Raw genomic sequence first — 72089 nt, 5'->3', positions numbered from 1 at the left:
CGTTATAAGAGGCTGATATCAGTCACATATGGTGTAATGTCTGGGGGTTATATCAGTACTGGAGCGTTATAAGAGGGGATGATATCAGTCACATATGGTGTAATGTCTGAGGGTTATAACAGTACTGGAGCGTTATAAGAGGGGCTGATATCAGTCACATATGGAGTAATGTCTGGTGGTTATATCAGTACTGGAGCGTTATAAGAGGGGCTGATATCAGTCACATATGGTGTAATGTCTGGAGGTTATATCAGTACTGGAGCGTTATAAGAGGGGCTGATATCAGTCACATATGGTGTAATGTCTGGGGGTTATATCAGTACTGGAGCGTTATAAGAGGGGCTGATATCAGTCACATATGGTGTAATGTCTGGGGGTTATATCAGTACTGGAGCGTTATAAGAGGCTGATATCAGTCACATATGGTGTAATGTCTGGGGTTATATCAGTACTGGAGCGTTATAAGAGGGGCTGATATCAGTCACATATGGTGTAATGTCTGGGGGTTATATCAGTACTGGAGTGTTATAAGAGGGGCTGATATCAGTCACATATGGTGTAATGTCTGGAGGTTATATCAGTACTGGAGCGTTATAAGAGGGGCTGATATCAGTCACATATGATGTAATGTCTGGGGGTTATATCAGTACTGGAGCGTTATAAGAGGGGCTGATATCAGTCACATATGGTGTAATGTCTGGGGGTTATATCAGTACTGGAGCGTTATAAGAGGGGCTGATATCATTCAAATATGGTGTAATGTCTGGGGTTATATCAGTACTGGAGCGTTATAAGAGGGGCTGATATCAGTCACATATGGTGTAATGTCTGGGGTTATATCAGTACTGGAGCGTTATAAGAGGGGCTGATATCAGTCACATATGGTGTAATGTCTGGGGTTATATCAGTACTGGAGCGTTATAAGGGGCTGATATCAGTCACATATGGTGTAATGTCTGGAGGTTATATCAGTACTGGAGCGTTATAAGAGGGGCTGATATGAGTCACATGTGGTGTAATGTCTGGGGGTTATATCAGTACTGGAGCGTTATAAGAGGGGCTGATATCAGTCACATATGGTGTAATGTCTGGGGGTTATATCAGTACTGGAGCGTTATAAGAGGGGCTGATATCAGTCACATATGATGTAATGTCTGGGGGTTATATCAGTACTGGAGCGTTATAAGAGGGGCTGATATCATTCAAATATGGTGTAATGTCTGGGGTTATATCAGTACTGGAGCGTTATAAGAGGGGCTGATATCAGTCACATGTGGTGTAATGTCTGGGGTTTATATCAGTACTGGAGCGTTATAAGAGGGGCTGATATCATTCAAATATGGTGTAATGTCTGGGGTTATATCAGTACTGGAGCGTTATAAGAGGCTGATATCAGTCACATATGGTGTAATGTCTGGAGGTTATATCAGTACTGGAGCGTTATAAGAGGGGCTGATATCATTCAAATATGGTGTAATGTCTGGGGTTATATCAGTACTGGAGCGTTATAAGGGGGGCTGATATCAGTCACATATGGTGTAATGTCTGGAGGTTATATCAGTACTGGAGCGTTATAAGAGGGGCTGATATCAGTCACATATGGTGTAATGTCTGGAGGTTATATCAGTACTGGAGCGTTATAAGAGGGGCTGATATCAGTCACATATGGAGTAATGTCTGGTGGTTATATCAGTACTGGAGCGTTATAAGAGGGGCTGATATCAGTCACATATGGTGTAATGTCTGGAGGTTATATCAGTACTGGAGCGTTATAAGAGGGGCTGATATCAGTCACATATGGTGTAATGTCTGGGGGTTATATCAGTACTGGAGCGTTATAAGAGGGGCTGATATCAGTCACATATGGTGTAATGTCTGGGGGTTATATCAGTACTGGAGCGTTATAAGAGGGGCTGATATCAGTCACATATGGGGTAATGTCTGGGGGTTATATCAGTACTGGAGCGTTATAAGAGGGGCTGATATCAGTCACATGGTGTAATGTCTGGGGGTTATATCAGTACTGGAGCATTATAAGAGGGGCTGATATCAGTCACATATGATGTAATGTCTGGAGGTTATATCAGTACTGGAGCGTTATAAGAGGGGCTGATATCAGTCACATATGATGTAATCTCTGGGGTTATATCAGTACTGGAGCGTTATAAGAGGGGCTAATATCAGTCACATACGGTGTAATGTCTGGAGGTTATATCAGTACTGGAGCGTTATAAGAGGGGCTGATATCAGTCACATGTGGTGTAATGTCTGGGGGTTATATCAGTACTGGAGCGTTATAAGAGGCTGATATCAGGCACATATGGTGTAATGTCTGGGGGTTATATCAGTACTGGAGCATTATAAGAGGGGCTGATATCAGTCACATATGGTGTAATGTCTGGGGGTTATATCAGTACTGGAGCATTATAAGAGGGGCTGATATCAGTCACATATGATGTAATGTCAGGAGGTTATATCAGTACTGGAGCGTTATAAGAGGGGCTGATATCAGTCACATACCGTGTAATGTCTGGGGGTTATATCAGTACTGGAGTGTTATAAGAGGGGCTGATATCAGTCACATGTGGTGTAATGTCTGGGGGTTATATCAGTACTGGAGCGTTATAAGAGGGGCTGATATCAGTCACATAGGGTGTAATGTCTGGGGGTTATATCAGTACTGGAGCGTTATAAGAGGGGCTGATATCAGTCACATAGGGTGTAATGTCTGGGGGTTATATCAGTACTGGAGCGTTATAAGAGGCTGATATCAGTCACATATGATGTAATGTCTGGAGGTTATATCAGTACTGGAGTGTTATAAGAGGGGCTGATATCAGTCACATAGGGTGTAATGTCTGGGGGTTATATCAGTACTGGAGCGTTATAAGAGGGCTGATATCAGTCACATATGATGTCTGGGGGTTATATCAGTACTGGAGTGTTATAAGAGGGGCTGATATCAGTCACATGTGGTGTAATGTCTGGAGGTTATATCAGTACTGGAGCGTTATAAGAGGGGCTGATATCAGTCACATATGGTGTAATGTCTGCGGGTTATATCAGTACTGGAGCGTTATAAGAGGGGCTGATATCAGTCACATATGGTGTAATGTCTGGGGTTATATCAGTACTGGAGCGTTATAAGAGGGGCTGATATCAGTCACATATGGTGTAATGTCTGGGGGTTATATCAGTACTGGAGCGTTATAAGAGGGGCTGATATCAGTCACATATGGTGTAATGTCTGGGGTTATATCAGTACTGGAGCGTTATAAGGGGCTGATATCAGTCACATATGGTGTAATGTCTGGGGGTTATATCAGTACTGGAGCGTTATAAGAGGGGCTCATATCAGTCACATATGGTGTAATGTCTGGGGGTTATATCAGTACTGGAGCGTTATAAGAGGGGCTGATATCATTCAAATATGGTGTAATGTCTGGGGTTATATCAGTACTGGAGCGTTATAAGAGGGCTGATATCAGTCACATATGATGTAATGTCTGGGGGTTATATCAGTACTGGAGCGTTATAAGGGGCTGATATCAGTCACATATGGTGTAATGTCTGGGGTTATATCAGTACTGGAGCGTTATAAGAGGGGCTGATATCAGTCACATATGATGTCTGAGGGTTATATCAGTACTGGAGCGTTATAAGAGGGGCTGGTATCAGTCACATATGATGTAATGTCTGGGGTTATATCAGCACTGGAGCGTTATAAGAGGGGCTGATATCAGTCACATATGGTGTAATGTCTGGGGTTATATCAGTACTGGAGCGTTATAAGGGGCTGATATCAGTCACATATGGTGTAATGTCTGGGGTTATATCAGTACTGGAGCGTTATAAGAGGGGCTGATATCAGTCACATATGATGTCTGAGGGTTATATCAGTACTGGAGCGTTATAAGAGGGGCTGGTATCAGTCACATATGATGTAATGTCTGGAGGTTATATCAGCACTGGAGCGTTATAAGAGGGGCTGATATCAGTCACATATGGTGTAATGTCTGGGGTTATATCAGTACTGGAGCGTTATAAGAGGGGCTGATATCAGTCACATATGATGTCTGAGGGTTATATCAGTACTGGAGCGTTATAAGAGGGGCTGGTATCAGTCACATATGATGTAATGTCTGGAGGTTATATCAGCACTGGAGCGTTATAAGAGGGGCTGATATCAGTCACATATGGTGTAATGTCTGGGGTTATATCAGTACTGGAGCGTTATAAGAGGGGCTGATATCATTCAAATATGGTGTAATGTCTGGAGGTTATATCAGTACTGGAGCGTTATAAGAGGGGCTGATATCAGTCACATGTGGTGTAATGTCTGGGGGTTATATCAGTACTGGAGCGTTATAAGAGGGGCTGATATCATTCAAATATGGTGTAATGTCTGGAGGTTATATCAGTACTGGAGCGTTATAAGAGGGGCTGATATCAGTCACATATGGTGTAATGTCTGGGGGTTATATCAGTACTGGAGCGTTATAAGAGGGGCTGATATCAGTCACATGTGGTGTAATGTCTGGGGGTTATATCAGTACTGGAGCGTTATAAGAGGGGCTGATATCATTCAAATATGGTGTAATGTCTGGGGTTATATCAGTACTGGAGCGTTATAAGAGGCTGATATCAGTCACATATGGTGTAATGTCTGGGGGTTATATCAGTACTGGAGCGTTATAAGAGGGGCTGATATCAGTCACATATGGTGTAATGTCTGGGGGTTATATCAGTACTGGAGCGTTATAAGAGGGGCTGATATCATTCAAATATGGTGTAATGTCTGGGGTTATATCAGTACTGGAGCGTTATAAGAGGGCTGATATCAGTCACATATGATGTAATGTCTGGGGTTATATCAGTACTGGAGTGTTATAAGAGGGGCTGATATCAGTCACATATGATGTAATGTCTGGGGGTTATATCAGTACTGGAGCGTTATAAGAGGGGCTGATATCAGTCACATATGGTGTAATGTCTGGGGGTTATATCAGTACTGGAGCGTTATAAGGGGCTGATATCAGTCACATATGGTGTAATGTCTGGGGTTATATCAGTACTGGAGCGTTATAAGAGGGGCTGATATCAGTCACATATGGTGTAATGTCTGGGGTTATATCAGTACTGGAGCGTTATAAGAGGGGCTGATATCATTCAAATATGGTGTAATGTCTGGGGTTATATCAGTACTGGAGCGTTATAAGAGGCTGATATCAGTCACATATGGTGTAATGTCTGGAGGTTATATCAGTACTGGAGCGTTATAAGAGGGGCTGATATCAGTCACATATGATGTAATGTCTGGGGGTTATATCAGTACTGGAGCGTTATAAGAGGGGCTGATATCAGTCACATATGGTGTAATGTCTGGGGTTATATCAGTACTGGAGCGTTATAAGAGGCTGATATCAGTCACATATGGTGTAATGTCTGGGGGTTATATCAGTACTGGAGCGTTATAAGAGGCTGATATCAGTCACATATGGTGTAATGTCTGGAGGTTATATCAGTACTGGAGCGTTATAAGAGGCTGATATCAGTCACATATGGTGTAATGTCTGGGGGTTATATCAGTACTGGAGCGTTATAAGAGGGGATGATATCAGTCACATATGGTGTAATGTCTGAGGGTTATAACAGTACTGGAGCGTTATAAGAGGGGCTGATATCAGTCACATATGGAGTAATGTCTGGTGGTTATATCAGTACTGGAGCGTTATAAGAGGGGCTGATATCAGTCACATATGGTGTAATGTCTGGAGGTTATATCAGTACTGGAGCGTTATAAGAGGGGCTGATATCAGTCACATATGGTGTAATGTCTGGGGGTTATATCAGTACTGGAGCGTTATAAGAGGGGCTGATATCAGTCACATATGGTGTAATGTCTGGGGGTTATATCAGTACTGGAGCGTTATAAGAGGCTGATATCAGTCACATATGGTGTAATGTCTGGGGTTATATCAGTACTGGAGCGTTATAAGAGGGGCTGATATCAGTCACATATGGTGTAATGTCTGGGGGTTATATCAGTACTGGAGTGTTATAAGAGGGGCTGATATCAGTCACATATGGTGTAATGTCTGGAGGTTATATCAGTACTGGAGCGTTATAAGAGGGGCTGATATCAGTCACATATGATGTAATGTCTGGGGGTTATATCAGTACTGGAGCGTTATAAGAGGGGCTGATATCAGTCACATATGGTGTAATGTCTGGGGGTTATATCAGTACTGGAGCGTTATAAGAGGGGCTGATATCATTCAAATATGGTGTAATGTCTGGGGTTATATCAGTACTGGAGCGTTATAAGAGGGGCTGATATCAGTCACATATGGTGTAATGTCTGGGGTTATATCAGTACTGGAGCGTTATAAGAGGGGCTGATATCAGTCACATATGGTGTAATGTCTGGGGTTATATCAGTACTGGAGCGTTATAAGGGGCTGATATCAGTCACATATGGTGTAATGTCTGGAGGTTATATCAGTACTGGAGCGTTATAAGAGGGGCTGATATGAGTCACATGTGGTGTAATGTCTGGGGGTTATATCAGTACTGGAGCGTTATAAGAGGGGCTGATATCAGTCACATATGGTGTAATGTCTGGGGGTTATATCAGTACTGGAGCGTTATAAGAGGGGCTGATATCAGTCACATATGATGTAATGTCTGGGGGTTATATCAGTACTGGAGCGTTATAAGAGGGGCTGATATCATTCAAATATGGTGTAATGTCTGGGGTTATATCAGTACTGGAGCGTTATAAGAGGGGCTGATATCAGTCACATGTGGTGTAATGTCTGGGGTTTATATCAGTACTGGAGCGTTATAAGAGGGGCTGATATCATTCAAATATGGTGTAATGTCTGGGGTTATATCAGTACTGGAGCGTTATAAGAGGCTGATATCAGTCACATATGGTGTAATGTCTGGAGGTTATATCAGTACTGGAGCGTTATAAGAGGGGCTGATATCATTCAAATATGGTGTAATGTCTGGGGTTATATCAGTACTGGAGCGTTATAAGGGGGGCTGATATCAGTCACATATGGTGTAATGTCTGGAGGTTATATCAGTACTGGAGCGTTATAAGAGGGGCTGATATCAGTCACATATGGTGTAATGTCTGGAGGTTATATCAGTACTGGAGCGTTATAAGAGGGGCTGATATCAGTCACATATGGAGTAATGTCTGGTGGTTATATCAGTACTGGAGCGTTATAAGAGGGGCTGATATCAGTCACATATGGTGTAATGTCTGGAGGTTATATCAGTACTGGAGCGTTATAAGAGGGGCTGATATCAGTCACATATGGTGTAATGTCTGGGGGTTATATCAGTACTGGAGCGTTATAAGAGGGGCTGATATCAGTCACATATGGTGTAATGTCTGGGGGTTATATCAGTACTGGAGCGTTATAAGAGGGGCTGATATCAGTCACATATGGGGTAATGTCTGGGGGTTATATCAGTACTGGAGCGTTATAAGAGGGGCTGATATCAGTCACATGGTGTAATGTCTGGGGGTTATATCAGTACTGGAGCATTATAAGAGGGGCTGATATCAGTCACATATGATGTAATGTCTGGAGGTTATATCAGTACTGGAGCGTTATAAGAGGGGCTGATATCAGTCACATATGATGTAATCTCTGGGGTTATATCAGTACTGGAGCGTTATAAGAGGGGCTAATATCAGTCACATACGGTGTAATGGCTGGAGGTTATATCAGTACTGGAGCGTTATAAGAGGGGCTGATATCAGTCACATGTGGTGTAATGTCTGGGGGTTATATCAGTACTGGAGCGTTATAAGAGGCTGATATCAGGCACATATGGTGTAATGTCTGGGGGTTATATCAGTACTGGAGCATTATAAGAGGGGCTGATATCAGTCACATATGGTGTAATGTCTGGGGGTTATATCAGTACTGGAGCATTATAAGAGGGGCTGATATCAGTCACATATGATGTAATGTCAGGAGGTTATATCAGTACTGGAGCGTTATAAGAGGGGCTGATATCAGTCACATACCGTGTAATGTCTGGGGGTTATATCAGTACTGGAGTGTTATAAGAGGGGCTGATATCAGTCACATGTGGTGTAATGTCTGGGGGTTATATCAGTACTGGAGCGTTATAAGAGGGGCTGATATCAGTCACATAGGGTGTAATGTCTGGGGGTTATATCAGTACTGGAGCGTTATAAGAGGGGCTGATATCAGTCACATAGGGTGTAATGTCTGGGGGTTATATCAGTACTGGAGCGTTATAAGAGGCTGATATCAGTCACATATGATGTAATGTCTGGAGGTTATATCAGTACTGGAGTGTTATAAGAGGGGCTGATATCAGTCACATAGGGTGTAATGTCTGGGGGTTATATCAGTACTGGAGCGTTATAAGAGGGCTGATATCAGTCACATATGATGTCTGGGGGTTATATCAGTACTGGAGTGTTATAAGAGGGGCTGATATCAGTCACATGTGGTGTAATGTCTGGAGGTTATATCAGTACTGGAGCGTTATAAGAGGGGCTGATATCAGTCACATATGGTGTAATGTCTGCGGGTTATATCAGTACTGGAGCGTTATAAGAGGGGCTGATATCAGTCACATATGGTGTAATGTCTGGGGTTATATCAGTACTGGAGCGTTATAAGAGGGGCTGATATCAGTCACATATGGTGTAATGTCTGGGGGTTATATCAGTACTGGAGCGTTATAAGAGGGGCTGATATCAGTCACATATGGTGTAATGTCTGGGGTTATATCAGTACTGGAGCGTTATAAGGGGCTGATATCAGTCACATATGGTGTAATGTCTGGGGGTTATATCAGTACTGGAGCGTTATAAGAGGGGCTCATATCAGTCACATATGGTGTAATGTCTGGGGGTTATATCAGTACTGGAGCGTTATAAGAGGGGCTGATATCATTCAAATATGGTGTAATGTCTGGGGTTATATCAGTACTGGAGCGTTATAAGAGGGCTGATATCAGTCACATATGATGTAATGTCTGGGGGTTATATCAGTACTGGAGCGTTATAAGGGGCTGATATCAGTCACATATGGTGTAATGTCTGGGGTTATATCAGTACTGGAGCGTTATAAGAGGGGCTGATATCAGTCACATATGATGTCTGAGGGTTATATCAGTACTGGAGCGTTATAAGAGGGGCTGGTATCAGTCACATATGATGTAATGTCTGGGGTTATATCAGCACTGGAGCGTTATAAGAGGGGCTGATATCAGTCACATATGGTGTAATGTCTGGGGTTATATCAGTACTGGAGCGTTATAAGGGGCTGATATCAGTCACATATGGTGTAATGTCTGGGGTTATATCAGTACTGGAGCGTTATAAGAGGGGCTGATATCAGTCACATATGATGTCTGAGGGTTATATCAGTACTGGAGCGTTATAAGAGGGGCTGGTATCAGTCACATATGATGTAATGTCTGGAGGTTATATCAGCACTGGAGCGTTATAAGAGGGGCTGATATCAGTCACATATGGTGTAATGTCTGGGGTTATATCAGTACTGGAGCGTTATAAGAGGGGCTGATATCAGTCACATATGATGTCTGAGGGTTATATCAGTACTGGAGCGTTATAAGAGGGGCTGGTATCAGTCACATATGATGTAATGTCTGGAGGTTATATCAGCACTGGAGCGTTATAAGAGGGGCTGATATCAGTCACATATGGTGTAATGTCTGGGGTTATATCAGTACTGGAGCGTTATAAGAGGGGCTGATATCATTCAAATATGGTGTAATGTCTGGAGGTTATATCAGTACTGGAGCGTTATAAGAGGGGCTGATATCAGTCACATATGGTGTAATGTCTGGGGGTTATATCAGTACTGGAGCGTTATAAGAGGGGCTGATATCAGTCACATGTGGTGTAATGTCTGGGGGTTATATCAGTACTGGAGCGTTATAAGAGGGGCTGATATCATTCAAATATGGTGTAATGTCTGGGGTTATATCAGTACTGGAGCGTTATAAGAGGCTGATATCAGTCACATATGGTGTAATGTCTGGGGGTTATATCAGTACTGGAGCGTTATAAGAGGGGCTGATATCAGTCACATATGGTGTAATGTCTGGGGGTTATATCAGTACTGGAGCGTTATAAGAGGGGCTGATATCATTCAAATATGGTGTAATGTCTGGGGTTATATCAGTACTGGAGCGTTATAAGAGGGCTGATATCAGTCACATATGATGTAATGTCTGGGGGTTATATCAGTACTGGAGCGTTATAAGAGGGGCTGATATCAGTCACATATGGTGTAATGTCTGGGGGTTATATCAGTACTGGAGCGTTATAAGGGGCTGATATCAGTCACATATGGTGTAATGTCTGGGGTTATATCAGTACTGGAGCGTTATAAGAGGGGCTGATATCAGTCACATATGGTGTAATGTCTGGGGTTATATCAGTACTGGAGCGTTATAAGAGGGGCTGATATCATTCAAATATGGTGTAATGTCTGGAGGTTATATCAGTACTGGAGCGTTATAAGAGGGGCTGATATCAGTCACATGTGGTGTAATGTCTGGGGGTTATATCAGTACTGGAGCGTTATAAGAGGGGCTGATATCAGTCACATATGGTGTAATGTCTGGGGGTTATATCAGTACTGGAGCGTTATAAGAGGGGCTGATATCATTCAAATATGGTGTAATGTCTGGGGTTATATCAGTACTGGAGCGTTATAAGAGGCTGATATCAGTCACATATGGTGTAATGTCTGGAGGTTATATCAGTACTGGAGCGTTATAAGAGGGGCTGATATCAGTCACATATGATGTAATGTCTGGGGGTTATATCAGTACTGGAGCGTTATAAGAGGGGCTGATATCAGTCACATATGGTGTAATGTCGGGTTATATCAGTACTGGAGCGTTATAAGAGGCTGATATCAGTCACATATGGTGTAATGTCTGGAGGTTATATCAGTACTGGAGCGTTATAAGAGGCTGATATCAGTCACATATGGTGTAATGTCTGGAGGTTATATCAGTACTGGAGCATTATAAGAGGGACTGATATCAGTCACATATGGAGTAATGTCTGGGGGTTATATCAGTACTGGAGCGTTATAAGAGGGGCTGATATCAGTCACATATGGTGTAATGTCTGGGGGTTATATCAGTACTGGAGCGTTATAAGAGGGGCTGATATCAGTCACATATGATGTAATGTCTGGGGGTTATATCAGTACTGGAGCGTTATAAGAGGGGCTGATATCAGTCACATATGGTGTAATGTCTGGGGTTATATCAGTACTGGAGCGTTATAAGAGGGCTGATATCAGTCACATATGGTGTAATGTCTGGGGGTTATATCAGTACTGGAGCGTTTAAGAGGCTGATATCAGTCACATATGGTGCAATGTCTGGGGGTTATATCAGTACTGGAGTGTTATAAGAGGGGCTGATATCAGTCACATATGATGTAATGTCTGGGGGTTATATCAGTACTGGAGCGTTATAAGAGGGGCTGATATCAGTCACATACGGTGTAATGTCTGGGGGTTATATCAGTACTGGAGCGTTATAAGAGGGGCTGATATCAGTCACATATGGTGTAATGTCTGGGGGTTATATCAGTACTGGAGCGTTTAAGAGGCTGATATCAGTCACATATGGTGCAATGTCTGGGGTTATATCAGTACTGGAGCGTTATAAGAGGGGCTGATATCAGTCACATATGGTGTAATGTCTGGGGGTTATATCAGTACTGGAGCGTTATAAGAGGGGCTGATATCAGTCACATATGGTGTAATGTCTGGGGGTTATATCAGTACTGGAGCGTTATAAGAGGGGCTGATATCAGTCACATGTGGTGTAATGTCTGGGGGTTATATCAGTACTGGAGCGTTATAAGAGGCTGATATCAGTCACATATGGTGTAATGTCTGGGGGTTATATCAGTACTGGAGTGTTATAAGAGGGGCTGATATCAGTCACATATGATGTAATGTCTGGGGGTTATATCAGTACTGGAGCATTATAAGAGGGGCTGATATCAGTCACATATGATGTAATGTCTGGGGGTTATATCAGTACTGGAGCGTTATAAGAGGGGCTGATATCAGTCACATACGGTGTAATGTCTGGGGGTTATATCAGTACTGGAGCGTTATAAGAGGGGCTGATATCAGTCACATATGATGTAATGTCTGGAGGTTATATCAGTACTGGAGCGTTATAAGAGGGGCTATCAGTCACATATGGTGTAATGTCTGGGGGTTATATCAGTACTGGAGCGTTATAAGAGGGGCTGATATCAGTCACATATGGTGTAATGTCTGGGGTTATATCAGTACTGGAGCGTTATAAGAGGGGCTGATATCAGTCACATATGGTGTAATGTCTGGGGGTTATATCATTACTGGAGCGTTATAAGAGGGCTGATATCAGTCACATATGATGTCTGGGGGTTATATCAGTACTGGAGTGTTATAAGAGGGGCTGATATCAGTCACATGTGGTGTAATGTCTGGAGGTTATATCAGTACTGGAGCGTTATAAGAGGGGCTGATATCAGTCACATATGGTGTAATGTCTGCGGGTTATATCAGTACTGGAGCGTTATAAGAGGGGCTGATATCAGTCACATATGGTGTAATGTCTGGGGTTATATCAGTACTGGAGCGTTATAAGAGGGGCTGATATCAGTCACATATGGTGTAATGTCTGGGGGTTATATCAGTACTGGAGCGTTATAAGAGGGGCTGATATCAGTCACATATGGTGTAATGTCTGGGGGTTATATCAGTACTGGAGCGTTATAACAGGCTGATATCAGTCACATATGTAATGTCTGGGGGTTATATCAGTACTGGAGCGTTATAAGAGGGGCTGATATCAGTCACATATGGTGTAATGTCTGGGGTTATATCAGTACTGGAGCGTTATAAGAGGGGCTGGTATCAGTCACATATGGTGTAATGTCTGGGGTTATATCAGTACTGGAGCGTTATAAGAGGGGCTGATATCAGTCACATATGGTGTAATGTCTGGGGTTATATCAGTACTGGAGCGTTATAAGGGGCTGATATCAGTCACATATGGTGTAATGTCTGGGGGTTATATCAGTACTGGAGCGTTATAAGAGGGGCTCATATCAGTCACATATGGTGTAATGTCTGGGGGTTATATCAGTACTGGAGCGTTATAAGAGGGGCTGATATCATTCAAATATGGTGTAATGTCTGGGGTTATATCAGTACTGGAGCGTTATAAGAGGGCTGATATCAGTCACATATGATGTAATGTCTGGGGGTTATATCAGTACTGGAGCGTTATAAGGGGCTGATATCAGTCACATATGGTGTAATGTCTGGGGTTATATCAGTACTGGAGCGTTATAAGAGGGGCTGATATCAGTCACATATGATGTCTGAGGGTTATATCAGTACTGGAGCGTTATAAGAGGGGCTGGTATCAGTCACATATGATGTAATGTCTGGGGTTATATCAGCACTGGAGCGTTATAAGAGGGGCTGATATCAGTCACATATGGTGTAATGTCTGGGGTTATATCAGTACTGGAGCGTTATAAGGGGCTGATATCAGTCACATATGGTGTAATGTCTGGGGTTATATCAGTACTGGAGCGTTATAAGAGGGGCTGATATCAGTCACATATGATGTCTGAGGGTTATATCAGTACTGGAGCGTTATAAGAGGGGCTGGTATCAGTCACATATGATGTAATGTCTGGAGGTTATATCAGCACTGGAGCGTTATAAGAGGGGCTGATATCAGTCACATATGGTGTAATGTCTGGGGTTATATCAGTACTGGAGCGTTATAAGAGGGGCTGATATCAGTCACATATGATGTCTGAGGGTTATATCAGTACTGGAGCGTTATAAGAGGGGCTGGTATCAGTCACATATGATGTAATGTCTGGAGGTTATATCAGCACTGGAGCGTTATAAGAGGGGCTGATATCAGTCACATATGGTGTAATGTCTGGGGTTATATCAGTACTGGAGCGTTATAAGAGGGGCTGATATCATTCAAATATGGTGTAATGTCTGGAGGTTATATCAGTACTGGAGCGTTATAAGAGGGGCTGATATCAGTCACATGTGGTGTAATGTCTGGGGGTTATATCAGTACTGGAGCGTTATAAGAGGGGCTGATATCATTCAAATATGGTGTAATGTCTGGAGGTTATATCAGTACTGGAGCGTTATAAGAGGGGCTGATATCAGTCACATATGGTGTAATGTCTGGGGGTTATATCAGTACTGGAGCGTTATAAGAGGGGCTGATATCAGTCACATGTGGTGTAATGTCTGGGGGTTATATCAGTACTGGAGCGTTATAAGAGGGGCTGATATCATTCAAATATGGTGTAATGTCTGGGGTTATATCAGTACTGGAGCGTTATAAGAGGCTGATATCAGTCACATATGGTGTAATGTCTGGGGGTTATATCAGTACTGGAGCGTTATAAGAGGGGCTGATATCAGTCACATATGGTGTAATGTCTGGGGGTTATATCAGTACTGGAGCGTTATAAGAGGGGCTGATATCATTCAAATATGGTGTAATGTCTGGGGTTATATCAGTACTGGAGCGTTATAAGAGGGCTGATATCAGTCACATATGATGTAATGTCTGGGGGTTATATCAGTACTGGAGCGTTATAAGAGGGGCTGATATCAGTCACATATGGTGTAATGTCTGGGGGTTATATCAGTACTGGAGCGTTATAAGGGGCTGATATCAGTCACATATGGTGTAATGTCTGGGGTTATATCAGTACTGGAGCGTTATAAGAGGGGCTGATATCAGTCACATATGGTGTAATGTCTGGGGTTATATCAGTACTGGAGCGTTATAAGAGGGGCTGATATCATTCAAATATGGTGTAATGTCTGGAGGTTATATCAGTACTGGAGCGTTATAAGAGGGGCTGATATCAGTCACATGTGGTGTAATGTCTGGGGGTTATATCAGTACTGGAGCGTTATAAGAGGGGCTGATATCAGTCACATATGGTGTAATGTCTGGGGGTTATATCAGTACTGGAGCGTTATAAGAGGGGCTGATATCATTCAAATATGGTGTAATGTCTGGGGTTATATCAGTACTGGAGCGTTATAAGAGGCTGATATCAGGCACATATGGTGTAATGTCTGGGGGTTATATCAGTACTGGAGCATTATAAGAGGGGCTGATATCAGTCACATATGGGGTAATGTCTGGGGGTTATATCAGTACTGGAGCGTTATAAGAGGGGCTGATATCAGTCACATGGTGTAATGTCTGGGGGTTATATCAGTACTGGAGCATTATAAGAGGGGCTGATATCAGTCACATATGATGTAATGTCTGGAGGTTATATCAGTACTGGAGCGTTATAAGAGGGGCTGATATCAGTCACATGTGGTGTAATGTCTGGGGGTTATATCAGTACTGGAGCGTTATAAGAGGCTGATATCAGGCACATATGGTGTAATGTCTGGGGGTTATATCAGTACTGGAGCATTATAAGAGGGGCTGATATCAGTCACATATGGTGTAATGTCTGGGGGTTATATCAGTACTGGAGCATTATAAGAGGGGCTGATATCAGTCACATATGATGTAATGTCAGGAGGTTATATCAGTACTGGAGCGTTATAAGAGGGGCTGATATCAGTCACATACCGTGTAATGTCTGGGGGTTATATCAGTACTGGAGTGTTATAAGAGGGGCTGATATCAGTCACATGTGGTGTAATGTCTGGGGGTTATATCAGTACTGGAGCGTTATAAGAGGGGCTGATATCAGTCACATAGGGTGTAATGTCTGGGGGTTATATCAGTACTGGAGCGTTATAAGAGGCTGATATCAGTCACATATGATGTAATGTCTGGAGGTTATATCAGTACTGGAGTGTTAGAAGAGGGGCTGATATCAGTCACATAGGGTGTAATGTCTGGGGGTTATATCAGTACTGGAGCGTTATAAGAGGGCTGATATCAGTCACATATGATGTCTGGGGGTTATATCAGTACTGGAGTGTTATAAGAGGGGCTGATATCAGTCACATGTGGTGTAATGTCTGGAGGTTATATCAGTACTGGAGCGTTATAAGAGGGGCTGATATCAGTCACATATGGTGTAATGTCTGCGGGTTATATCAGTACTGGAGCGTTATAAGAGGGGCTGATATCAGTCACATATGGTGTAATGTCTGGGGGTTATATCAGTACTGGAGCGTTATAAGAGGGGCTGATATCATTCAAATATGGTGTAATGTCTGGGGGTTATATCAGTACTGGAGCGTTATAAGAGGGGCTGATATCAGTCACATATGGTGTAATGTCTGGGGGTTATATCAGTACTGGAGCGTTATAAGGGGCTGATATCAGTCACATATGGTGTAATGTCTGGGGTTATATCAGTACTGGAGCGTTATAAGAGGGGCTGATATCAGTCACATACGGTGTAATGTCTGGAGGTTATATCAGTACTGGAGCGTTATAAGAGGGGCTGATATCAGTCACATGTGGTGTAATGTCTGGGGGTTATATCAGTACTGGAGCGTTATAAGAGGGGCTGATATCATTCAAATATGGTGTAATGTCTGGAGGTTATATCAGTACTGGAGCGTTATAAGAGGGGCTGATATCAGTCACATATGGTGTAATGTCTGGGGGTTATATCAGTACTGGAGCGTTATAAGAGGGGCTGATATCATTCAAATATGGTGTAATGTCTGGGGTTATATCAGTACTGGAGCGTTATAAGAGGGGCTGATATCAGTCACATGTGGTGTAATGTCTGGGGGTTATATCAGTACTGGAGCGTTATAAGAGGGGCTGATATCATTCAAATATGGTGTAATGTCTGGAGGTTATATCAGTACTGGAGCGTTATAAGAGGGGCTGATATCAGTCACATATGGTGTAATGTCTGGGGGTTATATCAGTACTGGAGCGTTATAAGAGGCTGATATCAGTCACATATGGTGTAATGTCTGGAGGTTATATCAGTACTGGAGCGTTATAAGAGGGGCTGATATCAGTCACATATGATGTAATGTCTGGGGGTTATATCAGTACTGGAGCGTTATAAGAGGGGCTGATATCAGTCACATATGGTGTAATGTCTGGGGGTTATATCAGTACTGGAGCGTTATAAGAGGGGCTGATATCAGTCACATATGGTGTAATGTCTGGGGGTTATATCAGTACTGGAGCGTTATAAGGGGCTGATATCAGTCACATATGGTGTAATGTCTGGGGTTATATCAGTACTGGAGCGTTATAAGAGGGGCTGATATCAGTCACATATGGTGTAATGTCTGGGGTTATATCAGTACTGGAGCGTTATAAGAGGGGCTGATATCATTCAAATATGGTGTAATGTCTGGAGGTTATATCAGTACTGGAGCGTTATAAGAGGGGCTGATATCAGTCACATGTGGTGTAATGTCTGGGGGTTATATCAGTACTGGAGCGTTATAAGAGGGGCTGATATCAGTCACATATGGTGTAATGTCTGGGGGTTATATCAGTACTGGAGCGTTATAAGAGGGGCTGATATCAGTCACATATGGTGTAATGTCTGGGGGTTATATCAGTACTGGAGCGTTATAAGAGGGGCTGATATCAGTCACATATGATGTAATGTCTGGGGGTTATATCAGTACTGGAGCGTTATAAGAGGGGCTGATATCAGTCACATATGGTGTAATGTCGGGTTATATCAGTACTGGAGCGTTATAAGAGGCTGATATCAGTCACATATGGTGTAATGTCTGGAGGTTATATCAGTACTGGAGCGTTATAAGAGGCTGATATCAGTCACATATGGTGTAATGTCTGGAGGTTATATCAGTACTGGAGCGTTATAAGAGGGGCTGATATCAGTCACATATGGTGTAATGTCTGGGGTTATATCAGTACTGGAGCGTTATAAGAGGGGCTGGTATCAGTCACATATGGTGTAATGTCTGGGGTTATATCAGTACTGGAGCGTTATAAGAGGGGCTGGTATCAGTCACATATGGTGTAATGTCTGGGGTTATATCAGTACTGGAGCGTTATAAGAGGGACTGATATCAGTCACATATGGAGTAATGTCTGGGGGTTATATCAGTACTGGAGCGTTATAAGAGGGGCTGATATCAGTCACATACGGTGTAATGTCTGGGGGTTATATCAGTACTGGAGCGTTATAAGAGGGGCTGATATCAGTCACATATGGTGTAATGTCTGGGGGTTATATCAGTACTGGAGCGTTTAAGAGGCTGATATCAGTCACATATGGTGTAATGTCTGGGGGTTATATCAGTACTGGAGCGTTATAAGAGGGGCTGATATCAGTCACATATGATGTAATGTCTGGGGGTTATATCAGTACTGGAGCGTTATAAGAGGGGCTGATATCAGTCACATATGATGTAATGTCTGGGGGTTATATCAGTACTGGAGCGTTATAAGAGGGGCTGATATCAGTCACATATGATGTAATGTCTGGGGGTTATATCAGTACTGGAGCGTTATAAGAGGGGCTGATATCAGTCACATACGGTGTAATGTCTGGGGGTTATATCAGTACTGGAGCGTTATAAGAGGGGTTGATATCAGTCACATATGATGTAATGTCTGGAGGTTATATCAGTACTGGAGCGTTATAAGAGGGGCTATCAGTCACATATGGTGTAATGTCTGGGGTTATATCAGTACTGGAGCGTTATAAGAGGGGCTGATATCAGTCACATATGGTGTAATGTCTGGGGGTTATATCATTACTGGAGCGTTATAAGAGGGGCTGATATCAGTCACATATGGTGTAATGTCTGGGGTTATATCAGTACTGGAGCGTTATAAGAGGGGCTGATATCAGTCACATATGGTGTAATGTCTGGGGGTTATATCAGTACTGGAGCGTTATAAGAGGCTGATATCAGTCACATATGGTGTAATGTCTGGGGTTATATCAGTACTGGAGCGTTATAAGAGGGGCTGATATCAGTCACATATGATGTAATGTCTGGAGGTTATATCAGTACTGGAGCGTTATAAGAGGGGCTGATATCATTCAAATATGGTGTAATGTCTGGAGGTTATATGAGTACTGGAGCGTTATAAGAGGGGCTGATATCAGTCACATGTGGTGTAATGTCTGGGGGTTATATCAGTACTGGAGCGTTATAAGAGGGGCTGATATCATTCAAATATGGTGTAATGTCTGGGGTTATATCAGTAGTGGAGCGTTATAAGAGGGGCTGATATCAGTCACATATGGTGTAATGTCTGGAGGTTATATCAGTACTGGAGCGTTATAAGAGGGGCTGATATCAGTCACATATGATGTCTGGAGGTTATATCAGTACTGGAGCGTTATAAGAGGGGCTGATATCAGTCACATATGGTGTAATGTCTGGGGGTTATATCAGTACTGGAGCGTTATAAGGGGGGCTGATATCAGTCACATATGGTGTAATGTCTGGGGGTTATATCAGTACTGGAGCGTTATAAGGGGGGCTGATATCAGTCACATATGGTGTAATGTCTGGGGTTATATCAGTACTGGAGCGTTATAAGAGGGGCTGATATCAGTCACATATGGTGTAATGTCTGGGGGTTATATCAGTACTGGAGCGTTATAAGAGGGGCTGATATCAGTCACATATGGTGTAATGTCTGGGGGTTATATCAGTACTGGAGCGTTATAAGAGGGGCTGATATCAGTCACTTATGATGTCTGGAGGGATGTAGATGGCTGCGGTCAGTCTTCCGGCCCTGTAGGAGACGCTGCAGGTTGTCGGGTCTGTGTTCCCCCCTTATGTGTCCCTGTGGCTCTCAGCACCAGGCATTGCCCAGTAGCGTCAGTATCAGGGTCCAGTGACCGCTGCAGCTGATCACATACAGAACTTGTTAATACTTAGAAGGCACAGTGCTCCTGCTGCAGAGGCGGCCGCCGGCCCTTTTATCTTCCGTTGTTACTTACAGGATTTCATTACAGCTTCTTTTTATTGAGACATAAGGTGGAGTCAGAGGAGGCCGCGGTCCCCGGGGTTTATGACCATGTAATGTCCCATACTCAGCTCTTCCTGCAGGGGGCGCTGCCTCAGGGTTACAGCTGGTGCAGGAAATAACCTGCCCCAGAGGTGACCAAGACCGGGGCACAGCTCTTATCGCAGAGAAGCAGGGGTCCATGACTCCTCCTGTTTACCCAGGGTGGTCTCGGTCCCATCACGTATGATTGTCCAGGTTACAGCATCGTGCGGCCCCCACAATCAGGACCTGACTACGCCACTGCCTGCCTCCCCCTCTATTGGAGACTGACAGTCATGCGCTGCGCTGTGCTGCCCCCTAGTGGTCGCTCTGCAGACGGCACAAACATCACAGGAGTTTGCTCCGAAATTTATTCTTCTGGGAAAAGAAAACTGTACAAATGTAGAAAGGTCGGGTGACGATCCTCTATTACTGAGGGGACGCGGTCACCCCCCACATACAAACATCGCACGAAACAGATATTTACACTGTACAGGGGTATAATACATATGTACACGGCGGAGGGGCTGCCCCCAGGGGGCTTCTCTGCTCGGACCACCTCTGCCCCAGAGGGGAAAGTTCATACGGATTCAGCCATCCGGCTTCTGCTCCTTTCACTCCATCTCTGTGAAGCGCGCGAACATGGCTTTCCTGACGGCGTCCTTGTAAGAATCCGCCGTGTTCACACCGTACGAGCTGCCCTTGGCTCCGAGACCCGCACCCCTCATCCTGACCTGCGCCTGCAAACACATGGGACAGTCACCAGCCGGAAAGCAGCCAGAGAGAGAGAGGGGCCAAAGAGAGAGAGGCCAGAGAGAGAGCGCCAGAGAGAGAGGCTGCCTCTAGGGAGGAGAGAGAGAGGGGCCAGAGAGAGAGAGAGAGAGAGAGAGAGAGAGAGAGAGAGGCGAGAGAGAGAGAGAGAGGCGAGAGAGAGAGGCGAGAGAGAGAGAGAGGCGAGAGAGAGAGAGAGAGGCGAGAGAGAGAGAGAGAGGCGAGAGAGAGAGAGAGAGGCGAGAGAGAGAGAGAGAGGCGAGAGAGAGAGAGGCGAGAGAGAGAGGCGAGAGAGAGAGGCGAGAGAGAGAGAGAGAGAGAGAGAGGCGAGAGAGAGAGAGAGAGGCGAGAGAGAGAGAGAGAGAGGCGAGAGAGAGAGAGAGAGAGAGAGAGAGAGAGAGAGAGAGAGAGAGAGAGAGAGAGAGAGAGAGAGGGCGCCAGAGAGAGAGGCTGCCTCTAGGGAGGAGAGAGGCCAGAGAGAGAGAGGCCAGAGAGAGAGAGGCCAGAGAGAGAGAGAGGCCAGAGAGAGAGAGGCCAGAGAGAGAGAGCGCCAGAGAGAGAGAGCGCCAGAGAGAGAGAGGCCAGAGAGAGAGGCTGCCTCTAGGGAGGAGAGAGAGAGAGGGGCCAAAGAGAGAGAGGCCAGAGAGAGAGAGCGCCAGAGAGGCCAGAGAGAGAGAGAGAGGCCAGAGAGAGAGAGAGGCCAGAGAGAGGGCGCCAGAGAGAGAGCGCCAGAGAGAGGCTGCCTCTAGGGAGGAGAGAGAGGGGCCAGAGAGAGAGAGGGGCCAGAGAGAGAGAGGCCAGAGAGAGAGAGAGGCCAGAGAGAGAGAGAGAGGGCGCCAGAGAGAGAGAGAGAGCGCCAGAGAGAGCGCCAGAGAGAGAGCACCAGAGAGAGGCTGCCTCTAGGGAGGAGAGAGAGAGGGGCCAGAGAGAGAGAGGGGCCAAAGAGAGAGAGGCCAGAGAGAGAGAGCGCCAGAGAGAGAGGCTGCCTCTAGGGAGGAGAGAGAGAGGGGCCAGAGAGAGAGAGAGAGAGAGGCCAGAGAGAGGCCAGAGAGAGAGAGAGGCGAGAGAGAGAGAGAGAGAGAGAGAGAGGCGAGAGAGAGACGAGAGAGAGACGAGAGAGAGAGAGAGAGGCGAGAGAGAGAGAGAGACGAGAGAGAGAGAGGCCAGAGAGAGAGAGAGAGAGAGGCCAGAGAGAGGCCAGAGAGAGAGAGGCGAGAGAGAGAGAGGCGAGAGAGAGAGGCGAGAGAGGCGAGAGAGAGAGAGAGAGAGAGGCGAGAGAGAGGCCAGAGAGAGAGGCGAGAGAGAGAGAGGCGAGAGAGAGAGAGAGAGAGGCGAGAGAGAGAGAGAGAGAGGCGAGAGAGAGAGAGAGAGAGGCGAGAGAGAGAGAGAGAGGCGAGAGAGAGAGAGGCGAGAGAGAGAGAGAGAGAGAGGCGAGAGAGAGAGAGAGAGAGGCGAGAGAGAGAGAGAGAGGCCAGAGAGAGAGAGAGAGAGGCCAGAGAGAGAGAGAGAGAGGCCAGAGAGAGAGAGAGGCCAGAGAGAGAGAGAGAGGCCAGAGAGAGAGAGAGGCCAGAGAGAGAGAGAGAGAGGCCAGAGAGAGAGAGAGAGGCCAGAGAGAGAGAGAGAGGCCAGAGAGAGAGAGAGGCCAGAGAGAGAGAGAGGCCAGAGAGAGAGAGGCCAGAGAGGCCAGAGAGAGAGGCTGCCTCTAGGGAGGAGAGAGAGAGGCCAGAGAGAGAGAGGCTGCCTCTAGGGAGGAGAGAGAGAGAGGCCAGAGAGAGAGAGGCTGCCTCTAGGGAGGAGAGAGAGAGAGGCCAGAGAGAGAGAGGCCAGAGAGAGAGGCCAGAGAGAGAGAGGCCAGAGAGAGAGGCCGCCTCTAGGGAGGAGAGAGAGAGCGGCCAGAGAGAGGAGAGAGAGAGGGGCCAGAGAGAGAGGCCAGAGAGAGGGGCCAGAGAGAGAGAGAGAGGGGCCAGAGAGAGAGAGGGGCCAGAGAGAGAGAGAGGGGCCAGAGAGAGAGAGAGGGGCCAGAGAGAGAGAGAGGGGCCAGAGAGAGAGAGAGGGGCCAGAGAGAGAGAGAGGGGCCAGAGAGAGGCCAGAGAGAGAGAGAGGGGCCAGAGAGAGGCCAGACAGAGGCCAGAGAGAGGCCAGACAGAGGCCAGAGAGAGAAGGGCCAGACAGAGGCCAGAGAGAGCGGCCAGAGAGAGAGGCGCGAGAGAGGGGCCAGAGAAAGAGGCCAGAGAGAGGCGCGAGAGAGAAAGAGGGGCCAGAGAGAGGCCAGAGAGAAAGAGGGGCCAGAGAGACACACAGAGGTCAGAGAGAGAAGCGAGAGAGAGGGTGAGAGACAGAGGGAGGCCAGGGCCAGAGAGAGAGAGGCCGCCCGTGTGAAGGAAGAACGGCTAGAGGCGACCCCCGGGGAGGCCGGGGACAGCAGGAGGGCTGCCCATTTAAGGGCCAGTCAGGAAGTGTGTGGCAGTGTATGAGGTGTAAACCTCGCCCTGGAGATCTCTCACCTGAATTGGGGCAGTGATTCCCTGACTCTTCCGGCCCAGCCCGGAGCCCTCCTTCCAGCCCATGGCCTGCAGCATCTTGTTACCGATGTTACTGGTATCGATACCGTCTTTCGTCGGCTGCTCGTAGTTCCTGTGAAACAGAGCAGGGTGGAGTGAGTGCGGGTGGACCCGAGTGCGGGTGGACCCTAGTGCGGGTGGACCTTGGTGCGGTCTCTCTCGCGCTGCTCCCGGCGCGGTCTCCTCACACTCACACTACGCCGGCGTCATACTGCTTCTTGCGCTTGGGCTCTGGCGGCTCCGGGATGCCGTACTTCTCCCTCCTCTCTGCCGCTCGGTCACGGTATTTCGCCTGGGGACCAGAAGCCACAGTTACCGGCTGCTCCTCCCCCACCCCATTATCCCGGCAGATGGCGGCGCTCACCTCTCGCTCCTGCTGCTCCAGGGCTTCCAGGTCTTGATCGGACAGGCGGGATCGTCTGTACACGTCCAGGTTTTGCTGTTCGGTAACAGTCGTTATCAGACATTTGCTCAGCAGTTCGGGACCGGCGATAATGGGACGTGGAGGGGTCCTGCACTCACCTTGTGGAGGTCCGACAGCTGCTGGTGTCTGGTCAGGGCATCTTTGTTTGGAAACTGCCTGCGGCACAGTAAGCACGCCAGCTTCTTCCAATCCATCAGCTTTTCCTCATCCAGAATTCCCTGCAGCCGATCTACCTCCTCTTCATTATCGCTGTCACCGCTGTAGGCTGCAACCAGCGCCCGCTGGGCCAACAGTACAGGCGTTTAGAGAGACTAGCGGGCAACACACAGGGCGAGGGCCGAGCGAGCAAAAAACTTACGGGGCGAGGGCCGAGCGAGCAAAAAACACACGGGGCGAGGGCCGAGCGAGCAAAAAACACACGGGGCGAGGGCCGAGCGAGCAAAAAACTTACGGGGCGAGGGCCGAGCGAGCAAAAAACTTACGGGGCGAGGGCCGAGCGAGCAAAAAACTTACGGGGCGAGGGCCGAGCGAGCAAAAAACTTACGGGGCGAGGGCCGAGCGAGCAAAAAACTTACGGGGCGAGGGCCGAGCGAGCAAAAAACTTACGGGGCGAGGGCCGAGCGAGCAAAAAACTTACGGGGCGAGGGCCGAGCGAGCAAAAAACTTACGGGGCGAGGGCCGAGCGAGCAAAAAACTTACGGGGCGAGGGCCGAGCGAGCAAAAAACTTACGGGGCGAGGGCCGAGCGAGCAAAAAACTTACGGGGCGAGGGCCGAGCGAGCAAAAAACTTACGGGGCGAGGGCCGAGCGAGCAAAAAACTTACGGGGCGAGGGCCGAGCGAGCAAAAAACTTACGGGGCGAGGGCCGAGCGAGCAAAAAACTTACGGGGCGAGGGCCGAGCGAGCAAAAAACTTACGGGGCGAGGGCCGAGCGAGCAAAAAACTTACGGGGCGAGGGCCGAGCGAGCAAAAAACTTACGGGGCGAGGGCCGAGCGAGCAAAAAACTTACGGGGCGAGGGCCGAGCGAGCAAAAAACTTACGGGGCGAGGGCCGAGCGAGCAAAAAACTTACGGGGCGAGGGCCGAGCGAGCAAAAAACTTACGGGGCGAGGGCCGAGCGAGCAAAAAACTTACGGGGCGAGGGCCGAGCGAGCAAAAAACTTACGGGGCGAGGGCCGAGCGAGCAAAAAACTTACGGGGCGAGGGCCGAGCGAGCAAAAAACTTACGGGGCGAGGGCCGAGCGAGCAAAAAACTTACGGGGCGAGGGCCGAGCGAGCAAAAAACTTACGGGGCGAGGGCCGAGCGAGCAAAAAACTTACGGGGCGAGGGCCGAGCGAGCAAAAAACTTACGGGGCGAGGGCCGAGCGAGCAAAAAACTTACGGGGCGAGGGCCGAGCGAGCAAAAAACTTACGGGGCGAGGGCCGAGCGAGCAAAAAACTTACGGGGCGAGGGCCGAGCGAGCAAAAAACTTACGGGGCGAGGGCCGAGCGAGCAAAAAACTTACGGGGCGAGGGCCGAGCGAGCGCACACGCGCACAGGGTGAGGGCCGAGCGAGCGCACACGGTGAGGGCCGAGCGAGCGCACACACGCACAGGGTGAGGGCCGAGCGAGCGCACACGCGCACAGGGTGAGGGCCGAGCGAGCGCGCACGCGCACAGGGTGAGGGCCGAGCGAGCGCGCACGCGCACAGGGTGAGGGCCGAGCGAGCGCGCACAGGGTGAGGGCCGAGCGAGCGCGCACAGGGTGAGGGCCGAGCGAGCGCACACAGGGTGAGGGCCGAGCGAGCGCACACAGGGTGAGGGCCGAGCGAGCGCACACGCGCACAGGGTGAGGGCCGAGCGAGCGCACACGCGCACAGGGTGAGGGCCGAGCGAGCGCACACGCGCACAGGGTGAGGGCCGAGCGAGCGCACACGCGCACAGGGTGAGGGCCGAGCGAGCGCACACGCACACACGCGCACAGGGTGAGGGCCGAGCGAGCACACACACACACACACACACACACAGGGTGAGGGCCGAGCGAGCGCGCACACACGCACAGGGTGAGGGCCGAGCGAGCACACGCGCACACAAACACACATGGGGCAAGCGAGCGCGCCCGCACACACACGGCGACGGCCAAGCGCACGCGCACACACACGGCGAGGGCCGAGCGCACGTACACCACAGGCTGCACCTGTGTCTCTGCCAGGAGACCTGAGCACTCACCTTGGGCGGCTTCTCCTCCTCCGCAACCATCATCATCATCATGTCCGGCAGAATCTGTCTCTCTAACAGAGCTCCTTGCTGAGGAGAGAAGCAGCCGCTTAGCTTCAGACACAGAGGGAAACTCACCGGCAGGAAAGTGACAGACAGACCCGCACCTTCTTCTCAAACAGGGCAAAGCCAGCGTCGGCGGCTGCAGACTCCTTCCGCTCCTCGTCCCGGGCGCTCAGCGGCTGGAAACTGTTCTTGAAGTTTTCCTTCTGCTTATTAAGGCTCTTGGCCCAGCGCTCCATATCCTTCGCAATCTGAGGGAAACCAAACCAGGAGTCACACCCGTGGGCATCGGGGCACCAGCCAAGGGGGACCCAGGGCCACAGATACCTGCTGGGCAGTTTTGCTCTTCGGCTTCTCTTTCTTCTCCTTGCCTTCCTTGTTGGCGGCCGCTGCCCCGTTGGCCGGTGCGGTGCCCTGGCCGGTGCCGTCGGCGGCGGGCAGGTACGTCTGCTTCTCCCCGTCCCAGTACAGGTATTGCTGGGATGCAGAGTTGTAGTAATACTGCGGAGAGACGACTAGTCACCGTTCTGCACATTTCCTGCATCCAGCGGGATGAAATCTTTTTAACAGAAAGTTACCTGAGAATTGGGGTCGTAGTACAGACCAGTCTGGGGGTCGTAGTAGTATCCTGAGGACTCGTCGTACTGGTACGTGGACGTGTCTGGAACAGCTGCCGAACACACGGTGACAATCATTACACCCTGCTGTGGCGGGCACGGCCGGCACAGGGGGCCGCTCAGGGTCACATACCATATTTCACACCCGGGATGATGGTGCTGGATGTCGCGGGCGTTTCTTCTGTGGTGGGCGTTGTGGGGGCTGCGCTGGTGGTCGCGCTGGTACTCGGCTGAGTCTAGAATGGAGAAGACAGCACTGCTACATCTGCCATCACTCTGTGACCACTGCTACAACACCGGGCAGACGCCGGGGCCACTCACCGGAGAGCCGGGCTGCTGGTAGAGCTGCGGACTCTGGCACACCACGGCCGCCGTCGTGGTGGTGGTCGCCTGCGTGCTGCCTTCTGCCGCTGCGCCCTGCTCTCCGGCCTGAGACGGGTACAACTGCTGATATTCCTGGAGAACCACAAGGACAATCATCATTAACCCCTTCACCTCCAAAGGTGCTTTACACGTTAATGCCCGGGCCAATTACTACAATTCTGACCACTGTCCTCTGGAGCGTCAACGGAGCCCGATGTGTCAGATTGTTTTCTGGTAACATTGCACTTTATGATAGTGGTAACATTTATTTCATATAGGTTCCGCTTATTTGTGGGGAGGGAACAAAAAAATTTGACAAAAAAAAAAATCACACAAAATGCTTAATAAATAACATTTCCCACATGTCTACTTCACATCAGCACAATTTTGGGATCATTTTCTTTGTTAACATGTTATAAGGGTTAAAAGTTGACCAGACATTTCTCGTTTTTCCAACAAAATTTACAAAACCATTTTTTTTTAGGGACCACCTCACACTTGAAGTGACTGAGGGGCCTATATAACTGAAAATATCCAAAAGTGACCCCATTCTAAAAACTGCCCCCCTCAAGGTGCAAAACCGCATTCAAGAAGGTTATTAACCCTCCAGGGGCTTCACAGGAAGTGTTCGAATGTGGAAAAATAATGAACATTTAATTTTTTTTATCCCACAAATTTACTTCAGAGCCAATATTTTTATTTTGATGAGAGTAACAGGAAAAAATGGACCCCAACTTTTGTTGTGTAATTTCTTTTGAGTGCGCTGATACCCCATATGTGGGGGTAAACCACTGTTTGGGCGCACGGCAGGGCTCGCAACGGAAGGAGCATCATTAGAAGACGCCATGTTGTGTTTGGAGAGCCCCTGATGGGCCTGAGCAGTGGACCCCCCATTATGGAAACTAGACCCCTCATTGAACCTATCTAGATGTGTGGTGAGGACATTGAACCCCCAAGTGCTTCACAGTCGTTTATAACGCAGAGCCGTGAAAATAAAAATATAAAATAAGTCACCGGGGCGCCACAGTCACCAGGGCGCCACGGTCACCAGGGCGCCACGGTCACCAGTACATTATTCCCAGCCCATGCTTCTCGAGACACACACCTGTAAATTAGGCGGGATCTCATCACTACAGAAATGCCAAACATGTGAGCACTATATGTTGTTTAGGCACACTGGGGCTCAGAAGGGCAGAGGAGCCATTTCGCCTTTCCAGAGCCTTTGTGCTACCAGTAGTGGGGAAGCCCCCTATATTTCCGTTAACAGGTGACGGACCTGAGTGGGGACCTGCTTTTTCTGTGGATTGCTTTGAAGCTTTTATTGGGAACATTTTGCATAACATTTATGATCAAATTTATCCTGCGCTCTACGCTGAGCACTTGCTTTGTGGTTTCCATATAAATCTCTGAGTGACGCAACAGATGAAACCCCCAAGGGATCCATTCCCTATAATGAGGCAGCAGAGTTACTCTGGACTGTCTGGCCTCTGTTCCGCAGTGTCCTATTCAGAAGTGCACAAAACTGGCCGACGGCACTTTTATGCAGTCCTAGAAAGACAGACACCGCCGGATCACAGGTCAGACAGTGTCTCCATCTGCCTCACTATAGTGAATCTTGCGCCAGGGGATCTGTCTGAATCACACATTTCAGAGATTTACATGGAAACTCGGGTGAAAGTGCTCAGCGCAGAGTGCAGGATAAATGTGCGCCGAGCCTTACTGCGATCTTTGGAAGGCAGTATTAAAAAATCCACAGCTTGTGAACAATTTGTTCCTCGTGCGGTATAAGTGATTAGGTGACTTTATTCTTTGGGTCGGTGCGATTACAGATTTATATCGGGTTTTTGTGTTTGGCTGCTGTCACACACTAAGACACTTTGTTTCTTGCATCACATTTTCAGAGCTATAATTTTTCCATATTTTGGTCCACAGTCATTTGAAGTCTTATTTTTTGCGGGATGAGCGGACGTCTTTATTGGTACCATTTTCAGACACATGGCATTTTTGATCGCTTTCTATGCCGACGTTTGGGAGGCAGAATATCCAAAAACCAGCAATTTAGGATCTTTTATTTTGCGTGTGTTTAGGTCATTCAGTGTGTGGTAAAATTGATAAGGCAGCGTTATTCTTTGGGTCAGTACGATTACAGCGATAGCTCATTTATGTTTTGGTGCTTTTACACAAACTATTTTACAGAAAAAAAATAATTATTTTAGCATCGCTTTATTCTGAGGACTATAACATTTTTACTTTTCAGCTGATGACGCTGTATGGCGGCTCGGTTTTTTGAGGGACAAGATGACGTTTTCAGCGGTACCATGGTTATTTATATCCTGTCTGATCGCGTTTTATTCCACTTTTTGTACGGTGGTAGGATAATAAAGCGTTGTTGTTTTTGCCTTGTTTTTTTATGGTGCTTACTAAAGGGGTTAACTAGTGGGACAGTTTCATAAGTCAGGTCGTTTTTTTTCTGCAGCAAAACCTGATCTTCTTGGCAGGAAAGAAGCTGCGTCAAAAGCGCAGGTTTAGGTGCGTTTTTTGCTGTGTTTTTTTTTTCTTTTTGTTCATGCTAATGTCCTTGGATTCTCAGCAGCACAAACAGCAAATAATGATACCTGCGTTTCTGCTGCGTTTTTTTCAACACCCATTCAAGTCAATGGGTGAAAAAACGCAGCAAAGGCGCAGAAAGAAGTGACGTGCTCTATGTCCAAAAAATGCAGCAAAGCACAAAATCCTCATCACACAAAAAACCAATGTGTGCAGGAGATTTCTGAAATTTCATAGACTTTGCTGGTACTGTAAAGAGCAGCTGAAAATTAGCATAAAAAACGCAGCAAAAACGCCCTGTGTGAACTTAACCTTATTGTTTATATATTTTTTTTTTTCATACAAATATTTATAGATACAATACCTTTTGAATTTTTATAATTATTTTTACAATGTTTTTTTCTTTTTTACTTACTCCCATAGTGGGACTATCATTTTTTGCAGGCTGATCGCTTGTATAGCATGGGCATGCAGCAGCGTCCCTGTGCTGTGTAAACTGTCAGCTCTGTGCTTCATCTAGCAACTTTCCTAGCTCGTGACATGACGACATCGGGTCACCATGGCAACAATTGGGACCCTCACGCCGCGGGGTCTACGATCCAAGGGCAGAGGGGCTGTCATCCCCCTGCCTGCTCCCAGAATGCTGCAATCGCAGCATTTAGGGGGTTAAAGTCCTGGGAGTGGTGCGGGACCACTCCTAGCACTTTGTGCCGGCTGTCAATCAGCTGACAACCGGCGGCGGGCGATTGTGTAGACATAATAATTGGTCCCGCATCAATAGGCGCAGGGACGTATTATTACGTACTGCGTCGTAAAGCGGTTACGCTCACAGATCCCTGGCAGCTGGAGCAGTGCCCACCTGTCCTCCATACTGTGCGTACCCCTCCTGCGAGTAGCCATATTCCGCGCTGTCCCCGCTTTGCTGAGCCTGAAATAAAAGTGCAGAGCAACAATGAATGATAACGATCAGTGCTGACATCACATCAGATCTGCCAATCTTTACCCCAGGACTTACCTGTGTGGACGACCACTGAGCCGCCGCTATGGCCGTGCTCGCCACTGAGAATGCGCTGAGCCTGTTCCCATCCGCCAGCACAAGATCCCTGCGAAACAGACGAGAAGTTATTCTCCAGCGCCCACCGCCGCGGCTCCGACACCACAGGTGGCGAGGACGTGGCCGCTCCGGACTTTGCCCTGTTAATACCCCAGAACTCACTTTCTTGCGCTCTTGGCAAAATCAACTCCAATTATTTTCCCATCAATTTTGAGAGGAGGATGAAGAGTCTGGAGGATCTGCAGCAGCTGCGAGGCTTCCTGCAGGGGATGAATGAAGCGTTAGCTCAGCAGCTGCCATTATTATGGAGGGAGAACTCCAGGGACCGCCACTTACCAGCGCGGAGGGCAGCTGTATGAAGGCAAAGCCGCGGTTCAGGTGGGTATGCTTGTCTTTGATCAGCCGGATGTTGCTCAACACCAGTGACACGTAAGGAGCCAGGGCCGACAGGATGGAGTCCAGCACAGTGTGCGGCCCGATGTTACGCAGGATGATGGCTGAGGATACATAGCCACCTAATAAGGTTACACCCAGCTGTTTGTCAAGTGAGGAGACCACACAGTGCAGCAAGCCCCCCATACGGCGAGTAGTCCAAGCTCCCGCTGATCTACAGAGCCCTCGCAGCAGAGCGGCCGCACCGTCAGACGGCTCCCAGCAGCTGTAATAATGAGGTACAGGACCCCACATACAGTTAACTGGGGGATGTAAATGGCTGAAGCAGCATGCGCACCCACAGGAGCGCCGGAAATTGCTGGAAGGGCAAGGACAGCAGCGGGGCTCGGATCTCTGATATGATGGGGGCGAGTAATGAGCTGAAAAAGCTGGTGCAAACACTTACTGTCACTATAGTAATCTGCCGACTCGGGGGCTTCAGACGCTCCAGAAGGGGCCTCCATGTCAGACTCTGAGGGGAGAGAAGAGGCAGCTTTAGAACGCCACCGACAAACGATGAGGGGCACACACGGCAGGCGCCAGCGGCACACACGGCAGGCGCCAGCGGCACACACGGCAGGCGCCAGCGGCACACACGGCAGGCGCCAGCGGCACACACGGCAGGCGCCAGCGGCACACACGGCAGGCGCCAGCGGCACACACGGCAGGCGCCAGCGGCACACACGGCAGGCGCCAGCGGCACACACGGCAGGCGCCAGCGGCACACACGGCAGGCGCCAGCGGCACACACGGCAGGCGCCAGCGGCACACACGGCAGGCGCCAGCGGCACACACGGCAGGCGCCAGCGGCACACACGGCAGGCGCCAGCGGCACACACGGCAGGCGCCAGCGGCACACACACTCACCAGTCTTGGCCGCGCCGCAGCGGAAGCATTTCAGTCTCCTCCGGAAGTTGTAGAGGCCGCACTATAAAACCAGAGAGCTTTGTACTTAGCATTTGCTGCTGGACCACCCCGACACCCCCCGCTCTCCGCAGTGAGCGCAGCTCTCACCTTGTTACACAGCCAGTCCTCAAACTTGGGCCGGGGGTTGCTGTAATGCATGGCGATGGTCTTACCCTGGATTACCAGCTTCTTCTGCAAGAACATAAAAAAGGGCCAAGTTACTCCCAGCATCGTGATAAGCAGACATCAATCCCCTGGTGGAGGGGAACCCGACTATAATGGACGGCCGTGTGGGGAAGGACCACCCACTGCCAACTAACGGCTGTGCCAGCCCCACCACAAGGGGCGGATAGAGGAGAGGGGTTCGGAGGCGGCGCACAGAGCTACCAATGGAAGAAATAAAGAGTGGGGTGCAGTAAAGTCAAGGGCTCGGGGCTCCAGAAGAAAGTCTTAATAGCGCAGGCAGTATTCCCAGTCTGAGCGTGGCGTCTGGGAACACACGTGGTCAGCAGAGGCGATCCCCTCGAGGCACAATAGGCCGCCTCTTCTGGCACAGGAAGGGTTAAGATGAGGAAACCAGCAACAGCTTATTTTGGGTGCACAAATCCTAATCTTGTACCAGAGGCGTCACTTCCCGGCACGCTCCCCGCTCCCCCCGCCGTCGGGATACAACATGGGCTTCAGGCTTTCTCTACCAGTGATCCTGCCATCTATGGCTGCTCCCAGGACGTTACTAGGGCCCTGTGGGTACACGAGGGCCCTGCGGGTATGGACACCGTCTTCATGTCCTTCCAGACTATCATAATCTGCTCTTTCAGGAGCCGGGGGCTTATCGGCGGCTCCAGTCACGTGTCCCGTCCATGCCCACATGGGCTGGCCCCTAATGGGCCCCTGACTAGTACCTGCCAGCATTAGCGAGCTGTGCGGCCCCTGTGGAGTTATTGCAGAACATGTGTCTGTCAGATGTACTCAGCAGTAACCCAGGGAGAGGGGGACCTGCACTTCATGCCGACCATGCGCTGGGGCTCTGCGTACATTAAAGGGCTGCTGCACCGCCGGCCGGTGACCTGTCGGGCGGCTGCTACCCGTGTCCATTGGCAATGAACGGCCGCCATGGAAGGAGGACCATCACCAGGGGCAGCTTTAATGTACGGAGGGCGCGTCCCGGTGATCTCCTGAATCCTGACCGCAGCCTCGCCCCCTCCCCCCAGCCACGTTCTGCTTTTCGATCTCGGTTACAGACATATGTCATGTGCCATTTCTCAGGAGGTTTCTAGACTTGGCGAGTGAAGCAACCTGATTGGCTTCCATCCAGCTGGTAGCATCTTGCAAGTGATAAAACTCCACGAAGGCGAAACCGCGGCTTAAACCTAGAGACAGCATTCAGATATAGACGGGATACTAGTGTTAGTCACTTCCTTTTACAGAAAACACAGCTGCATCTCCAACTGACAAAGCCCATGTTCTAGCAGTGCTTTATGGCATGGCTTCCATGGGTGCAGTCCCGTTACCTGCCGCACATGGGTTGCCATGAAAAGGAGCCTCAAACGACATTTCACCCCCGACAGCAATCCTCACGCCGGAGGCGACGCGATCCTCAGCAGATATTAGGGTGGTGAAAATCATTGCACCCCAACCCCACACAGGTCTACAGACCCTAGAGGCTCCTCAGCCATGGCAAGTCCATCCAGCACCTGATGGTGTATGGGGTGAAGAGGGGGCTAGTCCCCAGGGAAAGCAATCAGAGGGTGGGAACACAGACGGCGAGGGAGCGCACCGCACACCTCAGACACTCACCTGTCTTTCGCTTCATCAGCCTCACGTCCGCAGGCTGCGGGCCTTCAAAGGTGTCCAACAATTCTCGAATCTGTAAGGTATGAGCAAAACCAAGGCTGAGAGAAGGCAAACATGGCCGTGCACAAGTATACACACCCCGATGAGGAGCAGCGGCAGGAAGCCGGGCGCACACAGCCCAGATGAGGAGACTGGCGGCCCGGCCACACACACCGGATAACAGATGGCTGAACAGTCTCCGGACAAGGAAACTACTCGGAAAGACGACAAAGGGAAAGACTACGAAAAAGGAAATCCACGACTAGAAGATCCCAGCAGGTTTAGGGAACATTCACACCGAGCACACAGCACAGTCAGGTCCTCAATCTGCTGCATACATAAGGCCAGCTTAAACTGATCCCACCATTAGACCAGCAGCCCAAACATCGAGCCGGGCTGTCAGGTCACAGCAAACACAGACGCACACCTCGAGCCCGGCTGTCACCAGGTCATAGCAAACACCGTGGCGCACACAACAGAGCCGGGCTGTCACCAGGTCATAGCAAACACAGACGCACACCTCGAGCCCGGCTGTCACCAGGTCATAGCAAACACCGTGGCGCACACAACAGAGCCGGGCTGTCACCAGGTCACAGCAAACACAGACGCACACCTCGAGCCGGGCTGTCACCAGGTCATAGCAAACACCGCGGCGCACACATCGAGCCCGGCTGTCACCAGGTCATAGCAAACACCATGGCGCACACAACAGAGCCCGGCTGTCACCAGGTCATAGCAAACACCGCGGCGCACACAACAGAGCCGGGCTGTCACCAGGTCATAGCAAACACCGCGGCGCACACAACAGAGCCGGGCTGTCACCAGGTCATAGCAAACACCGCGGCACACACAACAGAGCCGGGCTGTCACCAGGTCATAGCAAACACCGCGGCGCACACAACAGAGCCGGGCTGTCACCAGGTCATAGCAAACACCGCGGCGCACACAACAGAGCCCGGCTGTCACCAGGTCATAGCAAACACCGTGGCGCACACAACAGAGCCGGGCTGTCACCAGGTCATAGCAAACACAGACGCACACAACAGAGCCGGGCTGTCATCAGGTCATAGCAAACACCGCGGCGCACACAACAGAGCCGGGCTGTCACCAGGTCATAGCAAACACCGTGGCGCACACAACAGAGCCGGGCTGTCACCAGGTCATAGCAAACACCGTGGCGCACACAACAGAGCCGGGCTGTCAGGTCACAGCAAACACAGACGCACACAACAGAGCCGGGCTGTCATCAGGTCATAGCAAACACCGCGGCGCACACAACAGAGCCGGGCTGTCACCAGGTCATAGCAAACACCACGGCGCACACATCGAGCCCGGCTGTCACCAGGTCATAGCAAACACCGCGGCTCACACAACAGAGCCGGGCTGTCACCAGGTCATAGCAAACACCGCGGCGCACACAACAGAGCCGGGCTGTCACCAGGTCATAGCAAACACCGCGGCGCACACAACAGAGCCGGGCTGTCACCAGGTCATAGCAAACACAGACGCACACCTCGAGCCGGGCTGTCACCAGGTCATAGCAAACACCGCGGCGCACACAACAGAGCCGGGCTGTCACCAGGTCATAGCAAACACCGCGGCGCACACAACAGAGCCGGGCTGTCACCAGGTCATAGCAAACACCGCGGCGCACACAACAGAGCCGGGCTGTCACCAGGTCATAGCAAACACCGCGGCGCACACAACAGAGCCGGGCTGTCACCAGGTCATAGCAAACACCACGGCGCACACAACAGAGCCGGGCTGTCACCAGGTCATAGCAAACACCGCGGCGCACACAACAGAGCCCGGCTGTCACCAGGTCATAGCAAACACCGTGGCGCACACAACAGAGCCGGGCTGTCACCAGGTCATAGCAAACACCACGGCGCACACAACAGAGCCGGGCTGTCACCAGGTCATAGCAAACACCGCGGCGCACACAACAGAGCCCGGCTGTCACCAGGTCATAGCAAACACCGCGGCGCACACAACAGAGCCGGGCTGTCACTAGGTCATAGCAAACACCGTGGCGCACACATCGAGCCCGGCTGTCACCAGGTCATAGCAAACACCGCGGCGCACACAACAGAGCCGGGCTGTCACTAGGTCATAGCAAACACCGTGGCGCACACATCGAGCCCGGCTGTCACCAGGTCATAGCAAACACTGCGGCGCACACATCAAGCCTGGCTGTCAGGTCATAGCAAACACTGCGGCACACCAATCGAGCCCGGCTGTCAGGTCATAGCAAACACATCGAGCCGACTGTCACAAGGTCATAAACACCGCAGCGCACACTGAGCCCGGCTGTCACAAGGTCATAGCAAACACCGCGGCGAACACATCAGAGCCCGACTGTCACCAGGTCATAGCAAACACCGTGGCGCACACAACAGAGCCCGGCTGTCAGGTCATAGCAAACACTGCAGCACACACATCGAGCCCGGCTGTCAGGTCATAGCAAACAGTCTGTGCTCGGCTGTCGTCAGGTGATACAAAACACATCGATCCTGGCTGTCGTCAAGTCATAGCAAACACCGCGGCGCACACATCGAGCCCGGCTGTCACCAGGTCATAGCAAACACCGCGGCGCACACATCGAGCCCGGCTGTCAGGTCATAGCAAACACTGCAGCACACACATCGAGCCCGGCTGTCAGGTCATAGCAAACACTGCGGCGCACACATCGAGCCCGGCTGTCACCAGGTCATAGCAAACACATCGAGCCCGGCTGTCACCAGGTCATAGCAAACACATCGAGCCCGGCTGTCACCAGGTCATAGCAAACACATCAGAGCCCGACTGTCACCAGGTCATAGCAAACACCGTGGCCCAAACATCAGAACCCGGCTGTCACCAGGTCATAGCAAACACCGTGGCCCAAACATCAGAACCCGGCTGTCACCAGGTCATAGCAAACACCGCGGGGCACACATCGAGCCCGACTGTCAGGTCATAGCAAACACTGCAGCACACACATCGAGCCCGGCTGTCAGGTCATAGCAAACACCACGGCGCACACATCGAGCCCGGCTGTCACCAGGTCATAGCAAACACATCGAGCCCGGCTGTCACCAGGTCATAGCAAACACCGTGGCACAGACATCAGAGCCCGGCTGTCAGGTCATAGCAAACATCGCGGGGCACAGACCGAGCTCGGCTGTCGTCAGGTGATACAAAACACATCGATCCCGGTTGTCACCAGGTCATAGCAAACACCGCAGCGAACACATCAGAGCCCGGCTGTTGTCAGGCCATAGCAAACACCGCGGCGCACACATCGAGCCTGGCTGTCACCAGGTCATAGCAAACACTGTGGCACAGACATCAGAGCCTGGCTGTCACCAGGTCATAGCAAACACCGCGGCCCAAACATCAGAGCCCGGCTGTCGTCAGGTCATCGCAAACACATCGAGCCCGGCTGTCACCAGGTCATCGCAAACGCCGCGGCACACACATCGAGCCCGGCCGTCAGGTCATAGCAAACACTGCGGCGCACACACCGAGCCCGGCCGTCAGGCCACATCTGAAACACAGTGGCGCATACACTGAAGCCCGACTGTATGGCTGACGTCAGGTCATATCTAAAACACTCTAGGGCTTGAGTAAAGTGAAGATCCGGTTGGAGACCTCTTCAATCTGGCACGTACATACATAATATATATATATATATATATATATATATATATATATATATATATATATATATATATATATATATATATATATATATATATATATATATATATACATACATACATACACACACATATACACACACACACATATACATACACACACACACATATACATACACACACACATATACATATAAGAGACCTTTCAGTCAATCAAGTAACACAATATGAGGAGAGGCCGGCCGGTGCCGGTCTCATCCTCCCTTACAGTCCCCCCCCCCCAGCTCGTCATGTTTTCTGATTGATGTGATCCGTGGCTTGGGCCACATGATGCGACTGACCAGTTGCATGTAAGGAGCGTCACACACAGGGTGCAGATGTTCTGGATGTACTGGGAGCATGGGTGGCACTCACATCGCTCTCACTGATGTTTATTGGGAGGCCTCGCAGCATGATGGTCTTGCTCTCCTTCTCATCCACGTAGTAATCATTGCGGTAGTCGTGGTCCGTGTAGTCACCGTCTGAATGGTAGCCATCTTCTGAGCGGTCGCTGTTCCTTCGCTCACGGTCGTGCTGGAAGGAGCAGAGGTTTATCCTACAGACTATGCTGCAGGGTGGAGACATCATACCAGGGTCCACACCGGGGCTCTGCGAGCTGCAGACCTACCTCAGGACTGTCGTAATCTCTGTAGTCATCGTATCTATCGTCCCGGTCATCCCGGTATCTTTTATAGTCGTTAGAGTCTCTGCGCCTGTTCCTGGACACCCGGTCATCACGATCGTCTCTATCAAACGCGGACCCGTATCTCCCACTGCGCTCACTGCGGCTCACGCTGCAAGAGAAGAAAAGGCCCAAGTGTAAAACCTTCCAAGGAAGAGTAAGACGTCCGGCCGCGGAGCAACACATCAACACTGCTGGACTACAGGCTACATCTGATAACCCGGCACAGAACGCTAAGGCTGTGGGCACAGTGAGGAGTTTCTGATTCAAAAGCTCAACATAAAAACAAAGACCTTGAGGTTCTGCTCAGTTTAGCTATAGCAAAAAAGGGAATTATAAAACTTATTATGCCGGTTTAAAACAAATTTTCCTAAAAAACAAACACCACAGTGTGACACACACAACATATAACAGACCCTCGTGCATCCTAGGTCAGGTATCAAAACCAGTTACCGATCATATCATTACACTGGTCAACAGCATTTTTGGTGCCAAAGATATTTCATCGAATTTAGGGTATTTTTGGGGTGCTGATTCTGAATATGTCATCAGTTTTGGCAGATTGGCTCAAGTTTTTGACATTTTTGGTATCTTATTTATAGCACTTGTTGGTAAATGCGACGCATCATCTCATTAATTTCTTTGGATTAGTACTTGAACTGAGCAGTTCTCAATATAGTTTTGTGTTAATTAGTGTTCTAAAAGTTTGTTCATAGCTTGATTTTTGCACTAACTTTATGTTGTTGTCTGTTTTCCAGTGAAAAGCATGAACTCATCAAGAAGAAGTTGTCTTAACGATCCAGACTCATTCTGTTACATTTGTGGTGAATACACACTGCCAAAACATAGAAGAAACATAACAGACTTCGTAAAAAAAGTGTATTTTGCCTATTTTGGGGTTATGCTTGGGGACCAAGACAAGTTTTGGGCACCACACATAGTGTGCAAAGCATGTATCGAATTATTACGAAAATGGAGCAAAGGACAAAGAAAAAGCTTCAAATTTGGTGTTCCAATGGTGTGGAGAGAGCCAAAAAATCATCATGATGACTGTTATTTCTGGTAAACACAGGTACAGGCACATCTTCACAATGAGGGACAGGCCTTCTTGCAGATTCCATGTTACTCCCATTTTCGTTTCTTATGCTTATTGAATCCTTGCACTTGCACTGCACAGAAATAACAGTCATCATGATGATTTTTTGGCTCTCTCCACACCATTGGAACACCAAATTTGAAGCTTTTTCTTTGTCCTTTGCTCCATTTTCGTAATAATTCGATACATGCTTTGCACACTATGTGTGGTGCCCAAAACTTGTCTTGGTCCCCAAGCATAACCCCAAAATAGGCAAAATACACTTTTTTTACGAAGTCTGTTATGTTTCTTCTATGTTTTGGCAGTGTGTATTCACCACAAATGTAACAGAATGAGTCTGGATCGTTAAGACAACTTCTTCTTGATGAGTTCATGCTTTTCACTGGAAAACAGACAACAACATAAAGTTAGTGCAAAAATCAAGCTATGAACAAACTTTTAGAACACTAATTAACACAAAACTATATTGAGAACTGCTCAGTTCAAGTACTAATCCAAAGAAATTAATGAGATGATGCGTCGCATTTACCAACAAGTGCTATAAATAAGATACCAAAAATGTCAAAAACTTGAGCCAATCTGGCAAAACTGATGACATATTCAGAATCAGCACCCCAAAAATACCCTAAATTCATTAAAATATTTTGGACACCAGAAAAAATTTTTTTTGTTGACCTGTGTTATCAGCCAAAAAAGGGGGTTTAAGAATGAATGTAAGCCCGCAAGGGCAGGGTCCTCGCCCCTCTGTACCAGTCTGTAAATGTTAGTTTACTGTAAGTGATATCTGTAACTTGTATGTAACCGCTTCTCATGTACAGCACCATGGAATTAATGGTGCTATAGAAATAAATAATAATAATGATGAATCCCAGTGTCCTAGCTGTATGCAACTTGGGCCTCTTTCACACTTCTGTTTTTTACAATCGGTCACAATCCGTTAAAATGTTGAAATGACAGATCCTGTGCTGATTGTAAAAAACGGATGCACTGGGTCCGTTTTTTTGACGAATCTGTCAAGGCTATGTGCACACGTTGTGTATGCGTCTTTGCCGAGTTTTTCCGCTGTGAAAACGCATACACAACACAACCCAGGTTAAAAAATAATACAAAATTGTAATATTCTCACCTTCCGGCGGCCCCCGCAGCCTTCCCAATGCTCGTGATACTGCCAGCAGCTTCCGTTCCCAGTAATGCCTTGCGAGACAATGACCTGTGATGATGTAGCGGTCACAGGGTCAGTCCACAATGCATCACTAGGAACGGAAGCTGCTGGCAGTATCACGAGCATTGGGAAGGCTGCGGGGGACACTGGAAGGTGAGAATATCACAATTTATTTTATTTTTTAATTATTTTTAACATTATATTTTTGTACTATTGATGCAACATAGGCAGCATCAATAGTAAAAAGAGAGAGAGCGAGAATTTCCCTGACTGGAAATTTTTCCGCTCATGCTCAGTGTCAAAAGACGGCGTCCGTCGCTGGATTCCTGCTTTTGACACACAGCTACGGATCCTGCGCCCATAGGCTTCCATTATAGCCAACAACTGGCAGCGCAGGATCCGTCACTGAGCGATTTTCCCACATACAGAAAAAATGTTCCTCTGTGCGTTGTCTCCGCCCGACGGACAGCGATTGTACGATGGATCCAGTGCACGACGGATGAAACGGAAGGCCATCCGTCACAATCCCTCACTAATACAAGTCTGTGGTGAAGTGTGTGTGTGTGTGTGTGTGTGTGTGTGTGTGTGTGTGTGTGTGTGTGTGTGTGTGTGTGTGTGTGTGTGTGTGTGTGTGTGTGTGTGTGTCCCCTATGTATAGGTATTGTGTAACATCTGTCCTGAAGGCTGCATGTCTCACACAGGTGTTATAATGTAATATGCATTTTCCTGGGACAATATCTTTATTAAATACATTAAAAACAACAGTACATAGAAAAGGTACAACAGGACCTAATTGGTCCTGTTGTACCTTTTCTATGTACTGTTGTTTTTAATGTATTTAATAAAGATATATTTTTATGGGATTAATCAACTGTGTCCTCTGTGGAGTATTAGGATTTCTGTTTTACAGTTGTCCCTTGATTTAGTCCTAGCATACACACATCTAGCACCATTATAGGTGTCTATTTGGCTTTAATATCATGTGTGTTCTATGTGTGTAAAAATGCATGCCGCAATATTATTTTCATTATTTTCCTGGGACAAGCAGACTTCGGTCTCCAAATCTCACCAGGGAGTCTAGCTAGGACCAAGAAGAAAGAGTAAAGGTATCGTCACATTAAGCGACGCTGCAGAGATCTAGACAACGATGCCAATCGCTGCAGCGTCGCTGTTTGGTCGCTGGAGAGCTGTCACACAGACCGTTCTCCAGCGACCAACGATGCCGAAGTCCCTGGGTAACCAGGGTAAAATGTAAAAAAAAAAACACTACATACTCACCTTCTGATGTCTCACGTCCCCCGGCGTCCTCTTCCCTGCACTGTGTAAGCGCCGGCCCTAAAGCAGAGCGGTGACGTCACCGCTGTGCTCTGCTTTACGGCCGGCACTGACACATTCAGTGCAGGGAAGAGGACGCCGGGGGACGTGAGACATCAGAAGGTGAGTATGTAGTGTTTTTTTTTTTTACTTTTACAATGGTAACCAGGGTAAATATCGGGTTACTAAGCGCGGCCCTGCACTTAGTAACCCGATGTTTACCCTGGTTACCAGTGAAGACATCGCTGAATCGGCGTCACACACACCGATTCAGCGATGTCAGCGGGTGATCCAGCGACGAAATAAGGTGCTGGCCTTCTAGCTCCGACTAACGATGTCACAGCAGGATCCTGATCGCTGCTGCGTGTCAAACACAACGATATCGCTATCCAGGACGCTGCAACGTCACGGATCGCTAGCGATATCGTTGTTAAGTTGTTCAGTGTGAAGGTACCTTAACACTTGGCACCTCCTGGCTCTTGGAAGAGAGATATCAATTACGGCCTGATAGTAACTCTGTGAGAACGTTTACACAAAGGATACGCAAGAGAAAATAATATATTCATTGGTAGCGCGGCCGTGGTCCAATCAAAAAACAAGCAATTATGATATTAACCTGAGGGGCTGGTCTAGAAATCTGACCTCCAGACCAAAGCTACAAATTAGACCTGTAAACCTAGAATCGTGTTCACATGTGAGGGCGGCCTGAGAAGCTGATGTGTTCCATCAACTCCATATTCAACCCCCCCTCAGGGAGCAGAAAGCAGACTACCAAGTTAGATGATTTCTGTAAGTTTTCTCCTGTTTATGTTATACTTTTGCATAAGTTGTCTTTTTATCATCATATTTTTATACCTTTTTTTTACTGTAAGCACTGAACCTTTTTGTATTAAAGTATAAACTTTAACAAGTTGAACCTTGAATGTTCTAACGAATCCATAGCCTAAGGTGTGTGAGCCTTATGAGTGGTAGACAATATTATTATTTCCTGGACTCATCGCCCGTGTATTCGGTGAGTGGTGGCAGCGTGTATGAGCGGGTGTGTGGCCTGGGTCGGTGTGTGATTTATGCTCCCATTACAGCATAGGACAGAGGTTGAATGCCGGACAGAGTGGGGAGATGGATTAACCCTTGCAGGCACAACCCCAAGTCACGTGCTAAGAGTGGTCATGTGACTAATTAGTTACACCACGGAGCAGGGGATCCGTGACAGTCTATGAGAAAAAAAACGGATCCAGCAGAAACATTTGCTGGATCCGTTTTTTTTTTATTTACAAAACGACGCATTGTGACGGAAAGAAGTTAGTGTGAAAGAGGCCTTAGGTATCCTAAAATAAAGTGAGAATTGTGCACCATACACCTAGCCCAAAATAATCCACTGCAAATAACCGGAGGCCTTGTAAGGTATCTAAGGTATTATACACCTTTAATCCCTCAGCTCATAAACTCCTCCTCAATCCCGTGCAGGAGCCCAGCAGATGAGTGGCATGTGGCGAATATACAAACAAGGCGAGCATCATTCCAGGCTGAATACATGTACATTCATTCAATAGCTCATACTGGAACGGTCACTGAAAGTTTGATTGAGTCAACTTGAAAACATATCAGCCCCTATAGAAAGCCCATCAGGACGCAGAGGCAGATAGGAATGGCTGCATAACAAGAGACCTCAGGGCAGTATAGGGGAATGCTAAAGGGACAAACAACCACCTCCCCACAAGGTTCTTCCCTCCTTGGGAGTCATCAGGGGATCTAGTAGCCTAGTAAGGGGTCCGTTCCCTCACCTCTTGTACTGAAGCTACTTCCCAGGCTTCTTTTTAAATTGTAGTGGAGCATCCAGCTCCCCGGTGTGCAGGACGTCACTTCCGACCCGCACAGCGCATGCTCAGGAAATTCATCACATGCAGCGCCCGCACCTTGCCCTATGAAGTGTTTTGCGCATGTGCCCGATTCCCTCTGGAATGCCGCGTATAACGTCCGGTGCCCTCATTCCGAGAGCGGTGTCGTAACTCTTACTTCCGCCTCTTGGAACGCAGGACAGAACACATCCGGTGTTCCCAGGTTGTGCGCATACTCCGATCATCTCCGGGTGTCTACACCCAAGCGTGCAGAGGAATATATACCACGTCCGCCCTTTGGAATGCAACCTGAACTGCAGTTTCCGCCATGATCCCGAGGACTTTCTACTGCAGAAACCCAATCGTCCAGGGGAGGAATTTAAAGGAGAAAGGTCTTAGCCATCTCTATAATTAGAGTTCTCCAGGGAGCTACTATTCAGAAAGAGTATGAACATCCCAGACAAGGTATTCAAGGTGTCAAAACATTCCTTATCATACTAATAAAGCGTAGTGGATGATACCCTGGTATCAGAGGGCTCCATTGAGCCTACATACAAAGAATACTTTAGCAGTTTCCACAGGGAAGACCACACTATCCACACCGAGTGGAGACATCATTAAAGTGACAGTAGCATCCTCTCCGCAGCATTTAACACTGTAGATCATCAGCTCCTCCTCACTATGCTCCGCTCCATAGGCCTCAAGGACACAGCCCTCTCCTGGTTCTCCTCCTACCTCTCTGACCTCTCCTTCACTATCCTTTGCCGGCTCCTCTTCCTCTCCTCGTCCCCTTACTATCGGGGTTCCGCAAGGCTCAGTCCTAGGCCCCCTCCTCTTCTCTCTATACACGGCCCCTATTGGACAAACAATCAGCAGATTTGGGTTCCAGTATCATCTCTATGCTGATGACACCCAATTATACACTTCTTCCCCCGACATCACCCCTACCCTAATTCAAAATACCAAGGATTGTCTGTCTGCTGTGTCTAACACCATGTCCTCCCTCTACCTGAAACTAAATCTCTCCAAAACGGAACTTCTTGTGTTTCTCCCTTCACTCTACTCAACATCGAAATTACCCTGGAGGGTTCAACCATAACTCCCAAGCAGCATGCCCGCTGTCTTGGGGTCATATTCGACTCGAACTTTCCTTTACTCCCTATATCCTATCACTCACTCGTCACCTGCATCTTAAAAACATCTCCAGAATCCGACCTTTTCTCTCCTTTGAAACTGCTAAGACTCTTAGGGTACTGTCACACTATGCAACTTTCCAACGATCACGACCAGCGATACGACCTGGCCTGATCGTTGGTAAGTCGTTGTGTGGTTGCTGGGGAGCTGTCACACAGACCGCTCTCCAGCGACCAATGATGCCGAAGGCCCCGGGTAACCAGGGTAAACATCGGGTTACTAAGCGCAGGGCCGCGCTTAGTAACCCGATGTTTACCCTGGTTACCATTGTAAAAGTAAAAAAAAACAAACAGTACATACTCACATTCCGGTGTCCGTCAGGTCCCTCGCAGTCTGCTTCCCGCTCTGACTGAGTGCCGCCGTAAAGTGAAAGCACAGCACAGCGGTGACGTCACCGCTGTGCTCTGCTCTTACTTTACGGCCGGCTCCTAGTCTGTATCATAAACCCCAACGTACGTTTCGCATTTCATATATCGTGTACCGTAGTGTCGCTTCCTCAGAATCCATAGCCTTGTTTGAGCCTTATGAGTGGTAGACAGTAGTAGTAATATTTCCGGGACTCATCGCCCGTGTGGTCGGTGAGTGGTGGCAGCGTGTATGAGCGGGTGTGTGGCCTGTCGGTGAGTGGTGGCAGCGTGTATGAGCGGGTGTGTGGCCTGGGTCGGTGTGTGATTTATGCTCCCATTACAGCATAGGACAGAGGTTGAATGCTGGACAGAGGTTGAATGCTGGACTGAGTGGGGAAATAGATTAACCCTTGCAGGCACAACCCCAAGTCACGTGCTGAGAGCGGACACGTGTCAAATTGGTGGCAGCACGGAGAGGGATCCGTAACACATATCGACCTAAATTTACCATTATCATAAATTATAATGAGCCACAAAAAAAAAATCTCAAAATCACTGGGATTTGCTGAAGCGTTCAAGGGTTATTAACACAAAGTGACACTGGTCAGATGACAAAAGTTTGTCCCGTCAATAAGGGGTTAAATTGCACAGAGGTGGATATCCTGTCATGAAGAATGGCAATTCCCGATTCCCCAACTTAGACAATATAGTGCTGATGCATAACACACAAATCGTATTCTATAAATATTTACACACAGGTTGTAATGTAACAAATTAGGTAACAAGCCAAGGGGCTGAATACTTCCGCAAGCCACTGCATCTTCCTGTTCGCACTACCTGAACCTTCTACTGTGATGAAATACTGCGCCGATTGTTTACAGCACAATTCTGGCCCTAGAAATATGACGCATCAGATGTTAAAAATACACAGACAAAGCCAAACCCCAAGAACAGTTGGAGGATTACTTTACTCTAAATAAAGACTCTGTCCCTTCGCTCTCCTCAGTTTGGGAGGCGCATAAAGTTGTAATGAGAGGGAACGGCATTTCATTAGCATCACACTGAAAAAGAGACAGTGATCATCAACAGATGACCCTTTTGTCACGTCTCAAAAAGTTGGAACGAAGAATGTCTGTGCAACCCTCTAAACGTGCACTTAAAAAAAATTGTTGATGTAAGGGGTGGGCTGAAGGATCTCGCTATCCAGAAAGCTGAAAAAATGATGGTGTACACTAAGCAAAAATACTAAGAGGGGTAATAAGGCCCAATCTCTCTTGGCGGCTCAGATGAGGGAGAGATCGGTTCAGTCTTCCCCCTTTGCCATCAAAAATAAGCAGGGACAGCTCATATATGACCCACAGAAACAAGCGAACATATTTCAGGATTCCTATTCCCGTCTATATTCATTACCCTCCACTCTACTCATAGACCAGATCGATAGATCTGAAAGACTGAAAACTTGGTCTCCTGTCAATGACCAACCTTGAGTGCGGAAGCCGAATAACTGAAGAACTGGAGAATACAATTAAAGAATTGCCCCAGGGTAAAGCCCCAGGACCTGATGGGTTCACATATTTATACTACAAAACATTCCAGAAAGAATTATTGGTCTTTCTGTTACCGCTCTTTAATTCCTTCATGTCGGGTTCTCCCATCCCCCCTCTATGCGGAGTTCACATATCACAGTAATAGGGAAAGAACCCTGCTGATCGCGCTATCGTCCTATATCCCTACTAAATGCCGAGCTTAAAATATTTACTAAGATCCTGGCTAACAGATTGAGTTTGCTTCTTCCTGATTTAATCCATAAAGATCAGGTCAGTTTTGTGGCAAATAGGCAAGCGGGTGATAACACTAGACGCACCATAGATCTTGTTGATGTCCTTAAAAGAAATGGTCAATCTGGTCTTCTGCTCGGTTCAGATGCTGAGAAGGCATTCGACTGACTGAGTTGGCCTTTTTTATTGGCATCTTTACGCAGGTATGGCCTATTGGGTCCATTTCTTCAGGCTATACAAGCTTTATATTCCTTGCCCAATGCTGTAGTTAAACTCCCCCATGCGTCTTCCTCTTGTAACAATATCTCCAATGGATCTAGACAGAGGTGTCCTCTCTTCCCTGCTGTTTGTCCTCTGTATAGAGCCCTTGGCTTCCAAAATAAGGAATAATCCAGATATCCAGGGCATTAAGGTACGGGAGAGAGAGTTCAAGCTGTCTCTACTTGCGGATGATATTCTCCTCACCCACCCACACATTTCCCTCGCCAATCTCCAATCTACCTTGACAGAATATGGACTACTCTCAGGGTACAAGGTAAATACGACAAAGACTGAAGCTCTCCCAATTAACTTACCGGGCGCAATGGTGGACGCTCTGAAACCAAAGTTGAAATTTGCTTGGAAGGACACCACAATGAAATATTTGGGTATTTTCCCGACGGGCTCTTACGACTCCCTTTATAGACCTAATTTCCCGGCCTTCTAGAGAGATTAACGGGTCACTTTCTAGATGGTCTAAACTTCCTCTCTCACTTTTTGGCAGAGCAAATGCGATAAAGATGTCTATTACACCCAAGTTCTTATACATGGTGGAGGTTTTGCCGGTGCCGATCGCACGAGCGGTGTTGAGGTTTCAGAGCTTCTTAATTTTTGGGGGGTCAGAGACGACATTGAATATCTAAATCAGTCCTCACATCTCCAAAAACGCAGGGGGTATTGCCTTTCCAGACATCTTGAGCTATTACTTGGCCGTGCACCTTAGGATAAAGCTTGGCCTCCTTGTGGGCTTAGAGCAAATGGGTAGAAATGGAGAAACTTTGGATGGCTCCAGCGCCTCCCAATGCATTGCTATGGGGAGATGGGAGCACATACCCCTCAGTGCCCCTGCTGGGCTCCATGGCATTTACAGTGAAAATGTGGAGGATAAGCAGCAAGGCCTTTCCACTGATCTCCCCCGAGTCCCCTATGATCTCCTTCCTTTTCACACCCTCCATACCTGATAAGTCTTACTGCAGCTATGACAGAACCATGGCTTCAAGCACAATTATTTTATTACGTGGATATTGTAGACCCCTTTAATAGAAATATTCTTCCTTTCCAGACTCTTAGAGAGCAGTTTAAACTCCCACTTAGGACCTACTTCTCATACTTATAAATCCGCCACCCGGCCTTAACTTTATATAAAAACACAACGTTCTCCACCCCCACGCCCTCTGAGCGACTCTGTAAAGGGAATTCCTCTACAAAGGGTTTGATCACGGACATTTATGGTATACTGTTCACTCCGCCATCAGACCCCCTCCTAAACATGCCTACATGGTAAAGTGGGAGAGATACCTGGGGAGGGAACTTCCACTAAGTAAACTGTTCACTCCGCCATCAGACCCCCTCCTAAACATGCCTACATGATAAAGTGGGAGAGATACCTGGGGAGGGAACTTCCGCTAAGTAAACTGTTCACTCCGCCATCAGACCCCCTCCTAAACATGCCTACATGATAAAGTGGGAGATACCTGGGGAGGGAACTTCCACTAAGTAAACTGTTCACTCCGCCATCAGACCCCTCCTAAACATGCCTACATGATAAAGTGGGAGAGATACCTGGGGAGGGAACTTCCGCTAAGTAAACTATTCACTCCGCCATCAGACCCCCTCCTAAACATGCCTACATGATAAAGTGGGAGAGATACCTGGGGAGGGAACTTCCGCTAAGTAAACTATTCACTCCGCCATCAGACCCCTCCTAAACATGCCTACATGATAAAGTGGGAGAGATACCTGGGGAGGGAACTTCCACTAAGTAAACTGTTCACTCCGCCATCAGACCCCCTCCTAAACATGCCTACATGATAAAGTGGGAGAGATACCTGGGGAGGGAACTTCCGCTTAGTAAACTGTTCACTCCGCCATCAGACCCCCTCCTAAACATGCTTACATGATAAAGTGGGAGAGATACCTGGGGAGGGAACTTCCGCTAAGTAAACTGTTCACTCCGCCATCAGACCCCTCCTAAACATGCCTACATGATAAAGTGGGAGAGATACCTGGGGAGGGAACTTCCGCTAAGTAAACTGTTCACTCCGCCATCAGACCCCCCTCCTAAACATGCCTACATGGTAAAGTGGGAGAGATACCTGGGGAGGGAACTTCCGCTAAGTAAACTGTTCACTCCGCCATCAGACCCCCTCCTAAACATGCCTACATGGTAAAGTGGGAGAGATACCTGGGGAGGGAACTTCCGCTAAGTAAACTGTTCACTCCGCCATCAGACCCCCTCCTAAACATGCCTACATGGTAAAGTGGGAGAGATACCTGGGGAGGGAACTTCCGCTAAGTAAACTGTTCACTCCGCCATCAGACCCCCTCCTAAACATGCCTACATGATAAAGTGGGAGAGATACCTGGGGAGGGAACTTCCGCTAAGTAAACTGTTCACTCCGCCATCAGACCCCTCCTAAACATGCCTACATGATAAAGTGGGACAGATACCTGGGGAGGGAACTTCCGCTAAGTAAACTGTTCACTCCGCCATCAGACCCCCCTCCTAAACATGCCTACATGGTAAAGTGGGAGAGATACCTGGGGAGGGAACTTCCGCTAAGTAAACTGTTCACTCCGCCATCAGACCCCCTCCTAAACATGTCTACATGATAAAGTGGGAGAGATACCTGGGGAGGGAACTTCCGCTAAGTAAACTGTTCACTCCGCCATCAGACCCCCTCCTAAACATGCCTACATGGTAAAGTGGGAGAGATACCTGGGGAGGGAACTTCCGCTAAGTAAACTGTTCACTCCGCCATCAGACCCCCTCCTAAACATGCCTACATGGTAAAGTGGGAGAGATACCTGGGGAGGGAACTTCCGCTAAGTAAACTGTTCACTCCGCCATCAGACCCCTCCTAAACATGCCTACATGGTAAAGTGGGAGAGATACCTGGGGAGGGAACTTCCGCTAAGTAAACTGTTCACTCCGCCATCAGACCCCCTCCTAAACATGCCTACATGGTAAAGTGGGAGAGATACCTGGGGAGGGAACTTCCGCTAAGTAAACTGTTCACTCCGCCATCAGACCCCTCCTAAACATGCCTACATGATAAAGTGGGAGAGATACCTGGGGAGGGAACTTCCGCTAAGTAAACTGTTCACTCCGCCATCAGACCCCCCTCCTAAACATGCCTACATGGTAAAGTGGGAGAGATACCTGGGGAGGGAACTTCCGCTAAGTAAACTGTTCACTCCGCCATCAGACCCCCTCCTAAACATGCCTACATGGTAAAGTGGGAGAGATACCTGGGGAGGGAACTTCCGCTAAGTAAACTGTTCACTCCGCCATCAGACCCCCCTCCTAAACATGCCTACATGGTAAAGTGGGAGAGATACCTGGGGAGGGAACTTCCGCTAAGTAAACTGTTCACTCCGCCATCAGACCCCCTCCTAAACATGCCTACATGGTAAAGTGGGAGAGATACCTGGGGAGGGAACTTCCGCTAAGTAAACTGTTCACTCCGCCATCAGACCCCTCCTAAACATGCCTACATGGTAAAGTGGGAGAGATACCTGGGGAGGGAACTTCCGCTAAGTAAACTGTTCACTCCGCCATCAGACCCCCTCCTAAACATGCCTACATGGTAAAGTGGGAGAGATACCTGGGGAGGGAACTTCCGCTAAGTAAACTGTTCACTCCGCCATCAGACCCCTCCTAAACATGCCTACATGGTAAAGTGGGAGAGATACCTGGGGAGGGAACTTCCGCTAAGTAAACTGTTCACTCCGCCATCAGACCCCTCCTAAACATGCCTACATGATAAAGTGGGAGAGATACCTGGGGAGGGAACTTCCGCTAAGTAAACTGTTCACTCCGCCATCAGACCCCCTCCTAAACATGCCTACATGGTAAAGTGGGAGAGATACCTGGGGAGGGAACTTCCGCTAAGTAAACTGTTCACTCCGCCATCAGACCCCCTCCTAAACATGCCTACATGGTAAAGTGGGAGAGATACCTGGGGAGGGAACTTCCGCTAAGTAAACTGTTCACTCCGCCATCAGACCCCTCCTAAACATGCCTACATGATAAAGTGGGAGAGATACCTGGGGAGGGAACTTCCGCTAAGTAAACTGTTCACTCCGCCATCAGACCCCCCTCCTAAACATGCCTACATGGTAAAGTGGGAGAGATACCTGGGGAGGGAACTTCCGCTAAGTAAACTGTTCACTCCGCCATCAGACCCCCTCCTAAACATGTCTACATGATAAAAGTGGGAGAGATACCTGGAGAGGGAACTTCCGCTAAGTAAACTGTTCACTCCGCCATCAGACCCCCTCCTAAACATGCCTACATGATAAAGTGGGAGAGATACCTGGGGAGGGAACTTCCGCTTCCTATCTGGCATATGGTCCAAGGCAGCTAAATCGTCACCATGCATAACACAGAAGGAAAATCAGTACAAGATACTGATGCATTGGTGTCATACGCCAGAGGTTGTACATAATATTTACCCTGCCACGTCGGATAAATGCTGGAGATGCCTGGGGGCTCACTGCCACATATATTCTGGGATTGCCAGACTATAGCCCCATTCTGGAGGAGAGCACAGGGGAAGATTTCTCAGGTGTTAGATGTAGAGATTCCTCTGGATCCTGTGACTTTTTTGCTTAATGCTCCTCCATATCCTAACATCGGTGAAGTGACTATTAGCCTCGTACTGGAAGAAAAGATCAGCTCCCTCCATCAAAGAAGATTAAAGAAATGAGACGTATGGAGAATCTTACGGCCTGTATTAATAATCTTCATTTGTTCAATCGCGTCTGTTCTCCATGGGATCACTATGTAACTAACCGACTGATGTTACGTGCCTTCTTTCTTTCTTTTCCCCTCCCCCTTCCCTGTACCCCACCGACTCTTAAGGTACCTTCACACATAACGATTTTGTTAACGATATCGTTGCAACGTCACGCTTTTTTGTGACGTAGCAACGATCCCGCTAACGATCTCGTTATGTGTGACCGCGACCAACGATCAGGCCCTGCTGGGAGATCCTTGGTTGTAGGGAACGATCAGGACCTTTATTTGGTCGCTGATCACCCGCTGTCACTTGTTCACTTGTAACCAGGGTAAATATTGGGTTACTAAGTGCAGGGCCGCGCTTAGTAACCCGATAATTACCCTGGTTACCATTGAAAAAAAAAAAAAAAAAACACTACATACTCACATTCTGATGTCTGTCACATCCCCCGCCGTCAGCTTCCCGCACTGACTGTCAGTGCCGGCCGTAAAGAAAAGCACAGCGGTGACGTCACAGCTGTGCTCTGCTTTACGGCCGGCGCTGACATAGTCAGTGCGGGAAGCTGACGGCGGGGGACGTGACAGACATCAGAATGTGAGTATGTACTTTTTTTTTTTTTTTTACTTTTACAATGGTAACCAGGGTAAATATCGGGTTACTAAGCGCGGCCCTGCACTTAGTAACCCGATGTTTACCCTGGTTACCCGGGTGCTGCAGGGGGACTTCGGCATCGTTGAAGACAGTTTCAACGATGCCGAAGTCGTTTCCCTGATCGTTGGTCGCTGGAGAGAGCGGTCTGTGTGACAGCTCCCCAGCGACCACACAACGACTTACCAACGATCGCGGCCAGGTCGTATCGCTGGTTGTGATCGTTGGTAAGTCGTTTAGTGTAACGGTACCTTTAGATGAGGCATTAGATGTTTGCCCTAAGTTTAGTAGGAGCAGCAGTGCTGTGCAATGTGCCACTGGAAGAAACAGCTAAAATGTTTTGCAGAATTTTGCTACAACTATACTTATGTTTATGATTTTATTTGTACGAGAAAAAGGAAAATAAACAGTAAAAAAAAAAAAAAAACACACAGAAAAAACCCCACCAACACTGGCCTCACTGCTTACCTCTGCAGCTGCCTTCTGGTCCTTTTCTTTCAGCCGTTGCATGCCAGACCCCAATACTGGATGTGACTGGACGTCCTATAGTGGCGTGGCCAGGGATGAAGCATGCGATGGCTGACAGAAGAGGGAGGGAAGGCAGACAGCGCTGCACAATTGTGGTTTATTTCCTAGACCTGTTCCAGGCCACATACAATTATGGGTTATAGACAAACCCACAGCCCGATGCAGCTCCTGACCCAGGCACTGACTGTACAAATACTGCTGCAGCCCTGAAAACCGGAAGAGGATAAAGGGCACAAGAAACCAACAAATCCGCAATGTGAAGAGCACAGCAGCTAAGGCCGGGGTCACACCTGCAACTCGCGCCTCAATACCCGGCACTTGGGACCGCAGTGTGCGGCTGCATGTGTTTCTATGCAGATGAACGCTCCGGTCCCGGGGGTATTGAGGCGCGAGTTGCTAGTGTGACCCCGGCCTAAAAATCATTAACAGCAGCTGACTTACCGCTTGTCTGAGCCCATGGCAGGCCTCCAAGTGTCCAGTCTGGATCCTCTCAGGGGGTTATGGCAGATGCAACTGAACATGAAAAAGAAAATGGACCCACGTCAGTTTCCAGAACTCTATTTTCACGTGTCTCTGCAGCACTGGCCACCACCTGACAAAAGCAGTACACATCCAGCAACAGGGTGCCCGGCGCACAGTATACAGATGGCACTACAGGGGACCCAGCGCACCAACCTCACATTCAGAAGCAGCACCCTGCACAAGAAACCGAAGAACTGCAGCCCAGAGTATCCAGATTCAGTACGAAACCGAAGAACTGCAGCCCAGAGTATCCAGATTCAGTACGAAACCGAAGAACTGCAGCCCAGAGTATCCAGATTCAGTACGAAACCGAAGAACTGCAGCCCAGAGTATCCGGGTTCAGTACGAAACCGAAGAACTGCAGCCCAGAGTATCCGGGTTCAGTAGGAAACCGAAGAACTGCAGCCCAGAGTGTCCGGGTTCAGTAGGAAACCGAAGAACTGCAGCCCAGAGTATCCGGGTTCAGTAGGAAACCGAAGAACTGCAGCCCAGAGTGTCCGGGTTCAGTACGAAACCGAAGAACTGCAGCCCAGAGTATCCAGGTTCAGTACGAAACCGAAGAACTGCAGCCCAGAGTATCCGGGTTCAGTAGGAAACCGAAGAACTGCAGCCCAGAGTATCCGGGTTCAGTAGGAAACCGAAGAACTGCAGCCCAGAGTATCCAGATTCAGTACGAAACCGAAGAACTGCAGCCCAGAGTATCCAGATTCAGTACGAAACCGAAGAACTGCAGCCCAGAGTATCCGGGTTCAGTACGAATCCGAAGAACTGCAGCCCAGAGTATCCGGGTTCAGAACGAAACCGAAGAACTGCAGCCCAGAGTATCCGGGTTCAGTACGAAACCGAAGAACTGCAGCCCAGAGTATCCGGGTTCAGTACGAAACCGAAGAACTGCAGCCCAGAGTGTCCGGGTTCAGTACGAAACCGAAGAACTGCAGCCCAGAGTATCCGGGTTCATTACGAAACCGAAGAACTGCAGCCCAGAGTGTCCGGGTTCAGTACGAAACCGAAGAACTGCAGCCCAGAGTGTCCGGGTTCAGTAGGAAACCGAAGAACTGCAGTCCAGAGTATCCGGGTTCAGTAGGAAACCGAAGAACTGCAGCCCAGAGTATCCGGGTTCAGTACGAAACCGAAGAACTGCAGCCCAGAGTATCCGGGTTCAGTAGGAAACCGAAGAACTGCAGCCCAGAGTGTCCGGGTTCAGTACGAAACCGAAGAACTGCAGCCCAGAGTATCCGGGTTCAGTACGAAACCGAAGAACTGCAGCCCAGAGTATCCGGGTTCAGACACTGGCATAAAGGTGCATGTGGGGTCTTCCCACAGGACACCACAACCCCTCCCCCCAACGCCATACACCTCCATATACACTACAACCCCTCCCCCCAGCACTATCCACCTCAGTATACAGCTCCCCTCCCCCCAGCACTATCCACCTCAGTATACAGCTCCCCTCCCCCAGCACTATACACCTCAGTATACAGCTCCCTTCCCCCAGCACTATACACCTCAGTATACAGCTCCCCTCCCCCAGCACTATACACCTCAGTATACAGCTCCCCTCCCCCAGCACTATACACCTCAGTATACAGCTCCCCTCCCCCAGCACTATACACCTCAGTATACAGCTCCCCTCCCCCAGCACTATACACCTCAGTATACAGCTCCCCTCCCCCAGCACTATACACCTCAGTATACAGCTCCCCTCCCCCAGCACTATACACCTCAGTATACAGCTCCCCTCCCCCAGCACTATACACCTCAGTATACAGCTCCCCTCCCCCAGCACTATACACCTCAGTATACAGCTCCCCTCCCCCAGCACTATACACCTCAGTATACAGCTCCCCTCCCCCAGCACTATACACCTCAGTATACAGCTCCCCTCCCCCAGCACTATACACCTCAGTATACAGCTCCCCTCCCCCAGCACTATACACCTCAGTATACAGCTCCCCTCCCCCAGCACTATACACCTCAGTATACAGCTCCCCTCCCCCAGCACTGTACACCTCAGTATACAGCTCCCCTCCCCCAGCACTATCCACCTCAGTATACGCCTCCCCCAGCACTATACACCTCAGTTTACAGCTCCCCTCCCCCAGCACTATACACCTCAGTATACAGCTCCCCTCCCCCAGCACTGTACACCTCAGTATACAGCTCCCCTCCCCCAGCACTATCCACCTCAGTATACAGCTCCCCTCCCCCAGCACTATCCACCTCAGTATACAGCTCCCCTCCCCCAGCACTATCCACCTCAGTATACAGCTCCCCTCCCCCAGCACTATCCACCTCAGTATACGCCTCCCCCAGCACTATACACCTCAGTATACAGCTCCCCTCCCCCAGCACTATACACCTCAGTATACACCTCCCCTCCCCCAGCACTGTACACCTCAGTATACAGCTCCCCTCCCCCAGCACTATACACCTCAGTATACAGCTCCCCTCCCCCAGCACTGTACACCTCAGTATACAGCTCCCCTCCCCCAGCACTATCCACCTCAGTATACGCCTCCCCCAGCACTATACACCTCAGTATACAGCTCCCCTCCCCCAGCACTATACACCTCAGTATACACCTCCCCTCCCCCAGCACTGTACACCTCAGTATACAGCTCCCCTCCCCCAGCACTATACACCTCAGTATACAGCTCCCCTCCCCCAGCACTGTACACCTCAGTATACAGCTCCCCTCCCCCAGCACTATACACCTCAGTATACACCTCCCCTCCCCCAGCACTGTACACCTCAGTATACAGCTCCCCTCCCCCAGCACTATACACCTCAGTATACACCTCCCCTCCCCCAGCACTATACACCTCAGTATACACCTCCCCTCCCCCAGCACTGTACACCTCAGTATACAGCTCCCCTCCCCCAGCACTATACACCTCAGTATACAGCTCCCCTCCCCCAGCACTATACACCTCAGTATACAGCTCCCCTCCCCCAGCACTATACCCCTCAGTATACACCTCCCCTCCCCAGCTCTATACACACCTCAGTATACAGCTCCCCTCCCCCAGCACTATACACCTCAGTATACAGCTCCCCTCCCCCAGCACTATACACCTCAGTATACAGCTCCCCTCCCCCAGCACTATACACCTCAGTATACAGCTCCCCTCCCCCAGCACTATACACCTCAGTATACAGCTCCCCTCCCCCAGCACTATACACCTCAGTATACGCCTCCCCCAGCACTATACACCTCAGTATACGCCTCCCCCAGCACTATACACCTCAGTATACAGCTCCCCTCCCCCAGCACTATACACCTCAGTATACAGCTCCCCTCCCCCAGCACTATACACCTCAGTATACAGCTCCCCTCCCCCTGCACTGTACACCTCAGTATACACCTCCCCTCCCCCAGCACTATACACCTCAGTATACACCTCCCCCAGCACTATACACCTCAGTATACAGCTCCCCTCCCCCAGCACTATACACCTCAGTATACAGCTCCCCTCCCCCAGCACTATACACCTCAGTATACAGCTCCCCTCCCCCAGCACTGTACACCTCAGTATACACCTCCCCCAGCACTATACACCTCAGTATACAGCTCCCCTCCCTCAGCACTATACACCTCAGTATACGCCTCCCCCAGCACTATACACCTCAGTATACACCTCCCCCAGCACTATACACCTCAGTATACAGCTCCCCTCCCCCAGCACTATACACCTCAGTATACAGCTCCCCTCCCCCAGCACTATACACCTCAGTATACAGCTCCCCTCCCCCAGCACTATACACCTCAGTATACAGCTCCCCTCCCCCAGCACTATACACCTCAGTATACGCCTCCCCCAGCACTATACACCTCAGTATACGCCTCCCCCAGCACTATACACCTCAGTATACAGCTCCCCTCCCCCAGCACTATACACCTCAGTATACAGCTCCCCTCCCCCCAGCACTATACACCTCAGTATACACCTCAGTATACAGCTCCCCTCCCTCAGCACTATACACCTCAGTATACGCCTCCCCCAGCACTATACACCTCAGTATACAGCTCCCCCCAGCACTATACACCTCAGTATACAGCTCCCCCCAGCACTATACACCTCAGTATACAGCTCCCCCCAGCACTATACACCTCAGTATACAGCTCCCCTCCCCCAGCACTATACACCTCAGTACACAGCTCCCCTCCCCCAGCACTATACACCTCAGTACACAGCTCCCCCCAGCACTATACACCTCAGTATACAGCTCCCCTCCCCCAGCACTATACACCTCAGTATACAGCTCCCCTCCCCCAGCACTATCCACCTCAGTATACAGCTCCCCTCCCCCAGCACTATCCACCTCAGTATACAGCTCCCCTCCCCCAGCACTATACACCTCAGTATACACCTCCCCCAGCACTATACACCTCAGTATACAGCTCCCCTCCCCCAGCACTATACACCTCAGTATACAGCTCCCCTCCCCCAGCACTGTACACCTCAGTATACAGCTCCCCTCCCCCCAGCACTATACACCTCAGTATACAGCTCCCCCCAGCACTATACACCTCAGTATACAGCTCCCCCCAGCACTATACACCTCAGTATACGCCTCCCCCAGCACTATACCCCTCAGTATACAGCTCCCCTCCCCCAGCACTATACACCTCAGTATACAGCTCCCCTCCCCCCAGCACTATACACCTCAGTATACAGCTCCCCTCCCCCAGCACTATACACCTCAGTATACAGCTCCCCTCCCCCAGCACTGTACACCTCAGTATACACCTCAGTATACAGCTCCCCTCCCCCAGCACTATACACCTCAGTATACAGCTCCCCTCCCCCCAGCACTATACACCTCAGTATACACCTCCCCTCCCCCCAGCACTATACACCTCAGTACACAGCTCCCCCCAGCACTATACCCCTCAGTACACCGCGTTATGACACGTGTACAGCCCGGGCCGCACGCACCTTCTGGCCGCTCTTGGTCGCGGCGTCTTCTCGTTTCTCTCTTTCTGCACGAAATGGCGGCGGCTCCACCCGTCTCCTACCCAGAGTGCAGCGCGCCCGGCTCTGCGCCTCGAAGCTTCCACGTCTGGCGCATGCGCTGGCGGTCACAGCAACTGGAGGCCGAGAGCCGCGGGGCATCGTGGGAGGAGGAGCCTGGAGGAGACGAGTGATGGCGGCGAGTCCCGCGGTCACAGCTGCTGCAGAACCTCGTCACAGGCGCGGGACATAATTACGTCATACTGTCCCCATACAGAAAGTAGAGGCGGATGTGCCTCAGCTGCTGCAGAACCTCACAGAGGAGGAGGAGGGGCCATGTGTTAGTCCCCAGGGTCATCTGCGCACTGTGGTAAAAATCGTAAAGGCTCCGGCATAACATTATACATGTTAGTTAGCTGCTAGAAGATGGCGGCCAAGAACCACAACCCCCAGCGGCCGCGCCCCGACTGCGGACTGGTCCTACCTAGGGTTGAGCGAAACGGAGCGTTCATTTTCAAAAGTCGCCGACCCGACTCCAGCGTGGGATCGGCCACGTGGTCGGCCATCTTGGCGCCAAAGTCGCGTTTTGTATGACGCCTTCCCCGCCATTTTTTCAGCCAATGAAGGAGTGTGGGCAGCGTGATGACTTAGGTTCGGGCCTGGCTTCTGCGGCGTCATACAGCCATATTACCGTTCGGGCTGCAGCGATTTCCGCAGTCAAACACAACATTGCACGAGAGAAAGAGATTTAGTAAATCAAAAAAATAATCCACATTGACTTGCATTGGGTTTCGTGTTCCGGTCCGGAGCCCAACTTTACAGTAGAATCGGCCGATTTCACACGATCCAACTTTCGAGAAGGTCGGGTTTCACAAAACCCAACTCGACCCTAAAAAAGCAAAAGTCGCTCAACCCTTCTACCCTCAGTGTCGGGAGAAGAACAGAAAAGCACAGAAGTGACAGAACCGCGGAGAAATGGGAGCACTGATGACCACACAGAAGTGACAGAACCGCGGAGAAATGGGAAAACTAATGACCACACAGAAGTGACAGAACCGCGGAGAAATGGGAGCACTGATGACCACACAGAAGTGACAGAACCGTGGAGAAATGGGAAAACTAATGACCACACAGAAGTGACAGAACCGCGGAGAAATGGGAAAACTAATGACCACACAGAAGTGACAGAACCGCGGAGAAATGGGAGCACTGATGACCACACAGAAGTGACAGAACCGCGGAGAAATGAGAGAACTAATGACCACACAGAAGTGACAGAACCGCGGAGAAATGGGAAAACTAATAACTACACAGAAGTGACAGAACCGCGGAGAAATGGGAGCACTGATGACTACACAGAAGTGACAGAACCGCGGAGAAATGGGAGCACTAATGACCACACAGAAGTGACAGAACCGCGGAGAAATGGGAAAACTAATAACTACACAGAAGTGACAGAACCGCGGAGAAATGGGAAAACTAATAACTACACAGAAGTGACAGAACCGCGGAGAAATGGGAAAACTAATAACTACACAGAAGTGACAGAACCGCGGAGAAATGAGAGAACTAATAACTACACAGAAGTGACAGAACCGCGGAGAAATGGGAAAACTAATAACTACACAGAAGTGACAGAACCACGGAGAAATGGGAAAACTGATGACCACACAGAAGTGACAGAACCGCGGAGAAATGAGAGAACTAATAACTACACAGAAGTGACAGAACCACGGAGAAATGGGAAAACTGATGACCACACAGAAGTGACAGAACCGCGGAGAAATGAGAGAACTAATAACTACACAGAAGTGACAGAACCGCGGAGAAATGGGAGAACTAATGACTACACAGAAGTGACAGAACCGCGGAGAAATGGGAAAACTAATGACCACACAGAAGTGACAGAACCGCGGAGAAATGGGAAAACTAATGACCACACAGAAGTGACAGAACCGCGGAGAAATGGGAAAACTAATGACCACACAGAAGTGACAGAACCGCGGAGAAATGGGAGAACTAATGACCACACAGAAGTGACAGAACCGCGGAGAAATGGGAAAACTAATGACCACACAGAAGTGACAGAACCGCGGAGAAATGGGAAAACTAATGACCACACAGAAGTGACAGAACCGCAGAGAAATGGGAAAACTAATGACCACACAGAAGTGACAGAACCGCGGAGAAATGGGAGAACTAATGACCACACAGAAGTGACAGAACCGCGGAGAAATGGGAAAACTAATGACCACACAGAAGTGACAGAACCGCGGAGAAATGGGAGCACTGATGACCACACAGAAGTGACAGAACCGCGGAGAAATGGGAAAACTAATGACTACACAGAAGTGACAGAACCGCGGAGAAATGGGAGAACTAATGACTACACAGAAGTGACAGAACCACGGAGAAATGGGAGCACTAATGACTACACAGAAGTGACAGAACCGCGGAGAAATGGGAAAACTAATGACCGCACAGAAGTGACAGAACCGCGGAGAAATGGGAGCACTGATGACCACACAGAAGTGACAGAACCGCGGAGAAATGGGAGCACTAATGACCACACAGAAGTGACAGAACCGCGGAGAAATGGGAGCACTGATGACCACACAGAAGTGACAGAACCGTGGAGAAATGGGAGCACTGATGACCACACAGAAGTGACAGAACCGCGGAGAAATGGGAGCACTGATGACCACACAGAAGTGACAGAACCGCGGAGAAATGGGAGCACTGATGACTACACAGAAGTGACAGAACCGCGGAAAAATGGGAAAACTGATGACTACACAGAAGTGACAGAACCGCGGAGAAATGGGAGCACTGATGACCACACAGAAGTGACAGAACCGCGGAGAAATAAGAGAACTAATGACTACACAGAAGTGACAGAACCGCGGAAAAATGGGAAAACTGATGACTACACAGAAGTGACAGAACCGCGGAGAAATGGGAGCACTGATGACTACACAGAAGTGACAGAACCGCGGAGAAATGGGAAAACTAATGACCACACAGAAGTGACAGAACCGCGGAGAAATGGGAGCACTGATGACTACACAGAAGTGACAGAACCGCGGAGAAATGGGAAAACTAATGACCACACAGAAGTGACAGAACCGCGGAGAAATGGGAGCACTGATGACCACACAGAAGTGACAGAACCGCGGAGAAATGGGAGCACTGATGACCACACAGAAGTGACAGAACCGCGGAGAAATGGGAGCACTGATGACTACACAGAAGTGACAGAACCGCGGAGAAATGGGAAAACTAATGACCACACAGAAGTGACAGAACCGCGGAGAAATGGGAGCACTGATGACCACACAGAAGTGACAGAACCGCGGAGAAATGGGAAAACTAATGACCACACAGAAGTGACAGAACCGTGGAGAAATGGGAGCACTGATGACTACACAGGAGTGACAGAACCGCGGAGAAATGGGAGCACTGATGACTACACAGAAGTGACAGAACCGCGGAGAAATGGGAAAACTAATGACTACACAGAAGTGACAGAACCGCGGAGAAATGGGAGCACTGATGACTACACAGAAGTGACAGAACCGCGGAGAAATGGGAGCACTGATGACTACACAGAAGTGACAGAACCGCGGAGAAATGGGAGCACTGATGACTACACAGAAGTGACAGAACCGCGGAGAAATGGGAGCACTGATGACTACACAGAAGTGACAGAACCGCGGAGAAATGGGAGAACTAATGACCACACAGAAGTGACAGAACCGCGGAGAAATGGGAGCACTGATGACCACACAGAAGTGACAGAACCGCGGAGAAATGGGAGCACTGATGACTACACAGAAGTGACAGAACCGTGGAGAAATGGGAAAACTAATGACTACACAGAAGTGACAGAACCGCGGAGAAATGGGAAAACTAATGACTACACAGAAGTGACAGAACCGCGGAGAAATGGGAAAACTAATGACTACACAGAAGTGACAGAACCGCGGAGAAATGGGAAAACTAATGACCACACAGAAGTGACAGAACCGCGGAGAAATGGGAGCACTGATGACTACACAGAAGTGACAGAACCGCGGAGAAATGGGAAAACTAATGACCACACAGAAGTGACAGAACCGCGGAGAAATGGGAGCACTGATGACTACACAGAGATGACAGAACCGCGGAGAAATGGGAGCACTGATGACTACACAGAAGTGACAGAACCGCGGAGAAATGGGAGCACTGATGACCACACAGAAGTGACAGAACCGCGGAGAAATGGGAAAACTAATGACCACACAGAAGTGACAGAACCGCGGAGAAATGGGAGCACTGATGACCACACAGAAGTGACAGAACCGCGGAGAAATGGGAAAACTAATGACTACACAGAAGTGACAGAACCGCGGAGAAATGGGAAAACTAATGACCACACAGAAGTGACAGAACCGCGGAGAAATGGGAGAACTAATGACTACACAGAAGTGACAGAACCGTGGAGAAATGGGAGCACTGATGACCACACAGAGATGACAGAACCGCGGAGAAATGGGAGAACTAATGACTACACAGAAGTGACAGAACCGCGGAGAAATGGGAAAACTAATGACCACACAGAAGTGACAGAACCGCGGAGAAATGGGAGCACTGATGACTACACAGAGATGACAGAACCGCGGAGAAATGGGAGCACTGATGACTACACAGAAGTGACAGAACCGCGGAGAAATGGGAGCACTGATGACCACACAGAAGTGACAGAACCGCGGAGAAATGGGAAAACTAATGACCACACAGAAGTGACAGAACCGTGGAGAAATGGGAGCACTGATGACTACACAGAAGTGACAGAACCGCGGAGAAATGGGAGCACTAACGGCGGGAAATTATCTGTATAATAATGAGGCTGTGCGCACACGGTCAGGAATTCCTGAGGAAAACCCGACATTTTCTGTGAGAAATCTGCAGGCGCGTTTTTGCACGTTTTTGATGCGTTTTTTTCCGGACATTTCACAATTCATTTTTATAGTGGGAAATCCGCAAAACAAACGCAAAATTAATGAAGACGCATCATGTGCACAAAACATGCGGAATTCATTCTAAATGATGGGATGCAAATTGTATGTTGTTTTTTTGCAGTTTTATAGCGTTTTTATCGGGGAATAAACGCGAAAAAACCGCGAAAAATCAGCAACGTGTGCACACAGCCTAAAGAAACAATTAAACTATGAAAGTGTGAATGAAGAATACTGCAGAAGAACCAAAGCTCCTCCGTTACTAATGGAACATCTCGTATTAAGCCAGGAGATCCACAAAGCCTCCCTGTCCGTGATCTATTCTCCCCACCACGTGGATCCTTATAAATCCGTCTGATCACATATGTGTCCATCACTATCGTCTGTGTTTTGTGGTGTTTATAAACTGATGAGACGCATCGGCCACATGTCGGAGGGCGGGATGTGTCAGATCAGACAGATGTTCTCTGAATCTATAAACCTTCTGATGGTGGAACCTACGGGGAGGAATCTACACTCCGCACATTCTAGAATGTAGACTACATAGTCCGAGGTGCAGAAGAGACATTTTTTATAGGGAAAGTAGTTAGATGTTGTGAACAAAAAAACGTTGCAGTTTTTTTTAGTGTGGGAACATGTTTTACATGGATAAGTTCCACATCCAAAAAAACCTGTGGTGGACAACCAATGTGAAGAGGTTTCAGTTTCTTGGAATCCAGGAAACGAGGGGACAGAACGTGACCGAGGGCAGGGGCTCGTCTGGAAACTATTAACGCCATTCTATAAGGTAGAATCCATGATCTGGTCTTCTCTAAGAAGATTCCGGTTACGAGAGACAATAGAACCTGGATCACCGTCCCACATGAGACGAACCATCTGATATTCTCAAAGAAAGGATTGTGGAGGGACGCATTAAATATGGTGGGGTTATTTGGGAGCAGTGGTGGTCCTGGCTTCCTGGTGATGTATCTGCACTGTCTATTCCCCATATGTCGCTTGGTCAGCGGTTCAGTGTAACCTACACAAACACAGCAAGTTCTCTCAGGATTTCCAGTCATTTATTATTTCAGTTCTTTCATTTTTACTCTCACATAACTATTTCTTATTTGATAAAACATTTTTTATCCAAATTAATGGAGTATCGATGGGAGCCAATGTAACAATGGCATGGTGGGAGGAGAACTCCATCTTTTGTCAGGACAATCCTTTCTTTGAGACTATTAGATGGTGCTCCAGGTACATTGACGATTTACTTCTCGTGTGGGATCCAGATTCTATTACCACATTTATTTTTTACATTAACAATAACCCGTTTAATCTAAAATTCACTCATTCTTGGAATAAAGAACAGATTAATTTTCTAGACCTATATCTGCAAGGCACCCCATGCGAGATGATCGATAGCTGTACGTATCGTAAGGAAACTGCAGGAAATGCCATCTTACATGCCGAGAGTTTTCACCCTCCCCAAACTATTCATTCCATCCCTGCTGGGGAAGCCCTTAGAGCAGGGCTCCCAACTCCGGTCCTCGAGAGCCACCAACAGGTCATGTTCTCAGGATTTCCTTAGTATTACACAGGTGATAATGGCATCACCTTCACAGACAATAATTCCATCACATGTGGAATACTAAGGAAATCCTGAGAACATGACCTGTTGGTGGCTCTCGAGGACCGGAGTTGGGGAACACTGCCTTAGAGCAAGGAGGAATTGCAGTAATGATTCATCCTTCAATCGTGAAAAATCCTTTATTAAAAACCATCTCACTCCTAGGAAATACCCCGGTTGGACCATTGAAAGCGCTTTTAATATTGCTGATTCTAAACAAAGGTCAGAACTTATTGCACCAGTAACAACCGATAACCGCATCAATGTAACCGAGGAAATGACAAGAAAATCTAAACACAACACATTCAGAACAACCGGTGTTAGCACTCACCTATCGCACTTTCTTTAAGCCTATTTCCCAAATTGTCTCTCGTAACCGGAATCTTCTTAGAGAAGACCAGATCATGGATTCTACCTTAAAGAATGGCGTTAATAGTTTCCAGACGAGCCCCCGCCCTCGGTCACTTTCTGTCCCCTCGTTTCCTGGATTCCAAGAAACTGAAACCTCTTCACATTGGTTGTCCACCACAGGTTTTTTTGGATGTGGAACTTATCCATGTAAAACATGTTCCCACACTAAAAAAACTGCAACGTTTTTGTTCACAACATCTAACTACTTTCCCTATAAAAGAGGTCTCTTCTGCGCCTCGGACTATGTAGTCTACATTCTAGAATGTGCGGAGTGTAGATTCCTCCCCATAGGTTCCACCATCAGAAGGTTCATAGATTCAGAGAACATCTGTCTGATGACACATCCCGCCCTCCGACATGTGGCCGATGCGTCTCATCAGTTTATAAACACCACAAAACACAGACGATAGTGATGGACACATATGTGAGCGGATTTATACGGATCCACGTGGTGGGGAGAATAGATCACGGACAGGGAGGCTTTGTGGATCTCCCGGCTTAATACGAGATGTTCCATTAGTAACGGAGGAGCTTTGGTTCTTCTGCAGTATTCTTCATTCACACTTTCATAGTTTGATCGTTTCTTTATTTAAACATTTTTTTCCAGGATTGTTATACATATATATTTCCTGCCTTTAGTTTTCACATTTTTGCGTAATCATTAGTGTATTTATGTTTTTGCATGGTTGTGTCATTTATGTGATTATTCTTGATGGTTTTCTGGCTGCACATGTTCTTCTACCGACACACTGAGGATTAACAACAAGTCAGTAGTTCCATGCGAGTCCGGAGGGGGTTGTTGTTCTCCAGTGACCATGTCCGTCATCTTCTAGCAGCTATTTAACATGTTTAAATATAAGTTTTTTCATTTTATTCCGGAGCTGGAGCCTTTTTCGATTTTTACTACAGATAACAGCGTCTTGGCAGTAACGCTTTCTCTGTGCTCTGATTGAATTCAAACACATTGGATTGGACTCTCCAAGGGGGAGCTGCTGAAACTTTCCTTTTTTCCTCTGCGCACTACATGAGGCCCTCACTGCGGCTGATAACAGAGAACCACAGCTCAACAGTGATCATCCGAATTCTGCCGGGAAGATGGGGAGGGGATGAGGAGCAGCCATGGGGGCACAGCCATGGGGGGCAGGATGAGGGACAGGGACACAGGATGGGGGCACAGCTGTGGGGGGCAGGATGGGGGCACAGCTGTGGGGGGCAGGATGGGGGCACAGCCGTGGGAGGCAGGGACGCAGGATGGGGGCACAGCCGTAGGGGGCAGGGGCGCAGGATGGGGGCACAGCCATGGGGGGCACGATGGGGGCACAGCCGTAGGGGGCAGGGGCGCAGGATGGGGGCACAGCCGTGGGGGGCAGGATAGGGGCACAGCCATGTGGGGCAGGGGCGCTGGATGGGGGCACAGCCGTGGGGGGCAGATGGCTGCCCAGTGTCTTTCACACATCAGTTTTTTACAATCCATCAAAGTGTTGAAGAGACGGATCCTGTGCAGATTGTAAAAACCGGATGCTCTGGATTTTTTTGACGGATCCGTCGTCGAAGCAGCTGCCACAGGAATTTAAAGGAACAAAATTCGAGAGATTTTTTCCCTGAATGGAAAAATGGGTTAAATTACAGGAATTAGAAATTCTTCCGCTCATGCTCAGTTTGAAAAGACGGCGTCCGTTGCTGGATTCCTGCTTTTCACAGTCAGCAACGGATCCTGCGCCCATAGGCTTCCATTATAGCCAGTGACAGGCAGCGCAGGATCCTGCGTCCATAGGCTTCCATTATAGCCAGTGACAGGCAGGGCAGGATCCTGCGTCCATAGGCTTCCATTATAGCCAGTGACGGGCTGCGCAGGATCCTGCGCCCATAGGCTTCCATTATAGCCAGTGACAGGCAGGGCAGGATCCTGCGTCCATAGGCTTCCATTATAGCCAGTGACAGGCAGCGCAGGATCCTGCGTCCATAGGCTTGCATTATAGCCAGTGACAGGCAGTGCAGGATCCTGCGCCCATAGGCTTCCATTATAGCCAGTGACGGGCTGCGCAGGATCCTGCGTCCATAGGCTTCCATTATAGCCAGTGACTGGCAGTGCAGGATCCTGCGTCCATAGGCTTCCATTATAGCCAGTGACGAGCTGGGCAGGATCCTGTGTCCATAGGCTTCCATTATAGCCAGTGACGGGCTGCGCAGGATGCGTCTCTGGGCGATTTTCCGCCGTACACAAAAAACGTTCCTCTGTGCGTCGTCTCCGCCCAACAGACAGAGATTTTCCGACGGATCCAGTGCACAACGGATGAAACATGAGGCCATCCGTCACAATCCATCGCTAATACAAGTCTATGGGAAAAAAAACGGATCCAGCAGAAACATTTGCAGGATCCGTTTTTTTTCACAAAACGACGGATTATGACGGAAACAAAAAGACGGAAGTGTGAGACAGGCCTAAGGCTACTTTCACACATCAGGTTTTTGCCGTCAGGCAGGATCTGGCAAATTTTGGAAAAACTGGATCTGGCAAAAGATGCTGCCGGATCCGTTTTTTTTCCCATAGACTTGTATTATTGCCAGACTGTGCCGGTTGGCAGCTTTTTGATAGAATGGAAGCCTATGGGCGCCGGATCCAGCAAATGACAAATCCAGCGGCAGATTCCGTTTTTTTCTCTGAGCATGCTCAGATAACGTTGGCCAGCCCCCAGTTAGGAAACATATATAAAGCAGCCAGGCCGGCCTGCACTCCATCACCAGCCATCAAGAGACGCAGAGAACCTGCCGCATCCACAGCAGCCATGTCTCCTTCTGGGCGCCCTCCCCCGCATCGGCAGCGCTGGGAGGGAAATACACAGTTTTTTCTTTAGGATGATGTTCACCTAACAATATACTTTAATTCTTAGGCTATGTGCACACGTAGAATGGTCCTCTGCGGTTTTCTATTATGGAGCAGGTGTAAAACCGCTGCGGAATCTGCAGAAAGAATTGATATGCTGCGGAATGTAAGCCGCTGCGTTTCCACGTGTTTTTTTCCGCAGCATGGGCACAGCGTTTTCTGTTTCCCATAGGTTTACATTGTACTGTAAACGCATGGGAAACTGCTGCGGATCTGCAGCAAAATCCGCAACGTGTGCACATAGCCTTAACCGGAACCTGCAGCGTCAGAGGCGCTTCTAGGAGACACACGGGGTGGAGAGATACCCGGAGCGGGCGCAAGTGTGGTATCTAAATGCATCACACTGCACACAGCACATCATCACAGACATCACACTGCACATCACAATATCCAAGCACATAATGTTTTTGTGTTTTTCTTTTAGGGCGGCGTCACACTGGCGAGTTTTACGGACGTATGAGCGCAGAAAATACACCCGTAAAATACGCATAACACACGGCCCAATGATTCTCTATGGCCCAGCTCCTATCTGACGTATTTTATGGGTCCGTATTATACAGTCTGGTCTTCTACGGCCGTACAAAATCACAGCATGCTGCGTTTGTCCCCGTATTGCGCAAAAAAAATCGCCAATGAAAGTCTATGGGGGCGAGAAAAATACGGATTACACACGGACCAGCAGTGTGACCTGCGAGAAATACGCAGCGGTGTTCTCTAGAAAAGCCGGTAATTCAATTGCCGGCTTTTCATTTCTCCTTCCCAAACCCGACATGATATGAGACATGATTACATACAGTAAACCATCTCATATCCCTTTTTTTTTGCATATTCCACACTACAAATGTTAGTACTGTGTATGTGCAAAATTTGGGCGCTGTAGCTTGTAAAATAAAGGGTTAAATCGCGAAAAAAATTGGCGTGGGCTCCCGCGCAATTTTCTCTGCCAGAGTGGTAAAGCCAGTGACTGAGGGCAGATATTAATAGCCAGGAGAGGGTCCATGGTTATTGGCCCCCCCTGGCTAAAAACATCTGCCCCCAGCCACCCCAGAAAAGGCACATCTGGAAGATGCGCCTATTCTGGCACTTGGCCACTCTCTTCCCACTCCCTGTAGCGGTGGGATATGGGGTAATGAAGGGTTAATGCCACCTTGCTATTGTAAGGTGACATTAAGCCAGATTAATAATGGAGAGGCGTCAATTATGTCACCTATCCATTATTAATCCAATAGTACGAAATGGTTAATAAAACACACACACATTTTTTACAAGTCCTTTAATGAAATAAAGACATGTTGTTGTAATATTTTATTATACTGGTAATCCACCTAAAGACCCTCGTTCTGTAACAAAGGAAAAATAAAAAAACAACAATATCTCATACCTTCCGACGCTCAGGTCAAGTCCCACAAATTAAATTTATCTGAAGGGGTTAAATCATTTTACAGCCAGGAGCTGTGCTAAATCAGTGCTCATGGCTGTAAAATCCCCGGGAATTAATGGATTGCAGGGGAATGACCTGTAGTTACCTTGAGTTGCGGTGAGGCGCCCTCTGCTGGATGTCCTCATGAACTGGAGCCTTGGAAAAGTTCCCAAACTCGAGTTCATACGAGGACATCCAGCAGAGGGCGCCTCACCGCAACTCAAGGTAACTACAGGTCATTCCCCTGCAATCCATTAATTCCCGGGGGTTTTACAGCCATGAGCACTGATTTAGCACAGCTCCTGGCTGTAAAATGATTTAACCCCTTCAGATGGATTTACTTTGTGGGACTTGACCTGAGCGTCGGAAGGTATGAGATATTTTTGAGTTGTTTTTTTTCCTTTGTTTCAGGACGAGGGTCTTCAGGTGGATTACCAGTATAATAAAATATTACAACAACATGTGTCTTTATTTCATTAAAATACTTTTAAATAATGTGTGTGTGTTTTATTAACCATTTCGTACTATTGGATTAATAATGGATAGATGTCATAATTGACGCCTCTCCATTATTAATCTGGCTTAATGTCACCTTACAATAGCAAGGTGACATTAACCCTTCATTACCCCATATCCCACCGCTACACGGGAATGGGAAGAGAGTGGCCAAGTGCCAGAATAGGCGCATCTTCCAGATGTGCCTTTTCTGGGGTGGCTGGGGGCAGATGTTTGTAGCCAGGGGGGGGGGCCAATAACCATGGACCCTCTCCTGGCTATTAATATCTGCCGTCAGTCACTGGCTTTACCACTCTGGCAGAGGAAATTGCGCGGGAGCCCACGCCAATTTTTTCCGCGATTTAACCCTTTATTTTACAAGCTACAGCGCCCAAATTTTGCACATACACACTAACATTAGTAGTGTGGAATATTGTTATGGACCTGGTGGTTAGGAGCACCCGGAATGACCTGATGAGTAAACTAGTAATCGGAACAAGCTCTGGGAAAGTGGGAACTCTGCTGACCGCAAACTCTACTCCTATCACACACACTAAAAATAGCCGTGGAGCGTACCTAACTCCCTAGACGCCTCTTCACAGCCTAAGAGATAACTACCCCTAAAGAGAGAAATAGAAGCCTAACCTTGCCTCAGAGAAATTCCCCAAAGGTAAAGGCAGCCCCCCACATATATTGACTGTGAGTTAAGAGGAAAGTCACAAACACAGGAATGAAACAGGTTTTAGCAAAGGAGGCCAGACTTCACTAAATAGTCAAAGGATAGTAAAGGGACTATGCGGTCAGCACAAAAGACTACAAAAAACCACGCAGAGTAAGCAAAAAGACTCCCCACACCGACTCACGGTGTGGAGGTGCCACTCTGCACCCCAGAGCTTCCAGCTAGCAAGGATATATCATGATAGCAAGCTGGACTAGAGATTAGCAGTACTAAGAAATATATTCAGGAAGCAGTAACAACAAATGAACTAGCAAAGACTTAGCTTCTGCTGGAGTAGACAGGTCCTCAGAGAAGTCCAAGAGAGATCTGAACCAATACTGAACATTGACAGCTGGCATGAAGTAACGATCTGAGTGGAGTTAAATAGGGAAGCCAGCAGCAGCAATAAACAAGAGCAGCTGACAAAACCAACCTCAATGACCAGCAGTTCCGCTCAAGGCCACCAGAGGGAGTCCAAGAGCAGAACTAACCAAAGTACCATTCATGACCACAGGAGGGAGTCCGAGAACGGAATTCACAACAGTACACCCCCCTTGAGGAGGGGTCACCAAACCCTCACCAGGGCCCCCAGGCCGATCAGGACGAGCCAAATGAAAAGCACGAACTAAATCGGCAGCGTGGACATCGGAGGCAACAACCCAGGAATTAGGCTACGTTCACATTTGCGTTGTGCGCCGCAGCGTCGGCGCTGCAACGCACAACGCAAACAAAAACGCATGCACAACGCTGCGTTTTGCGCCGCATGCGTCCTTTTTTTCATTTTTTTTGGACGCAGCAAAAATGTAACCTGCTGCGTCCTCTGCGCCCGGACGCGGGCGCCGCAGGGACGCATGCGGCGCAAAACGCAAGTGCGACGCATGTCCATGCGCCCCCATGTTAAATATAGGGGCGCATGACGCTGCGGCGCCCGACGCTGCGGCGCAGACCGCAAATGTGAACGTAGACTTATCCTCCTGACCATAGCCCTT

The 72089-nt window shown here is 48.8% G+C and overlaps 1 protein-coding gene across 2 annotated transcripts; it reads right to left on the bottom strand.

The window, feature by feature from the left end:
• Nucleotides 1–20409: 20409 nt before the first annotated feature.
• LOC143787937 (RNA-binding protein 5-like) lies at nucleotides 20410–58704 on the bottom strand. Of its 2 annotated transcripts, none has more exons than XM_077277169.1 (24): nucleotides 58552–58704; nucleotides 53531–53602; nucleotides 38128–38293; nucleotides 37875–38033; nucleotides 33784–33853; nucleotides 33283–33356; nucleotides 32095–32178; nucleotides 31948–32008; nucleotides 31487–31552; nucleotides 30985–31163; nucleotides 30811–30908; nucleotides 30610–30697; nucleotides 30454–30522; nucleotides 27006–27140; nucleotides 26818–26920; nucleotides 26646–26737; nucleotides 26395–26568; nucleotides 26172–26318; nucleotides 26017–26094; nucleotides 23907–24089; nucleotides 23749–23823; nucleotides 23579–23676; nucleotides 23328–23457; nucleotides 20410–20792 (listed from the first exon to the last, which is right to left on the bottom strand). In XM_077277169.1, the coding sequence occupies exons 2-24, from the start codon at nucleotides 53545–53547 to the stop codon at nucleotides 20667–20669; spliced, it is 2472 nt and encodes an 823-aa protein (XP_077133284.1). In that variant the 5' UTR covers nucleotides 53548–53602; nucleotides 58552–58704; the 3' UTR covers nucleotides 20410–20666. The 2 variants fall into 2 exon arrangements, with proteins under 2 accessions (XP_077133284.1, XP_077133285.1); XM_077277170.1 differs by having other exon boundaries at nucleotides 30985–31145.
• Nucleotides 58705–72089: the final 13385 nt, after the last annotated feature.

Source organism: Ranitomeya variabilis, chromosome 8 (genome assembly GCF_051348905.1).
Source record: "Ranitomeya variabilis isolate aRanVar5 chromosome 8, aRanVar5.hap1, whole genome shotgun sequence".
Lineage (NCBI taxonomy): Eukaryota > Metazoa > Chordata > Amphibia > Anura > Dendrobatidae > Ranitomeya > Ranitomeya variabilis.
The sequence above is the reverse complement of the archived record's forward strand: the minus strand, read 5'-3'. Positions and strand labels throughout refer to the sequence as shown.

What these genes read in the sequence shown, in the direction of transcription:
- LOC143787937 (XM_077277169.1), bottom strand. An exon ending in TACAGCTGCCCTCCGCGCTG is followed by an intron (nt 30,909 to 30,984) that starts GTAAGTGGCGGT and finishes CATCCCCTGCAG; the next exon opens with GAAGCCTCGCAGCTGCTGCA. An exon ending in ACCAGCAGCCCGGCTCTCCG is followed by an intron (nt 26,921 to 27,005) that starts GTGAGTGGCCCC and finishes TCTCCATTCTAG; the next exon opens with ACTCAGCCGAGTACCAGCGC.